General features: G+C 36.3%; 8 protein-coding genes and 1 long non-coding RNA gene across 13 annotated transcripts; 3 read left to right on the forward strand and 6 right to left on the reverse strand.

Moving 5' to 3' along the window:
• Positions 6,278–12,104, reverse strand: LOC18782544 (probable polyamine oxidase 4). The gene is made up of 10 exons (XM_020560545.1): positions 11,460–12,104; positions 11,212–11,327; positions 10,996–11,084; positions 9,867–9,980; positions 9,406–9,493; positions 9,190–9,275; positions 9,007–9,109; positions 7,756–7,853; positions 7,043–7,472; positions 6,278–6,868 (listed from the first exon to the last, which is right to left on the reverse strand). Exons 1-10 carry the CDS (start codon positions 11,509–11,511, stop codon positions 6,554–6,556), a joined length of 1,491 nt encoding a protein of 496 aa, XP_020416134.1. The 5' UTR covers positions 11,512–12,104; the 3' UTR covers positions 6,278–6,553.
• Positions 15,518–17,843, reverse strand: LOC109947785. The gene is made up of 2 exons (XR_002270546.1): positions 17,578–17,843; positions 15,518–15,844 (listed from the first exon to the last, which is right to left on the reverse strand). It is a non-coding gene; the product is annotated as an uncharacterized LOC109947785 (long non-coding RNA).
• LOC18783863 (protein SET DOMAIN GROUP 40) lies at positions 18,929–23,619 on the forward strand. The gene is made up of 6 exons (XM_007215229.2): positions 18,929–19,136; positions 19,223–19,379; positions 19,469–19,600; positions 19,699–19,839; positions 20,425–20,697; positions 22,498–23,619. Exons 1-6 carry the CDS (start codon positions 19,003–19,005, stop codon positions 23,110–23,112), a joined length of 1,452 nt encoding a protein of 483 aa, XP_007215291.1. The 5' UTR covers positions 18,929–19,002; the 3' UTR covers positions 23,113–23,619.
• On the forward strand, positions 26,214–30,669 carry LOC18781998 (sucrose synthase 7). 2 transcript variants are annotated; one of them, XM_020559830.1, is made up of 16 exons: positions 26,214–26,317; positions 26,404–26,627; positions 26,733–26,887; positions 27,077–27,269; positions 27,370–27,488; positions 27,566–27,782; positions 27,878–27,973; positions 28,070–28,243; positions 28,359–28,475; positions 28,557–28,723; positions 28,815–29,039; positions 29,129–29,695; positions 29,813–29,951; positions 30,050–30,129; positions 30,258–30,287; positions 30,377–30,669. In XM_020559830.1, the coding sequence occupies exons 2-16, from the start codon at positions 26,442–26,444 to the stop codon at positions 30,390–30,392; spliced, it is 2,481 nt and encodes an 826-aa protein (XP_020415419.1). In that variant the 5' UTR covers positions 26,214–26,317; positions 26,404–26,441; the 3' UTR covers positions 30,393–30,669. The 2 variants fall into 2 exon arrangements, with proteins under 2 accessions (XP_020415419.1, XP_007216050.2); XM_007215988.2 differs by lacking the exon at positions 26,214–26,317 and having other exon boundaries at positions 26,343–26,627.
• LOC18782697 (putative ALA-interacting subunit 4) lies at positions 30,992–35,576 on the forward strand. 2 transcript variants are annotated; one of them, XM_020559832.1, is made up of 9 exons: positions 30,992–31,483; positions 31,596–31,709; positions 32,257–32,315; positions 32,431–32,505; positions 32,611–32,727; positions 32,854–32,924; positions 34,094–34,391; positions 34,487–34,776; positions 35,285–35,576. In XM_020559832.1, exons 2-9 carry the CDS (start codon positions 31,634–31,636, stop codon positions 35,352–35,354), a joined length of 1,056 nt encoding a protein of 351 aa, XP_020415421.1. In that variant the 5' UTR covers positions 30,992–31,483; positions 31,596–31,633; the 3' UTR covers positions 35,355–35,576. The 2 variants fall into 2 exon arrangements, with proteins under 2 accessions (XP_020415421.1, XP_020415420.1); XM_020559831.1 differs by having other exon boundaries at positions 30,992–31,709.
• On the reverse strand, positions 36,352–40,060 carry LOC18782344. The gene is made up of 11 exons (XM_007215386.2): positions 39,660–40,060; positions 39,465–39,570; positions 39,355–39,368; positions 38,952–39,170; positions 38,542–38,613; positions 38,359–38,445; positions 38,091–38,129; positions 37,602–37,706; positions 37,350–37,515; positions 36,845–36,954; positions 36,352–36,731 (listed from the first exon to the last, which is right to left on the reverse strand). The coding sequence occupies exons 1-11, from the start codon at positions 39,900–39,902 to the stop codon at positions 36,645–36,647; spliced, it is 1,248 nt and encodes a 415-aa protein (XP_007215448.1). The 5' UTR covers positions 39,903–40,060; the 3' UTR covers positions 36,352–36,644.
• On the reverse strand, positions 41,994–46,658 carry LOC18782146 (NAC domain-containing protein 86). Of its 3 annotated transcripts, none has more exons than XM_020558988.1 (7): positions 46,375–46,658; positions 45,955–46,233; positions 44,369–44,646; positions 43,896–44,243; positions 43,335–43,793; positions 43,031–43,112; positions 41,994–42,893 (listed from the first exon to the last, which is right to left on the reverse strand). In XM_020558988.1, exons 2-7 carry the CDS (start codon positions 46,109–46,111, stop codon positions 42,175–42,177), a joined length of 2,043 nt encoding a protein of 680 aa, XP_020414577.1. In that variant the 5' UTR covers positions 46,112–46,233; positions 46,375–46,658; the 3' UTR covers positions 41,994–42,174. The 3 variants fall into 3 exon arrangements, with proteins under 3 accessions (XP_020414577.1, XP_020414576.1, XP_020414575.1); XM_020558987.1 differs by having other exon boundaries at positions 41,994–42,887; positions 44,363–44,646; XM_020558986.1 differs by having other exon boundaries at positions 44,363–44,646.
• On the reverse strand, positions 48,653–50,373 carry LOC18781725 (probable glutathione S-transferase). The gene is made up of 2 exons (XM_007217234.2): positions 50,034–50,373; positions 48,653–49,769 (listed from the first exon to the last, which is right to left on the reverse strand). Exons 1-2 carry the CDS (start codon positions 50,343–50,345, stop codon positions 49,425–49,427), a joined length of 657 nt encoding a protein of 218 aa, XP_007217296.1. The 5' UTR covers positions 50,346–50,373; the 3' UTR covers positions 48,653–49,424.
• Positions 50,801–59,063, reverse strand: LOC18783929. Its single transcript, XM_020559032.1, has 9 exons — positions 58,702–59,063; positions 57,631–57,717; positions 57,057–57,146; positions 56,852–56,938; positions 56,529–56,723; positions 53,762–55,846; positions 52,854–53,000; positions 51,461–51,822; positions 50,801–51,122 (listed from the first exon to the last, which is right to left on the reverse strand). Exons 1-9 carry the CDS (start codon positions 58,750–58,752, stop codon positions 51,011–51,013), a joined length of 3,216 nt encoding a protein of 1,071 aa, XP_020414621.1. The 5' UTR covers positions 58,753–59,063; the 3' UTR covers positions 50,801–51,010.

Raw genomic sequence — 61,266 nt, forward strand, 5'->3', positions numbered from 1 at the left:
CCTTTGTATCCCAAAATCGTCATCTCACAGTTAATGATTCTGTGATGATGAATGATGCTACTGCTGTCATAGTAGCTAGGAATTTCATTATTCCAATGGATGAAATGTTGTTGACAGGGAGATCTGAGGAAGAGGCTATTGATGACTCAATGGCTTTTAGCATTCAGAGTGCTGCTTCTGTTTCTAACATGGCTGATCGTTTGCGTGCTAGAGCAAACGAGGTTGAGAGGCTAACAACTGAAAATTCGTCTCTTCAAAGAATGCTTCATGAGTCTCAACAGGAGGTTGAGAAACTTAAAGGAGAGAATAATGCCTTGTTGAAACTGGTGAGTTCGTACTCTGTTGATACACTGAGAAGGCTAGACATGCTGCAGGTCTCCAATGAAAGAATTTTGGGAGACCACGAGAGGCTCATGGCTAAGCTTAAGAGGCGTCGTCCTCTTCCTTCAGAGGCTTCCAGAACATAATGTATTTTTATAGATTTTACAGGGCCTGCACCTTCATTGCAGGTGGAAAAAAATCTATATGTTGTATGCTCTTTGCCTGTTATAATAATTGCGCACATTCTTAAACTTGCACCTGTGGTTTTTACATCTTTTCAAAATGACGGTTTGGAACCTTGTGCCTTATAGGTTCAAATAACCACATCGACTCTCCCAAATTTCATATTTCAACGTATGGGAGCCCAGAACTTTTGGCCTGGGCTAAACACAAACTCAGAATTTATTCTCTCTTTTTCAAATGGACATGAAATATGAATTGAGTAAAAGCTACGATAATATCGCAATATAGTAGTGAAGAGCATTAACTACTATATACCCACAACCTCAAATTCGGGATTTCTCATATATTTGAATCCATGTGCTTCCGGCCCAGATATATCAAAATATGTGGGGAGCCTCAATTCATCATTTGAGGTTTATATTGATATTATCCATTTCACGGTGTATTCTTAACAACAGGAATTCACAAAATATATTTCTTCCTTGAGGTGTCGATTATAACAGAATCGAACTTTATTAAATTCATCATTCTCTTATGCCAAAGAAATATGTGGCGCACCACAATTTGCAATAATACCTCAAGGGTTGTCCATTTAATTGTTGGAACTTCAGGTTCTCAATACTGTTAGATTTTGAACCTCAAGCCAAAATCACATATTCTCATGGTATGGACATTTTTACAATTTTCTGTACATATTTCTGGACTTCAAGTCCTTACATAATTGTCCATATCTTGAGGAACTTCTGGCATCTCATTTAATTGCTCATCCATGAGTTTAAGGAACTGCAGGTTCCCTTTTGAATAGTGACAGTTTACCCAAAATGGTAAATATTTATGCATACATCACTATTCATGTATACGGCACTATTTATGTGTACAGTACATTTGCCAATACAGTTATTTTCATGTGTACGGCACTATTAACCAATATAATACTGTTACATCATTTAAGGAACCCCATGTCCTTATTTACATATCAAGAATCAAGGACCCTCAAGTCCGATCACATGTTTACAAATATAGTACTGGAAAGACTGCCAGCTCTCATATCAATATCATCATCAAGGATCTTCAAGTCCTGATGTAGTTGTATGATGAGGATCAAGAAACTTCTGGTTCTGATCTGTATCCTTGTAAAAAAAAACTCATCATATCACACAATTAATCCATAAAATAAATTGCTTGTAAATTAAATTATTGGTAAATGAATTGCTTGTATGGACGATAAACCCGCACCATACGTTAAATAAAAGTAAACGTGCGGTAAAGTAAATTTATAAAGTATGAGGGTATGAGGGTTAATTCCTCATCATACTTTAAGTAAAAGTAAATGTGCGATAAAATAAATTTCTTGCTATATGGACGTTAGTTCCGCACCATATCTTAAATAAAATTAAATGTGCAGTAAAAAAATAAATTGCTTGCTATATGGACGATAAACCCATACCATACGTTAAATAAAAGTAAAAGTGCGGTAAAGTAAATTCATAAAGTATGAGGGTTAATTCCACATCATACTTTAAGTAAAAGTAAATTTGCGATAAAGTAAACATGCTTGTATGGGCACTAATTCTGCTCCATACATTTAAATAAAAGTAAATGTGTAGTAAAGTAAATTCATAAAGTATGAGGGTTGATTCCACATCATACTTTAATAAAGTAAATGTGCTTGTATGGGCACTAATTCTGCTCCATACTTTTAAATAAAAGTAAAGGCGTGGACGATAAACCCGCACCACCCTTTTAAATAGATATTGTCGTATGGGTAATAAAACTACACCATACAGTAATTAAAATAAATAAGGGGTTAAAACCACCACCGAATAAAATAAGAAAAATGTTAGTATTAGTAACGGTCTCCCACTGATAATATGTTTAGTATTACCAAGGGTCCATTTTTGTTAGTAGTTAGTAATAGAAAAGTGAATAGATATAGCATATTATATTACCATCAACTTTTCATATATATATATATTATACAATGGTTAGTAGTATAAATAATAGTGTAGCACAAAAATTATACCTGAGAGCTTCTCGTGCTGATAACGTGTTGTAAAATAACTGGGATATGTGCGAATATTGAGTTGCACATAAAGTAGATGAGACACAGTATTTAACGAGGTTCGGCTATGCCTACGTCCCCGGAGAGCAGCAGTAGTAACTTTTCCACTATGTAAAATAATAGGGCTACAACTTTAGTGTTTACAATATGTATGGCTCACTCAATTTTCTCTCTTGGAGAATTTCTCTCTTGCTCTCTTTCCTCTCAACTCACTCACCCTCTTTCTTCATTCTCTTCCTCTTCTCTAAGCTCACACTTCTCTTGATGGAGGTATCTATTTATAGGCCTAAGACATTGGTGGTTCACCTCACAATATAATTGGTAGACAACATCATTAATATTCTTCAATCAATTGGGTAGTGGTTTGGTTTGGTGGGTGTGAGTTGGCTATGTGGGCTTCACCTATTATTATTTACAACACTTCTCTTTTATTTGGACATTCGAATTCCAAAATGTGTGTAAATCAGGTATCCTTCTCCTATATGACGTGTCGTTCTCCAGGGTTGGGACGTACTTTGTGGAAGATCTGCACACTAAGAACAACTATCAGAATAAGAGCAAACTGGGGTTGATGCCAGTAGAGTCCCCTCCGATGGTGAAGTCAGGTATGAGAGTAGGGTAGAGAGAATGTATGTAGGGTTTATTTAGTGAGAATAGTTATTACCCTTGTCCAGAGATATGTGAGAGGTATTTATGGGGGGAGAAGTAAAGATATTTGTAAGGAGGTCTTCCCCCCTTCCTCCTCTGATATGGGTTTTATTAAATGACCGTCGTGCTTACTGTACAAGGGTCAGGTGGCGAAGTGACCAGTGACCAAGGATGGGAGGTGCAATAAATGGTCCATCTCCATCATCAGTCCTGTTCACCCGGATTTTTAGCGGGTGAGGCGACACCTGGTCCAGAATGAGATGTGCCTTAATTGACCTTTCCCCTATCGCCAGGCTGTTTATTACAGAGATGGAGTGATCGATTTGACAGGGGTCTTGGTCAAGTCTACTGGCTATTAATGCGCCTATGGTGCTCGGGTCGGTGTCTTAGACAACCGAGTGCTTGTTCAACCTCTGGTCTGTCATATCCTTATCAGGGAGCTCCATACGCTTGGGTCGGTATACGAGTGATCTGGTTTGTCGTGGCCACATGGTTGTCTGCAATCAGGTTCGGCTCGCGTTGATAGTATGAGCCGTTAACAATGTGTTCAATACGGAAAACAAATACAACCTTGTGAATCGTTTAAACTGATCAAATTGCTAAATGATTTATGATTGAAGTTCTGTAAGAATGATCCTTGAATCATGAGCTAATAAATAAATTAATAGTATAGATCATGAGATTACATTGTGGATTGTGTCCAAATGAGTGGTATAGTGTCGTATTAATTTACTAAACGATTAGCGTTTGAGCACTATTGATTAGTTTGTTACCTTGATGAAAGGTTGAATGTTGTTAGAATGTTAGAGATTTAGAAATTAGGATGGTGACTGCAATGTTGGTTTTCTATGTGCTTGAAATTAATGTTATTGATGAATTTTTTTCAACTTTCAAGTTTAAAGTTGAGATGTTTCATTTCACATGAAAATAAGAGCATTGGTCCTAATAGTTTGGTTTCTCGAAATGTTTTAAATCAAACCAAATCAAACTGCACCACGTAAATTGATTTGGCTGCAACTTGGCAATGAATGTAGGGAGATTTTGAATGGGGCCACCGCCAAAGTGAGAGTGACCACTGCCGGCAACAACTAATTGTCCATAGGGCATAAACCAAACTAAAATTATCACCACATACATTCTAGTAGCCCTAGTGTCTAATGTCTGTAAGACAATTCATTGTCTTAGTCCATAAAAGATGATCTTCAAATTCTAAGAGGACTCGAGTATTTTGGTTGATTAAAGAATACAACTCAACCTTTCTGGATAAACACTTGCACAAAGTTTATTAAAGTAAAACACAAGTGTTAATAGGATTCCTAATACAATATGGATTGAAACAAACCTAATCTAATGCAAAAAGGACATTCGAATGCTTCTTGATAGACAAAGCTTTCGAGTGATGCATCTATAAATAGAGGCCCCTTCCCTTGCAGCAAAATACTCTCGATACAAATCTCACCCTATTTATGAGACGAGAAATTAAGGTGCTGCATGAGTGAGGAAGACTCTTTACAATCACCATGGCTGAACAAGGTTAATATTACTGTATAAAACATATAACATGTCATGCATATTGGACTTAGTTTGAGAAATAACAAAACTGTAATGAATGCATTAAACTCTATTCACAGACCTCCTACTGAAAATTAAGGTGCTGCATAGGTGAAGAAGACTCTTTCCCCCTACTGTGGTTGGTTTGGGTCTATATCTTTATTACGATACCTTTATTGATCAGCATGCCCACTCTAACTTATTGTTAACTTTTTTTGACTTTTCTTTTTCTTTTTCTTTTGAAGAACTTACAGACTTCCTATGTAGGATGGGAATCCATGATGCTAGTTTACAATATGGATTGAAACCAACTCTAATCCAATGCCAAAAGGACACTCGAATGCTTCTTGACAGGCAAGGCTTTCGAGTGATGCATCTATAAATAGAGGTTCTTTCCCTTGCAGCAAAATATTCTCGATACATATCTCACCCTATCTAAGAGACAAGAGAAATTAAGGTGCTACATAGGTGGAGAAGACTCTTTACAATCACCATGGCTAAACAAGGTTAGTATTACTGTATAAAACATATAACATGTCATGCATATTGGACTTAATAACAAAACTGTAATGAATGCATTAAACTTTATTCACATACCAGTTTCTGAAAATTAAGGGTGTTGCATAGGTGAAGAAGACTCTTTCCCCCTACTGTGGTTGGTTTGATTCTATATCTTTATTACGATACCTTCATTGATCGGCATGCCCACTTTAACTCATTGTTAACTTTTTTTGACTTTTTTTTTTCTTTTGAAGAACTTTCAGACTTCCTATGTAGGATGGGAATCCATGATGCTTGTTTTCACAAGCTTAACCTATGTTAAGAGGTCTTGACCCCAAATAAAATAACAAAAACCTATGTTAAGAGGTGCACAACTGCCATTTTGTACCCATGCACGGAGTCTCATGTTAAGACTTAAGAGGTGCATATAAAGTAGAAGATTTCATTTAGGATGTTCGTCTAGGGTCTCTAAAACATAGGACGGTCGCGGGGGACCAACCGCGGAAGTGACCACTGCTGAACAAACGAATAGAGACCAGCAACATATCATCACATATCGGCAACAACTACTTGGGTTGGCTTGGGGCTATAGGACATGAACCAAAGTAATATGATCACCACATGCATTCCTAGCAGGCCTTGCGTCTAATGTCTTCTTCCCCCTACTTGGGTTGGCTTGGGGCTATATCTTTATCACGATACCTTCATTGATCAGCATGTTGGCCTAATTTTTCATTTCTTTTCATTAAAATTACTGATTATTTTTCATAAACTTAACTGTTTATGACTTTTTTTTTCCTTTCGAGAACTGTCAGATTTTGCTTCCACTATGTAGGATGGGAATCCATCTGCTAGTTTTCACAAGTTTAACCTATGTTAAGAGGTCTTGACCCCAAAAACCTATGTTAAGAGGTGCACAACTGCCAGTTTGTGCCCATACACAGAGTCTCATGTCAAGAGGTGCACGGCTAATTCTCTAATATCGCTTGTAAAAAAAAAGAGATCAATCATTCGAATATAATCAGAATTCAATAATCCCATTATAAATTGATTCGAACTTGGAATATATCAATTCACCTCAATCCGATTTGTTTACCGGCCTAGCAACGGTACATAGAGGCAAATCAGGGCTTCAAACTAACATCGTTTTAACATGTTAATTTTGGGGCCTACTGTTAGAAAGCCCGTCTGTGTTTTCCAATTTGGGAAGAAATTTTAGACAGAATTAGACCAACAATGGTAAAGCCTTATTAATATTATTTTTCTTGATGTATAAAAAAAAATGGTTCACATCCTTGAGATTTGCAGGGGAACTGTTGCTTCGAGGACTTCATCCGTAATGTAAGCATGCTGAAGCTTTTCCAGTCTACCAAATTTATTTAGGAGATGTCTCTGACAATCCTCAGCAGCTATAACTCCAGCTGAGTAAGCTCCATGCACAGATCCTTGGTGGTCCATGCTAACAGCTTCGCCTCCAAAGAAAAGACTGCCCAAAGGTGCTCGAAGCCTATCATATATATCTCCAGGCTTTCCAACCAAATCCAACGAGTAGCATCCAAGAGAATTCAGGTCCGTTCCCCACCGTGATACAAGATATTGAACCTGTTACAGACAAACCAATCAAAGGTAAGTCGACAATATTCGTATCAATATCGACTACAGAACACCTACATTGAGAAGAGATTTTGTCCCATTTCTGATAGTTAGATATGACAAAATTTCCTAGAACAACTAATACATAGATTGACCAAAACTGGCTGAAACTAATGAACTTACTGGATCAGTTGCATCAGGTAACATCTTCTTAAGCTGCAACATAACAAAACTAACTGCACCATCATCAGTTAATTTTTCAAGGTCGTATGCAAACCTTCCAGCAGCCATATAGACAAGGACCGGATGGCCTGTGGTCTTGTGAAGATTGAGAAAATAACCACATGCATAAGAGGTTGGTGCAACCACGCCTAAAAGCTCTACATTAGGCCAGAAAACCTTTTCAAATCGCAAGGCAATTTTGTTTTCATTGCCCACCCCAAGATCCGAAATTGCATCAACCTTCCACTCAGGCAACTTTGGTTCAAACTCAATCATCTTGGCTTTAAGAATACCATGGGGTACTGTTATTATAGCTGCATCAGCAACGAAGTTTCTTCCGTCTTCAATTGTGACCATCATCTTGTTATGCCCATTTAATATCTTTGTAACCCTGCTTATAATCACAAAAATTAAAGCTTATCAAAGACTGAAGAAACTAATTATAAAATTTAACAAAAGGTGGCAGGAAGGGCATTAAGAAACATAACTAAGAAATTCATAGCAAAGAAGATGCAAGTTCCGATTTAGTATGTCTTTCACCTTATCAAAAGGTATATATATCGCTACCCCAATGGCATTATGTCAATTTTTTTGTTTGTATAACTCACAACTCACAATGCACCCACACCAACTGAAGTAAACGCATTTTTCTGGTATGGTACAAGCACGCATACCTGTGATTCAAGCGTACATCAATATCTTCTGCAAGAGCCCTTATTATTGGGTCATAGCCTTGCACCATAAGTCCATGGCCACCAGAAAGAACATGCTCCTGTATAACAAGGACCCTCAACTGTGTAAGCCTTCATCCAAATATAACTCAAAATTACCTAGACGAAAAATGCATCCAACCAGTAATTACCTGCCTAACACAAAAATTTCCACTGACATATGGCTATATATCAAGATAAAATAAAAAAAATTCGCTCTCTTAATGAGCCACAGACATACAGCTACTGATCCATGCATCACACTAGTAGATAATGTTGGCAGTAAAAGACTGAATGAGCCACAAAGGCCAGGAAAGAATGTGCTGCAAACTGGAATAAGTGGTTTTAGCATTTTGACTTGCTACTTGGTTCAAAATATTCAAGCCATTGAAACCAGAACATGACATGATTTATAAATTTAAATAATAGACATGCTTCCCAATGTGCAGTGCAATACCACTGGGGATCAGAGTTCAACATCAAATCTAGAAGCATGTTCTGGAAGAACAAAACAGACACTCAATTCCCAAAATGAAGTCTTAAAGAAGCTAACAATTTTGCATTATAGTTTAATGACTTTTGTGTTTTTAAAGGGTCGATATTTCTGAAGTAAGATCAACTCACTAGTCTTTTTAATTGATTATCAGTGTATAATCCTCTTCCTGTATCTCGGGCACTTTGCTTTCTCTAAAACTAGTTCAGCTTCCTGGGTAGAAACTGTTTATTATTTAAATAAAGCAATCATTCCCTCCTCACCCTGGTCATGTAAAGCTTCAAACAAAGAAAAGAAAAGAAAAGATGAGTTAAAGTGAGTTTTCATTTTAGTTGGATTCATTTAAACTTAAAGGATAAAGCCACTCTATGCCTTAGCAAATTGTTATGGAGATTCAAGTACCAGTGAAATCAATCCTATGGAGATCAAGAAGGAGAGGGTTTAGAAAACCCACGTTCTTTGCATAAATGGTGGGTAACTCAAGAGCTGATAATGACATAAAAATATAAACTATCAAATTTTCAAAAGACGAACAGCTAGGTGAGGGGTAATCATACTGTTCCAAATACATGCACCGTAACTCAGATTATTCATCAAGTACAATTCATTCACCATTAGAGAACTCTTTCCCAAGGTATTTACTAAACTGCACTCTTTCCCATGGAATCAATTGTAAGGAGGCCAGCCCACCAAGAGTAATTAGAAAAGTTTAGATATTGAACCTGATCCCAGTTTTTTAGCGATATCACATCTGCATCTGCAGCGAACCACGCTTCCATTCGACATATGTACCATTGTAACACTTCGTGAGCAAGTCCGTTTTGTCTACAGAACACAGAAGTAAAATCAGTAAAAATGAAACATACTGCAATAAAATGTGTCCTAATTTAATTTATTTCCAATACCTTAATTCTGGATGCCTATCCATCACAATAGAAATTGCTTGAGAGACAGACATGTCATCAGTATTCTCATTCCGTACTTTCTCGGTCTAGAGAAATTAAACAAGAGTATTTTGCAGATTTCAGCAGTGTTGGATTCATAATTACAAAAAAAACAAAAAACAAAACAAAACAAAAAACAAAACAAAAAACACGCAGAATTCAGTTTAAAGATTCTACCTCTTTGAGAATTTGCTTGAAAGTATTACCAACTTCAATGACCATCTCTTGAGGAACTTGGCTTCCATCCATATCAAAAAGTGCATAGCTGAAAGGGAATCCAGATATTCAAGACAATACTTCAGACTGAATATACAAGCTATGTTGAATGTACAAGTAACTGCATTATGAATCAAAATATCATTGCTGCATGTGCTGGAAAACAAAATTTTGAAGTATGCAAAAGGTAAGCCACGAATTCAATTTTTTCTACTGTCTTATAGATGAAAATTTCAACAACAAAAAATAATTGAAGAATAAAAAATAAAATAAAACTTCATGGTCTTCTGTGAATGTACCAATCTCACTTCTAATTCCATAAACTAATTCATTTAGATCAATTAGATACTTCTAATTCCATAAATTAATTCATTTAGATCAATTAGATAATTAATTCGTTAACACAGCAAGGATGTAATTACCTTTCCAAATCATGGTCATACAACACAGAGTCGTCACCACTCGTACGGTATAAAGTAAGTCCTAGACGGCGTATCAGTGGAGCCAAGGGATTCTCATTGCAAACACCATGTAGCCTGAAATAAAATTGAAGAGAGTATTAGACTGTTAGTTAATAAAGCCATCAATTCTTCTTTGGTTCTTCAAATGCAATGCACGGCTACAAGAGAGAGAGAGAGAGAGAGAGAGAGAGAGAGAGAGAGAAAACAAAAATAGAACATTATTGCATTGCATTTGGCTATGGAAATACAAGCATCCCTCATCTCAACTCAGCTAGCGTGAAGGTACAAAATATGACAAAGATGCAGGCTAATGAGTATCTTGCTGCCAGGATTTATTTTCCTTATGATATCTTCAATAAAGAACATCTAGTCAGGATCAGAGTAGAAATATTTCACATGCTAAGGCCATACAACATCCCAGTCACATCATCAATGTCATTTCATTTTCTGTGACATCTAGAAATTTATTGCTTTATTGCCCTTGCGATTACTTGTGTGCGCACATGCAGATTTGTGCACACATTTACACAGCAAACACTAAAGATTATGCATACAACAGATTCATACTTGTGAATGCACAGAATCCTATCTTATGGGTGGCCCAGCAAGCAAATATGCATTTTTCTACATACTTTCATATATAAGTGGCTAGAGAAAGAAAGGCTTCTGTGTTTGTTTTGTCCGCATAAGACAAAAGAACTATGGGAAGCACAGGGCAGAACAGGGAAGAGGGAATGCCAATAGTAACAAGACTCTCATTGTTGAAAACAGTAAACTCGGCAAGGGTGACCAACATCTATGGAGAATACACAAAACTCTTTTTGACTAAAATTTTCATGTTTGTAAGATTCTCTGTAATGCAACAGGGGATAATTTTAATCAGGCAGCAGAGAGAATTGGAAACAAAACAGATAGAGCAAGCAAATTAAACAACAAAACACATTAAATAGTGCCACATGAACCAAAGCACTGCCTATGGGCAATTTTTTCATTGACATGTACAGCTATATACCCAATCAATTTGGTAAAAGCAGAGGAAAATTGTAAAGAGGGGTCCTGCATTCCCAAAATTTACGAGCAATGAAGTTACCATGATGCTCCCATATCTACTGGACAACCAAATGAGTAGTCAGTATGAATCCGGCCACCAAGTCTGTCTCGTGATTCCAGCAAGATAACCTGACAAAACAATGACAGTAAAGCTAAGCCATTGTTGAAATCAAGCAAGATACAATTTTTTCCAAGACCCATCATGAGTTTAAACATCCTCAGATATATCTAATACTAATAATCGCAAATCACTGACCTTAAAAGATGCATCATGGAGAACACGTGCAGCTGCAATCCCTGATATACCACCACCAATGACAATAACAGAAGGGCATGCATTGTGCTGCCTCTCAATGTGAGACGAAATAGAGCCTGGTCAACACAAACATAGAGTTTTCAGACCAAAAAGAACAAGCTTGCCAAAAAAGAACAAGAACCCAAAATGTCGAAAGCAACTTCAAATTAAGAGAGACAGAGATTGGTGGAGAATATAAGAAAACATACCTTCCAGAAAATCAGTAGAGAAAAAATCTTTTGGGTCCATTGGGATTGGCATGAAATGGGAAAATTGAATGGAATGATTAAATGAAATCCAATAGCAAAGGAATTTGATTTTGGTTATTATTTTTCAAGGGAATGGTGTATAGGAATCTTGGAAACTAACTGGAAAGAATGATAAAGAATGAAGATGAGAAGGAAGGCAATGATGCGGCTGAGATTGGGAGAAGAACAAGAACAACGCAGCTTCTCAAACCAGCTCATGACATTTATCATGTCACATATGCTCACACCAATCCCCACTCCAATTTAAAGCACTTGAATTTCACCAACAAAGAAGAAGAAGAAGAAGAATCATCTGTCTAATATGGTAAGTTGATTGCGCAGATGTGTCTCTCTCTATCTCTCTCTCTCTCTCCCTCTCTCCCTTGTATTATAAGCATATGGCATAAAATTATACAAGGAAGGATCGATGCCACCAGGACCAGCTAATATAGCATATCCTGCGTTTTCCCTTTTCTGTCGAGAGACGATGAACACGACAGAAGAAGACCACCCAAATTGCCAATTGCCATGGCCAATGGGCAATTGGGATATATATGGGTGTCTCAAGCTCAGATCCAGCAGTGTCCCAAGTTGTACCAAATTGTTCAGAGCCTATCCAATGGCTGGCGATTGTTGCTTGTTAATAATTCTTTTATTTATATTGTAATTACTTTTTTTGGCGGTTTTTGAATTAAAATTTAACGGCCCACTCAACGTATATCCCTCCACGTGAACCTCATTAATCATCGATCAATATTCGCCAAGCCGCCATTGTCTTTTTTCCTTTTTTATTATTTTTGGTAAGCAAAGGCAAGCCGCCTTTAATTTTCATCATTCGTCAACTATTGAATTCCGTAGACTTGCATTAGACTAGTTTTAGACTACTTTATCACGGTTGTGTTTCTGTTTCCTTGCATTCAAAGTTTAAACAACGCTTATAAAAGACTAAGGGCTTGTTTGGGAGTGTTTCTAGAATGGCCAAAAGTGCTTTCTGATAACTAAAAGCGCTTCCAATAGTGTTTAGCATAAAAGTTTAGAAGTGCTTCTGGGTCATAGAAACGCTTCCTGAAGAAGCACCTGTTATGTTCTTCTTTAGGAAGCATTTTAATTTTTTATGAAAATTCAAGATTTTTATAATAAAAGCACTTTTATTAGAAGGCTTATAGGTAGAAGTACTTCTTAGAAAAGCAGTCCCAAAAGAGCCCTAATTAGTGTGGTGGTGTGAAGTAACTGCTCCCTCAAGTAAGGTTATGAGTTTGAATCCTAGCATCTGTGTTATGAGCGTGAATTTAGTATATTATCGTCTCTCTTAATAGGAAAGGTCCTCCAAAAATGAACAATTTAAACATCGTCATGTAATAACCGTTGAATTCCTCCCAAGTACATTTTTTGTCGCCATAACTTCACTTTCGTCACCACCGTTCAATTTTATAAATTTGAACTTTGCGTTTTCTTGGGTATCAATCATAAAACAATTTTTTTTTCCTAGGTAACGGTAACTGTATATTATGCCAATTCCAAAAACAATTTCTAATTTCGCTAGAAAATGCTGATCACGAAATACTTTATAATGGAAGTTATATTGTAATAAAAGAACTGGAATAAATACATTTCCAAACCATGAGAAAACTATACCAAACAAGCAAAGATTTTATTTTTCCTCCACTCATGAGAGAGTGCAATTTTATACATATTTCTAAGGGTGTGCTTACCAAACATAATACATGGTAGTATTTAGCAAATGTGGCATATTCTGAGTCGTTGATGGTTGACCATTCAAGGTCTGGTACTTTGACGTATGCTGACCCCTTTTGGGAATACTAACGTCAATCGTGTGCCTCTAATTTAGTTCACGCCTCTAGGCCTTTGGGTGGGTGCATGACAATGCACATTTTGCATTTGTGACTCGAGGGGTGTGAAGGATGAGAAAAACTTAGTTGTAACGAGGATAACACTGTTTTGCTATTCCCGACTAATAATGCTATGCCACATGAAAGTGCAATCATATCCGATTCTTATGGCACTTCACATATTTTGATTTCAAGTAAGGTGATTCACAATATGACTCATCTTGACCTTTGTTCCTTATTGGGCTCAACTAATGGGTAGTCTAGTGATTTCGGCCCTCAAACGTGGGCTTTTTCCCTTGAGGAATTGTTTTGTACTCATGTAGTCCTCCCTAGTAGGATTGGGTATCAACAAAACACCAAAAATCTTTAGTTTTAGTCCATTAGGTGTGTGGGAATGTCCTAAGTTAATAGTGTTAAGGGTTATTTGTAGCAATGGTCCTTCAACTATACTCGAAATTACATTTTGGTCACTTAACTCAAATATTTGTTGAAGAGGTCACTCAATTGGGCGTTGTGTTGCACCATTAGTCCCTACCGTCAAGTATGTGACTTTTTTTGTTTAAAATGATGACGTGACAAGCATCTCTTAGATTATTGATGGGCAAATATGACTTTTCAATTAGGATTATTTGTAGCAATGATTCCTCAACTATACTCGGAGTTACATTGTGGTCACTCAACTCCAAAAAATAATTATAGAGGTTACTCAATTAGGTGTTGTGTTGCACTATTAGTCCATACCGTTAGAGAGACTTGACGATAGGGACTAATGGTGCAACACAACACCCAATTGAGTGACCTCTACAACTAATATTTGATTTGAGTAACCAAAATATAACTCCGAGTATAGTTGAGGGATTATTGCTACAAATCTAATTTTAGCAATTGTTGTTTATCCCCAAATCTGCTAGCCATTGGAAATAGAGATATTTAATTATATACCTATTTTTAGCACTAGTGATGAAGATAAATCCTACACTATTTAATTTCTATAAACAAACCTAAAAAATGACAGCTGACTCTATTGAATTTAATTTTTGTTATTAAATTAATTTGATGCCCTATTAAAGGTTTTTTTAAGTCTAATGGTCCTTGAACTTTAACATGATTCATATTTTGGTCTTTCAATTTCCAAAATTATTCTCGTAGTTCTTCAACTTCACTTTCATTAGGACAAATTGTTTTACCTTCAATATTAAATGTATGGACAAAATGGTATTTTTGAATTATTTTTATTTTTTTTCACCCATTTTTTTCCTCTCTTCCCTAAACTGTACATTTTTCCTCCATAGAACCCAAGCCAACCCAAATCTTTCTCAAACTCCACCATGTCCAAAATTTCTAGAATTCGCAAATAAATAACTCAATAAAATAAAAATGATAAAAAGCATAGAGATAGTGTGTAGGTGATGAAGGATGAGTGATTGAAGAGGAAAAGAGGAATCTGGGGTGTGTGGGTGATGATGGAGGAGGATTGATTGAAGAGAGAAACGGGACGGAGGAGAGAGCGGGTGTCAAAGAGAAAGGATAAAATGGGTGCAAAAAATATTTGTAAAATTTTAAATTTAAACTTAAATTGGTTTCCAAATTTCAGTATTTTATTAGATGGGGATACTGATGTGGGATGCTGACTATGGAATCCTTGTGACATGGAAGTAGACTGAAGCAATTTCCGATTTTGACCATTAACAGTACACCATGTGCCATGTACATGCTCAAATTTAATAGAAAAAGTTAATAAAATTGACGGCATGACTATTTGTCCTAACGAAACTAAAGTTAAAGGACTAAGAGAACAATTTTGGAAATTGCGGGATCAAAATACGAATTGGGTCCAAGTTTAGGGACCATTGAACCTAAAAACCCCATATTGAATGTTTTGGGTTTTTTTTTTTAATGAGGTTTTGGAGTTGGGCTTGTTTTAAGAAATCGATGGCAGTTTTGTAATTTATAGGAAGTTCGAAGCCTCTTTGTTATGTTGCAAATGAGCTTTGGGTATGTTTCTAAAGTCCATTTCATGTATTTTTTTAATTATAAATAATTTGGGCCCTTATATTGAGTATAATAGTGAATTTTCCTTGGATATAAGTCAAGAGATTATATTAAGAGAACTTCACTAATATACCTAAAATAAGAGCTGAAATTATATTTTAAAAAATCCACATGAAATGCACTTTAGAAACACACCCAAAATCCATTTACTACATAAAAAATGAGTGTTGAAGTTCCTATAAATCACATGACTACCATCGATAAACTTAAAATAAGCCCAACACAAAAAAACTCAACAAAAAAAAAACCCAAAATAAGCCCAGTAAACTTGAAGTACATTGTTAATACCATATCATAAAAGTACATTGTTAATACCATTTCATACAAAAAATTCAAAAAAAATCCAAAAAGGCCTAGCAAGACATCCGATATCCTTTGCAGAAACCACCTCCAATTTGTCCATAGTTTTACCAGAAACAATTGCAAAGGCAAAAGGAAATACCTCTACAAGAAAAAAAGTACATTGTTAATACTCTGTCATAGAACTATCTTCCTAGTAAAATCACATTATGCATATCATAAACTTCAAGTGCACAGCTATATATAGAGCAAAATATAGAGCATGCTTTGTTAATGAAAATCTATTAATACTATGTCATAAAAGTACATTGTTAATACTATGTTATATAAATCAACTCAATTGCAAGGTATGAATAGCATAACAACTGTTCATACCACTTATTGGAAGTTAACAACTACATCATTTCATTTGCATAATAGGTACGATAAAAGTGTACCACTCTATACCACTCAAAATCAATACTCAACAATGATAAAAATACAGAGAATGACTCAATCTCAACAATAGTTGCAAGTCCTGACATTAAGAATGATGAAGCAACCTTGGAAGCTAAAGAGTGTGTTGAGGACAAGCTACAAAAGACATTTGTGACAGATGATCATGAAGAAAAAGCTGGACTTGAAGTAGGGAAGAAGGCAAATGAGGCCCCTAGTAAACCAGACACTCCAGTTATCACACAAACAGATGAGACACACTTGCCGGAAGTAGGAAATTCTGATATATTCAAAGTATATCCTGAAATTGGGTCAGAAGACATCATCAAGGAGAGTCCAAAAGAACCTGAGTACCAAAACTAATTCCTTGAGGAAACTCCCGAAGCTAGTGACATTGCAAGTGAAACAGTTAACGATGATGAAAATTCAGAACGGCCTTTGGCAGTCCATGCATGAAGATGGTAACAAGGGAATCACAACAGTGTGGTTTGTTTGACATACTTTCCCAGCCAATATCAAAGAGTTACAGATAGTAACAAGGGAATTGCCTCAGAAACATCAAAATGAAGATAATAAGTTATGTTGATCAGCATTCCCAAATTGTCAATCCCTCCATCTATTTCCAATTCAACATATAAATTGTCTAAATTTCTTCGGCTAAATTAAGCAAGTCCTTAATGAACTCAGAGAGATAAAAGCATTCCCAAAATTGCTCAGTACATATTCATCCATACATGAATATATATATATATATATATGGATTAAAGGTAGACTTGGTCACGCTCAACCCAAAATTGCTCAGTATATATATATATATATATATATATTCATACATACATACTGATTGGTGAATTGTTGAATTAAAGGTAGACTTGGCTTAAATTACTACATTCCCTGAAAAATTTAGCAGCAAAATCAACAATTTGCAACCGAAAATGTACCAGCATAACTAGATGATAATGCAAAGCAGGAGAAGCAACATGCAAACAAATAAACAAATTCGTTCAGCTCACAAAAATGGAAATCAGAAAATAAAATTATAAAATTCAAACCATATGCATGCATTAATTCCACTGAGAAGCTACAATTCACAAAATGTAACCAAAATCAAAATACCAAAAACTAATAAGAACAAAAACATCAGGATAAGGTAGTAACGCAACAGTACCTAAGCCGATAAAAGAATCGAAATTCCAGTTTGAGATCAAACCACCGATAGCCATTTTGCTCTATACCTTTTGATTGAAGCTAAAGCTCAAATAATCAATTGTTTTAGCTCAACAAGCTCTCACACCATTTCAGAATTCAGAGCCTAGCAACCAAAAAGCTGAATGCAAGGCAAGGATTGAAATGACAGCGGTTTCACGCTCTCAAAAGCTAAAATTGATCCCAAATAACTATACTATCAGCAAAGAGCATGAGGAGAGGATCGAATTCCATACCTGGATCGGTGACAACGGTCGTCGGAACCGCCGAAAAAGGTGTGGGAAAACTCGAAACCCTCGAAGGTTCCTGGAACTAGCAACGGCGAAGGGAGGTTGGGCTCGCCAGGGATGGGCTCAAGCATGGTTCGCCGGCCTCCTCCGATCATTTTCTGACCAGTCACGCGTCTAGCCGTGGCTAGAGCACCAAGATCGCAGCCAAAACTGGCCGACCTGGATTCTACGAAGAGAGAGAGACGAGAGACAGAGTGCCCAGAATTTTTCAAATAAACTAATTTAATACTAAAAGGGTAATAAAGGTATTTTATTTAACTAATTAAACTAAAAAAATGTAACAACTGTAAGTTTTGGGTTTTTTTTATGTGTGTTTATATACATTGAATGGTATATGGTTTTTTTTATAGAACTATGTATAGGAATGAGTATTTAACTAATTTTCTATTATCTATATATATAAAGTAAAAGACAGAGAATGGTGAAACATTCAAAATATCAGAAAATGCCCTTGGTTAATGCAAACATTAAGAATTCAAATTATTAATTAAATGAGGATAATATGGTAAATTCACACTTTTTCATATTTAAAAAAATTAAAAGAAAAAGAAAAAGCAGATAATGGATCCTATTTTTATGGAACACAACTACCCATTATCTTTTTTAATTCTAAAATAAATTTACTTATTTTTTAAAAAAAACATCTCGCAAGCGCGGAAGCGCGTGTAGAGAAGCTAGTATTAATTATGAGTGGGGCACTATTAACATTAAAAACTCTAATATAGTAAAATGGAGAAGAAGAAAAAAACTTGCACACCAAGCAAGCAAGGACGGATCCACAGAGGGACAAAACGAAATCGCTTGACCTTGTGACCATATGAAGTCCTCCTCCATGTAAGTTTCGATCTTTGAGCCCTTGGTAGGTGTTGCTCACCTACTGTTTGTTGAAATAACCCAAAGAGGAGACGTCGAATTCGAGACTGAGTTATAATTATTTTTTCATCATAATTTGTGGCACATGAACATGAAAATTTACTAGAGAGCGAGAGAGTTCCATTGTTATAAGGAATTTGGAGTAATGAATCACTGAAATTTTTTCCCAAAGTTTGGGAAGGAAAATCTTAGATCCGTCACTGAAGTCAAGAAACTGACTAATAATCGAATAATTATGAATTGAGTGGGGAATTGCCCATCATGAGTTCTTTTCCATGTCTAAAGTATAATAAGGACTTACATATTTCTCTAGTACAAACGCAAATAAATATAAAACAAAATGAAGTAGACAGACAAACGCAATAGTTATGAAGCCTGTACACAACTAGAGAGAACTAAAAAAATTTGAAAATGTTATTATTATTATAATATTTTTTTGGACAAATATTAACAAGTGACAGAAGTCTGAAAGGGGAGAAAAAAGGGGTAGGGTGGGAGATGGAGCAAGGACAAGGATACCTCGAAAGGCTTTTGAAATGGGCAGCAGAGATTGGAATATCAGACTCAACTTGTTGCGGGGATTCGTGTTTGGGTCACTCTCTCGACGTCTCCTACTTTCCTAGCGCTGGCGGGTATGCAATTACTAGATTAATATCCACAATCGCAAGCTCTCTGTAAATTAATCAACTTCTGCTTACAACTCACTAAAATGCTGCAGGAGAGGTTTGGGGGCTGCCCGTGATCTTAGAGAAGGAGAGTTACTTCTCAAAGTTCCAAAATCAGTTTTGATGACAAAGGAAAGTCTGTTATTGAAAGATGAAAAACTCTCCCTTTCTGTCAATGATTATGCCCATCACTCTCTGTCCCCTACCCAGGTTTTTCTTACTCGTTCTTTTGCTGTATTGATAACCCAATTGTTTGTTTTTGATAAAATTAAATTCTTTTATCATTTCATGCTATGCAGATATTGGCTGTTTGTTTACTCTATGAAATGGGTAAAGGGAAGATTTCATGGTGGCACCCTTACCTTATGAATTTACCGCGCAGTTATGACATTTTAGCAACTTTTGGTGAATTTGAGAAGCAAGCTCTGCAAGTTCAGTTACATTCTGCTCACTTAAGTTTTTTTTTCTTGATCAGGATTTAGAATTTGTGTTGAAAATTTGCTTTTGCAATATCTGATATGGTTTCTAGGTGGATGATGCTATCTGGGCTGCTGAGAAGGCCACATTGAAGGCTGAATATGAGTGGAAAGAAGCTAATGCGCTCATGAAACAACTTAAGCTCAAGCCTCAACTTCTGACCTTTAAAGCATGGCTTTGGGCTTCTGCAACTGTGAGTATACTTTTTCCCGGGTTTGAGGACTATCGTGCTTGTTGGTTTGGTCCTGGAAGTTTAAATGGACATGATGATGGATGCAAAAAGAAAATTTGTGCTTGGGGTTTAAATAGGATTGAATTTTTAAGTTTTTTTCACTTATTATTTGAAATAAATATTTTTGGGAGTTAATTTGGGTTTAACCATTCTATTATATCAGTAATTTTCTGTTTTAGGTATCTCATAGTTTTGGAATTGCCCGTATGCCAAAGAGCAATTGTACTTGGGTTTTAGAGTTATTCTCTTTTTTCTAGTTCTTTCTTCGCTTTCTTCTTCTGCCTCTTTTTTGTTTTCTCTTCTGTTTTCTCTCTCAGTTCCACATCAGGGAAAAGTATATCTTTTATGGCATTTGCAATATTCAATGTTAAGATAGCCAGAAATTATTCATCAGATTGATTAGTTTCACTTATATTTCTCTGACTGTTTAATCCACATTGTTGATCACTTCTATTACTTGTTTTATGGAGTAAAGATTGGACCTTCTGTTCTTTTTAATTAATATTCCAATGCTTCGAATCCTTAAATTGTTTTTCTCCTTTAAAGATATCCTCAAGGACATTGCATATACCATGGGATGCAGCTGGGTGCTTATGTCCTGTGGGAGACTTATTTAATTATTCTGCACCTGGAGAAGAGCCATCTCGTTGTGAAAGTATGGAGCATACAATGCATGACTTAGTGAATGAGGATACTTCGGGTATGGCAGATGTGGAGCAGCTTGTTTCTGATTCACGAAGATTAACTGATGGAGGGTTTGAGAAGGATGTTGATGCATATTGCTTCTATGCTAAGAAAAGTTACAAAAAAGGAGAGCAGGTAATATGGGCTTCTTTGTCTCCTATTCAAGATACAGTTTATTGTTGCATTACAGCTTTCTGGTACTCATTCTACCAAGTTCATTTTTCTACTTTCATGGGTGACATGTAACTACACTGAAATGATTTACATCTCTCTTAACATTCACCAGTAGCTGAGAATGGTTAAGTGATTTACATCCCTTACATTCTGGCCCTTCATATGCAAATTTTCCTTTAGTTATGGGATGTAAAGTTGACATAGTTTCACTGCGTGTATATTTTGTGGTCATTTATTAGGTTAGTCCATCTTTGTTTTTTCAAGGTGCCCCAAAACATAGATTAGATATTTAGTCTATCTTTAAAAATTAACTTATTCTTGAATGAAATTTGAAAAAGACATCAATGAACTGACTCTTGGTTACCATAAAAATTTCTCTTAGGCCATCATGTTTGGTCTTTGGCTTCTGAAGAGGATGTTCCTTTTCTAACAAAGCTAGTGCCGTTGCTTAGGATTTTGGGATTCTCAAAGGGTAAGAAAAGGGACTTTATTTTGGGGCTAAAAGAAGGCAAAGGAAATTCTAAAGTTGGGTTTTACCAGTGGCCCTACAAATAGTGATGTGAAACAAGTTATGTTATTTGCATTTTAGGTAGTCTAACATGTGGGTGGATGGACGAATTAGAGTTTAAGGAGTGTTTAGTGGTTAGCAAAAGGGGAAAAGGAAAACTTAAAGAAGAAGAGCATTCAAAAGCTTGAAGGATGTAATGGTGCTTTTGGCGAGTTGTTGAAAAGAGAATCAGTTGTGGATGCTTTGATTTTGATGAAAGTTTTCAAGAATTCCAAGCATATGTGGCAGTAGTAGTCTGGCAGCAGGTGCTATAGAATATCTCGGGTGATACAATTTGGGATAGTAGTGCTCTCCGGCATTAGCTAGGTATCTGTGCTGTCTTTCTGATATCATGTAATGCCACTCAGTTCACTCTGTTGCTAGCATACCTTATAGTTCTCTTATGTAACGTTTAAGGAATTACATGGACTCTGTAGGGCAAGGTTCATTCTCTTATGGTTTCATAGATATCTGGTGTGTTTTGATTCCACAATCACTAGAAAGTAAATGGCTCAGATTGATGCATCATAATCTCATAGGTTCATAAATAATTCCATGATACTTTCAGAGTGCAGAAACTTTTTAGTTCGAGAAACTGAGCTTTAAATATTAGGATGCCAGAAGTTTCTTGAGAATAATATGATTATGCATTTAGCAAAAACAAAAACCGTAAAGTGCTTCTAAAGAAATTAATTGTATTATCATAACTACTGCGAATGGTTAAATGGCTTCAGTTAGCAGCCACTTACTGTGTTGCTTTGTCCATTGAAATCTTAAATTTCTCTGTTCTGTAAAAAGTGAGGAAAAGTTAGTTTAGATTTTGAGAACTAAATTAGATTCAAACATGCAATGTATGGTTACTACTTAATGAAACACCGCATAGTCTGAGATGCATTGCATTCTGCCCACTATATGAAACACGGTGTACTGTGTAAATGTAATCCATGGATTATCACTGGTGGAACAAATATGAAATGTCACTTTTCTAAGAAAGATAAAAATGTTTTAAGGCTGTATCATTTCAGTTCTGTTTGATAATCTTACTACTAATTTCAATGTATTGTTATCAACTATTCACTTGAAAGTTATTACCACTGTCTTGATATAGGACAACAGGTAGCCATTTGATTGCATTGGGTTATCTTAGGTCTAGAGTTGGATTTTTGAGATTGGGATGAGAGGTTTGGATTTAAATGATACTTTATTGTCTGCAGGTCCTTTTAAGCTATGGAACGTATACAAATCTGGAGCTTCTTGAGCACTATGGCTTTCTCTTAAATGAAAATCCAAATGACAAAGTTTATATTCCCTTGGAACCTGAAATATATTCGTCCTGTTCGTGGCCAAAGGAGTCATTATTCATCCATCAGAATGGGAAGCCATCTTTTGCGCTACTGTCTACTTTGCGATTATGGGCAACCCCACAGAACCAGCGGAGGTCTGTTGGACACCTTGTTTATTCAGGACTCCATCTCTCAATTCAAAATGAGATGTTTATCTTGAGATGGATTTCAAAGAAGTGCACTACCATTTTGAAGAATCTGTCAACATCTTTTGAAGATGATAGTTTGTTATTAAGTGCCATTGACAAAATCCAAAATCTTGATGCCCCTTTGGAGCTCAACAATGTGTCATCCACTTGTAGAGATGAGATTTGTGCCTTTAAAGCTAATGTTCTGCAGAAGGGAGAAAGAAGTAGTATGGAGTCAAAGGAGAGGTGGAGATTAGCTGTGGAGTGGAGGCTTAGTTATAAGAAAATCCTGGTCGATTGCATTTCTTATTGTGATGAAATAGTAAGTTCTTTATTTCATCAAAATAACTCATCCTAGAAATGAAATACGTCCATTTTTTTTATGTTGTTATTCTTAGGCAGTGATTGATCAATGTCCAAAAGTCACCCCATGGTTGATCCGATTCTTGGTTTTGAGAGTATTCGATTATTTCAAACCAAAAAAAAAAGGTGTTCAATTACAAATTTTGATGCGGAGCATTAATTTCTCAACCTTATACTCACTCACCAGCCACAACCTTCGTCTGCCTCTCTCTTTTTCTACCATTGGATTCTTGATTACTTTAATCTTCAAAAACCTATATTGATTTCGTCTTGTAAACTTCATGGAGGTGTCTCTCTACATTGTATGGATTATTTTGCATTACAGTTTGAGAAACCCGCTGCAACCACGGGCGTTGGCAGTTCCATTTTTGTGTCAGTTTGGCCAACTTATGCGGTTTATGCATCTACTGATTCTCTTTAAAATTGTGTATGTCCAAGATAATGTCACTTCTCACAAGACTCGTAGTTCATTTTTTCAATGGTCACTCAGATTTACTCTTTATTTTCATTCAATATAGGTACAGATTTATAGTTTTTTTCGTTGTGTACTTGGGCTCTTTTTGGTATTTTGTATTTTTTCTGTTCAAAGCTCCTACGCGAGCAAAAGCACTTGGAACTGCCGCCGAGGGTGGAGGCCTGGTGGTGGTGGTCGAGAGAGAGAGAGAGAGAGAGAGAGAGGCGTGAGGGTCAGGGAAAAATTATAAAAAGACACGACCCACCCAGGCCTCCTAAACCCTAAACAAGAATCTATCCTATAATCAGAATGTCACCTTTAAAATACAAACATAACAGAAGGTTTAAAATCACATTTAATGCTATACAGACTCAAGCTACTTAGAGGAAAAATACTTATCAAGAAAAGAGAAAAAATAGAAAGCCATTAAAAGATGGATCAGAAACACCTGGCTTGGTGTCTCTGTGTAATACAGAGATATAAGTCGCTCAGTTTGTTCAGTTTCGATCATTTGGGGAAATAATCATCACTTCCATCTATGGTTTTTTCCAATTGCAAAAATAAAAAGAACATTCAAGACTCAAGATTTGGAAAACCAAACTGAAAAAAGATTTGAAATTTCAAAAGACAAAGACACAAAAGGAAGAACAGAGAACGTGGTTTTCGGTGCTTCTCAAGGAGCAATATGTAAACAACAAAATTCAAAATTCAAAAGCAAGTTAGTGAGATCTGATATAAAGAACGAAGATGGATCAGAAACACCTGGCTTGGTGTCTCTGTTAATACAGAGATATAAGTCGCTCAGTTTGTTCAGCTTCGATCATTTGGGGAAATAATCATCACTTCCATCTTTTCTTTATATGGTTTTCTTCAAGAAAATTCAAAATCATTCCAACACGAAAACACGAAATTTGAAAACCCAAACTAAAAAAAGACATGAAATTTCAAAGGACAAAGAAACAAAATGAAGAATAAAGAACAAGGAGTTGTTGAGATTTGGGAAAGATCAGAGTTCTGGCTTGGAAATTAAAAATAGCGCAAGTTTGAATCAGCTTCGATCATATGGGGAAAGTAGCATCACTTCAATCCCAAATCCCTAAAATTCAACACAAACAGAAAACGAAGCAATAGTACAGAATCGAAAAATAAAGACGTAAATTTTGTCCGAATCTGCGAGAGAACCAATCATAAGAAGGCCCTCAATGATTCGCAGAAACCGAATAGCTCTGGCGTCGGCTCATACGCAGCGCCCACTCTTTTTCAGAGAGCGATGGTAATCAGTTTAATCGACGCCGAAATTCAATCCCTAACCGCTAACACTGTCTATGCGAAAACACAAAGTGAAGAGTATTGGAAGGAGGCGATTGAATTTATAAGCTCTCATGTTCCACTTGGAAACCCTAATTTCAGTAGGCTTTTTGTTCCCGCGCACGCACGCCACCCTTTTTTTTTCTGTGTGGCCCATGTCCCATATATGAGGCCCAGAATTTTATATGGCGTTGGGTCCTGACCTCCGTGCCTTGGACCATAGGTCACGGGCCGACGTACAATATATATTTTTCGGTGGTGGAAATTCGAAAATTAGGCTAGGTGATTAAAAAACACAAAGAGAATAAGGGCTGATTTGATAATGATTTTGGAGATGCTTCTCTCAAGAATCGCTTAAAATCACAAGCAATTATATATAAAAAACGTTTCATTCCCGCAAGTGATTCCGGCCATTCTAGAATCACTTTGAAACATGCCCTTAGAAAATTAGGATTAAGCTAGGTAATTGAAGTGAGCTATTGGGTTAGGCCAAGTGGTGAGGTTGTATAGGATATAAAGCAATGCATCTGATTAACTCAATTCAACACCAATCAATCTATGTAAAGTGGAGGGCTTGGTTCTCTCAAAGCAACTCAGTTTGTGCATGTTGTTTTCCAAAAGATAGGTAAGGCAAAGAGTGGAGATTAGTAAATATCAAGGAACTAATTTCTTGACGAACTTTCTCCCAATAATCATTGTCATTTTCTGGAAACAAGAGTAAAGTTTAGCCCATATTGAAAAATGTGGTTGTGCTAATAATTTAAAAGATCTTGAATTTCTTTACTTATTGTCAATTGGTTTTGAGTTGAATGCTTACATTTTAATATGGTATCGTCGGAATAAATTATTCACGTTTTGTGCCCAATGACCATATGTATTCTCACGTCACCCTATATGAACTCCCTGCCCACAGTTTTTTTATATCGTGAGTTTGAATCCCCTTATTACATCCTTCTAACATAAGTTGGAATTCAGGAGCTGGAATACAGAACAACTCGTCCCACATCTTATTGAGTTTTTAGGAATAGTGTACAAACCAATAAAGTTTCTCAAGATGATGCCATCTTTCCCTTTCTTTCCATATTCTTACTTATGCCAACTAATGCAAGAAGACAGAAAGAAGGAAAGAATGATACCATTAGTTTCGTGAGAGAGAAACAGCTACTTTCAAACCAGAATATCTTCTGCCAGAGATCAGATTCTTTTCTTTTGATTTTTCCTTTATATTGTATTTGGATGAATCATTCTTTTCTTTTTTTGATTTCCCTCACTTTGTGAATCTCTCTTCTTATACCTTTCTTTTCAACACATTTCATGACAAAAAAAGCAAAGATTTCTAAGCGCTTGACGAAACCAAAAGCAAGCTGCAACCATCAACAAGTCAGCCGCATACATCATACGTAATGAATTCCTTAGCCTATAAATGCAGAAACATAAGGTGACCAAACCTCAAACTTCTTCATCTCTTTAACACTTGAAGCCTTTGTCTCTTTAAAAACAATAGTTTGCTCAATATGGCTTCAGGAGCAGCCATCAAACGATCCGAGTCCATAGCTGAGAGCATGCCGGAAGCCCTGAGGCAGAGCCGGTACCATATGAAGAGGTGCTTTGCTAAGTACATTGAGAAAGGAAAAAGGATAATGAAGCTTCCCCATTTGATGAGTGAAATGGAGACAGTCATAGATGACAAGGTTGAAAGAAACCAAGTCTTGGAGGGAGTGCTTGGCTATATATTGTGTTCAACTCAGGTTTCTAATTATACCTTCTTTTCTTTTGGGGCGTAATTAGAATGTGAAATTATAAATGATCGGTTTGCTGATATATTGATCTGTTTGCTTAATATTTATCCACAGGAAGCTGTTGTTATTCCTCCATTTGTTGTCTTTGCCATAAGACCAAATCCAGGGTATTGGGAATTTGTTAAAGTCAGTTCTGAGGATCTCTCAGTTGAGTCCATCACTGTCAGAGACTACTTGAAATTCAAAGAAACGTTATATGATGAGAAATGGTACATCTATTTTTAATTATTTCAGCTTTTTGTATCTCAATAAAGGTGATAAAGTACATACATAGGTTAATCTTACCAAAAAGAAAAAGAAAAAAGAGGAGACAGCATCAAAACATTTACGAGGCTTGCTATTGAAACATTGCATCCTGTTGCTCAGGACTGGGTGATGTTAACACTTTCACATTGCAGGTCAAATGATGAAAATACATTGGAGGTGGATTTTAGAGCAATTGACTTCTCAACTCCTCACTTAACTCTATCTTCCTCTATTGGAAATGGACTCAATTTTGTTTCCAAGTTCACCAGTTCAAAGCTAGCTGGGAGATTGGAGAATGCACAGCCCCTTGTGGATTATTTACTTTCACTAAATCATGAAGGAGAAGTATGGGAATGCCAGGAATTTAATTCTGTGAAACATAAAAATTAAAATTTCATTCTAATTACAATGTCTGAAATGTATTTATGTGATTTTGAATTCACAGAATCTTATTCTAAATGAGAACCTCAACACTGCTTCAAAGCTTCAGACGGCACTGATTGTAACAGAAGTGTACCTCTCAGCACTCCCCAAAGACATGCCGTACCAAAATTTTGAACTAAGGTGACTCTACTTCTCATCTTCTATCTTTTGGTGGATCATGTAACTTGAAATCTGAAACCAAAGTCATTCATTTACAGGTTCAAGGAGTGGGGCTTTGAGAAGGGGTGGGGAGATACTGCAGAAAGAACTAAGGAGACAATGAAACTACTTTCAGAAGTACTACAAGCTCCAGACCCATTGAACTTGGAAAGGTTTTTCAGCAGACTTCCTATAATATTCAATGTTGTAATATTCTCTCCTCATGGCTACTTTGGCCAAGCAGATGTTCTTGGCTTGCCAGACACCGGTGGGCAGGTATAAATTTAAATACTGTATCGGATAAGCTAAGTCTCTTTGGGTTGGCATTAGTTACTAAGCTGTAAGCTTTTCAATCCTTCTATTAAAAACAGGTAGTTTATATTCTGGATCAAGTGCAAGCTCTGGAAGAGGAACTGCTCCTCAGAATTAAGCAACAAGGACTTACTGTGAAGCCTCAAATTCTTGTGGTGAGTTTCATATACAACAATGGAAAAATTCCTCATGAAGGCCGTTCGGTATAGTTACTAGTTAGTATTATCTAACTACATTCTTGGCTTGGATAGGTAACAAGACTCATACCTGAAGCAAAGGGAACTAAGTGTAACCAGGAGTTGGAACCAATCAATGGCACCAAGTACTCTAACATTCTTAGGGTGCCATTTAGGACAGAAAAGGGGATCCTACGGCGCTGGGTTTCTCGTTTTGACATCTATCCCTACCTTGAATTGTTTGCACAGGCATGTTTCCCTCAACAATTTAATCCATGCTCTTACAGGGTTCACTAATTGATTTTTTTTTTTTTTTTTTTAATGTGCTTTCTGTTCTTAATCTCCATCTCTTTCAAATTACTAGGATGCTTCTGCAAAAGTCCTCGACATTATGGAAGGAAAGCCAGATCTTATTATTGGAAACTATAGTGATGGGAATTTAGTGGCATCTCTCATGGCTAGTAAACTGGGGATTACTCAGGTCAGTATTCATTCAGCTTATAGATATACATAACACATTTTCTCCCACTTCATATCTACTAACCTAGCACATCAAAACCAGGCAACTATTGCTCATGCTTTGGAGAAGACCAAATATGAAGATTCAGACATCAAGTGGAAGGAATTAGATCCTAAGTATCACTTCTCATGCCAATTTCTTGCTGACACAATTTCAATGAATGCCACAGATTTTGTCATAGCAAGCACATACCAGGAAATTGCAGGAAGGTTAGAGAAAACAACTGTTATACCTATATATGACAGGGCTTGCCAAATGAATGCATTTATAGTTTATAATGTACTCGGATGTTGTTTGCAGCAAAGACAGACCAGGACAATATGAAAGCCATACTGCATTTACACTGCCAGGGCTCTGTAGAGTTGTTTCAGGCATCAATGTATTTGATCCCAAATTTAACATTGCTGCACCAGGGGCCGATCAGTCTGTCTATTTCCCCTATACAGAGAAGCAGAAACGGCTGACATCATTTCATCCTGCCATCGAAGAACTGCTGTATAGTAAAGAGGATAACAGTGAACATATGTAAGCGCTGGAATAACAAATCATTCCTTTTAGACTTCAAATGAAGATCACTAGTAATCTAACATCTACCTAAACCATTTTTGAAACAGAGGATTTCTAGCAGACAGGAAGAAACCTATCATCTTCTCAATGGCAAGGCTCGACACTGTTAAAAACATTACTGGTTTGGTTGAGTGGTATGGGAAAAACAAGAGGCTGAGAAATTTGGTTAACCTTGCTGTAGTTGGGGGGTTCTTTGACCCTTCAAAATCAAAAGATAGAGAAGAAATTGCAGAAATAAAAAAGATGCATACACTGATAGAAAAGTACCAGCTTAGGGGCCAGATCAGATGGATAGCTGCACAGACTGATAGGAACCGAAATGGAGAACTCTACCGTTGTATTGCTGACACAAGGGGAGCTTTTGTGCAACCTGCCCTCTATGAAGCTTTTGGTCTTACTGTCATAGAGGCAATGAACTGTGGACTGCCGACCTTCGCAACCAACCAAGGAGGCCCAGCTGAAATCATTGTGGATGGGATCTCCGGTTTCCATATTGATCCCAACAACGGTGATGAAGCAAGCAACAAAATCGCTGATTTCTTCGAGAAGTCCAAGACTGATGCTACATACTGGGACAGGTTTTCAAAAGCAGGTTTGCAACGAATATACGAATGGTAAGTACACATGAATCCCTACTTGTTTGGTTGAGTTCATTCATATTAACATGTGCAGTATCGGAAAACCAACATCTTCTCCCATGGTTTTTAAAACAAGTTTTCTTAATTTTGTAGCTACACTTGGAAGATATATGCAAACAAGGTGTTGAACATGGGGAGCACTTATACTTTCTGGAGGCAGTTGAACAAAGAGCAGAAACAAGCTAAGCAAAGATACATCCAGATGTTCTTTAATCTCCAGTATCGGAACTTGGTATGCTATTATGCTTATATAATACAATGCATCTCATATTTATTCTCATTTTATTATGTTCAAGATTTAGAGACTTATTTCCATTGGCATTTTTGCAGGTGAAGAATGTGCCTATCCCAAGTGATGAGGCTGAACAACCAGTGCCAAAGCCAACTGCCAAATCACAGCCCACACCAAGGCATGTTAATCTAAACTAAAAGCAAAGTAGTGGAAGACTTTGAACATGATCGCATAATATAATTTTGCATATGTTAATATTACCTCTTGGGGCACTAATAACATATATTGTTCATAACTGATGTGCAGCACAAGACGCTCACAGTCTCGATTGCAAAGGTAAAGAGTAAGATCCTTACAATTGTCTTGTTTTTATCTTTCTTTCCACCAAAGCCACATAACAACTCTTCTACCATATATACTTTCAGGATGTTTGGAGCCTAAATTAAGGTCAAACAAGGGAGCCTGATTGAGATTGCAATTTGAGCTACCCAGCAGCGTTTCCAACAACATTCCATATTATACATTTACAAAGAAGAATAATTGTGGTGTGATCAATAAAAGATGAAGATTTGTTTGTATGTAATACCAAAATTACAGTTTGTGAGGTTTTCAATTTAATATTTGCAAGGGTGGCTCCGTGTCGACCCCCTTATTTGCTCATGATCCTCTACTCACTACACCCCTCTTGAAAAAAAAAAATATCATGGACATTGCTCAATGATGTGTGCCATTTTGCACCCTATTGGATACTGCTTGGCTCATTTCCTAAAGGAGAACGTTCTCTTTTCTCTAAATCATAATTTAATGTATATGCAAAAATAATTCACAAAAACGTGAGAAAAAAATCTCTCCACCCAACATCCAACTCCTAACCGCGAAGACATCACAAATGATCATAACTCTACCAAAAAACATGTTATTGGTGTGAAGAGTAAATCATCATAGTTTGATGTACATAAACATGTTATATACTTGAAATGGTATATATAATTGTTTCATTAATGAGTAAATGGTCTTATAGTTTTGAACCCAAGTTCATTACAATCCCAAACCCAACCGAATGATAAATAAAGCAAAATAGAAAACGAGTACGAAAAATGGAAGGCAGAGAAGAGAACGAGGAATCCAACCGATCAGAGGGTGTTGTTTGGTTTGGAGAGAGAGAGCGTGCCTAAGAATAAACATATGATATGACTTGGGAGTGACTGAGTGGTAAGACTAGGTCGAGATTTAGCAAGTAGAAGACCGGTGGTTGCGCGCTTGCGCTCGTGCAAAAGAACGAAAAACCAACCAAAACGCAACACACATGAATGAGATCGCATCCTTCCTTCCATTTTCTTCTCCTAACAATCTTGTACACCAAATTACGCAGCAACTACCCGAAAAAACAAAGAAAAAAAATTTAAAAAAAATCAAAAAATATATCGAAAAAGAAAAAAAGAAAAAAAGAAGAAAAGAAGGTAAGTGTCAATTTCAGATTAACAAATGAAACAAAGCAGGCATTTTGTTCCTTCCATGACTCGAAATTTGTAGTAAGAGAAAGAAAGTTCCCAAATTTTCAAAAGGGTTCTTTTGCTTTGGCTCAATTGATCTATCACATTACTCCCCTTAACAATTTTTCTGTTGTTTTCTGTGTGTGAGTAGTGGGAGTTGTGGCATTGTAGAGGAAGGGGATCGTGGAGATGGAAAAATTAGGATCAATGACCAAAGAAGGAGCCTCATCTTCCTCTACCAAAAGGAAGTCCAGAAGACCCAAATGTTCGTACCTTTCTAACTTCCTTTTTGTTTCATTTTTCATTTTTAGCATAAATGCATGGCGCTTTTATTTTATTTTATTTTATTTTTATTTTTATAAATACAAATGTATTTTGGTTTCTGCTTTTCTTCAATTGCTCTGCTTTCTGCTGTTTACGGTTTTTCTTGAAATTCCATTGTTTTTTTTAAAACATTTGTTTGGATGCTTCATTGTGGTTGTAACATTTTCTTTCAAGGAAACTTCATGTGCTTTATTGGGTAATCCAATTGGTTTATGCAGAAACTCCAGCATTTTCTTGTAGGAACGTAGCCAACATATTTTCTATGTATTTATCAAAACATGGTTGTTGGTCCTTGAATAAGAATTTGATTTTGAGGGCCCATTGTAACCCCATTTGTTGACAGTTTAGTTTTCTTTCATTTTCTCCTAACATTGGAGTTGGATTGTCAATCTGCAGTCTGAATAGTTCAATTCAATCCTTTTCTAATGGTGTTACATCATTATTCTAACAAAAGTCATATGCTTGGTGCATTCTGATATATATTCCAGATTCCAAGTTCACACAGCAAGAGCTTTCAGCTTGCAAACCAATTTTAACACCAGGATGGGTAAAGTATATGTGTTGTGTTGAACTTTCTTCTCAATTATAGGTTTTGCTTCAATTTGGACACTTTACATTTTTCTTGTTTAAATATGTTTCTTTTTTTTCTTTTCTTTTTTCAGGTCATTTCTATATTTGTCACAATCGGCATTATCTTTATCCCTATTGGCTTTGCTTCCTTATTTGCATCAGAGCGTGTAATATATCTCATTGTCCTTTATGTAGTGCTTATTGTGAAGTTCAATCAATGGCCGCTGTTGAATTTTACCATGAAACTAAAATTTGCTTTCTTTTACATGCAGGTGGTGGAAATTATAGACCACTATGACAAAGATTGTGTTCCTCTTAGATATACGGACGATAAGCTTGCATTTATTCAGAGTAGTAAAACTAACAAGACCTGTATTAGGAGACTAACTGTAAGTCCAATCCTCTGCTACTGCTATATATAATAAAGTTCAGGCTTAATTTTTCATAGTCTCTCTCTACTCTCTAGGTTGGGAATATATACTTATGATAATCTACATTTACTGGAGGTTTTTCAGGTTCCAAAACAAATGAAATCTCCCGTTTACATCTACTACCAGCTTGATCATTTCTATCAGAATCATCGCCGGTATGTAAAATTCTTCTTGTCATGTATCATTTCTTTAGAGTATGTGGAGTGGACATGGCTGCTTGATTTAAGAAGTTCATGGAAGAGGCCTAGTTTCTGTTTGATAAACTTGGCCAAAGAGTGAAAACGAACAATATCACAAGCTTTAAACTATCCTCAGCGTAAGCTGGGAAGCCTGGGACTTTAAAGCTTTTGAGAAATCTTAGTGTCTAGAGATCCTGCAAGCAATTATTACTTGCAGGATGAAATAGAATTGTCCACCACGGCAATGCATCAATGAAAGCTAAACAGTAAAGCGCACAATACACTTTCTAACAAGAAGAAGAATCCAGATTCCAAATATTTAAGTGCTTCACTGGTTTCAATATTTGATCAAACCTTTAAGTGAGTGCTTCAATGGTTTCCTATTTCAAACAATCTTACAGATGAAGACTCCTAGACTGAGTTAAGAGGAACAGAGCCTTAGGCTCAAGAAGAATGATGTTCTGCTGACTTAGGCCAGCTTAGAGAAACCTGCCTGCATTTGCTTAGGTGTGGGATTCACAGTTGGAAACAGCTACAGCTTTGGATGTTGTGATGATGAAATTAGAGAGTTTATATTACTAATGGAATGAAAGATTATTTAAGACAGGTGAAAATTGTGGAAAACTGAAAATTCTATCTTCTTGATATTGTGATAGCAAATAGCTTTCTTATCAAAAGCATCTGTTTAAAAGGCTATTAGAGGGCCAGAGCACATCGAAATACTCATAGTAAGAAAGGTAAAAGATTGTGGCTGAGAAGAGATAAGATTTAAAGCAGGAGTATTCAGGTATAGTAATGGTGACCCATGGAGTATACGTAATATTCTGAATCTGAATATAAGTATTTGAGTTAGGACAATGTATGAAACCTTGTTTCTTTTAGCCAGTACAGTGTACCAAATATCTGAAAAATAAAAAAGAGTTACCCAGCTTCTCACTTTATATGGTTTTTCTTCAAGAGAAAATAAAAATTTTGGAAATTGTTTTTCTGTTAGATGAAGTTCACTGAATGCTCTATGCATCCTTCAGGAAGATTTGATTGGAACTTGAAAATGCCACCTTACAAATTGCCATCCCCCTCTTGGTGTAATTCTGAATTTCTGAGATACTACAACCCTGTTTCTTATTGTGAAATATTGTTTCCAGATATGTTAAAAGTAGAAGTGACAGTCAGTTGCGGAGCAAGTCTGATGAGAATAAAACAAGCACCTGTGATCCTGAACGCAATTCACCAAATGGTGCAATTGTTCCCTGTGGTCTGATTGCATGGAGTTTGTTTAATGACACATACAAGTTTTCAGTGAAAAACAAACAACTGGGGGTCAACAAAAAGGACATCACATGGAAAAGTGACCAGGGGAATAAGTTCGGCTCGGATGTCTATCCTAAAAATTTCCAGAGTGGGGGTTTGATTGGAGGAGCAAAACTGAATTCTAGCATACCTGTAAATCTTCGCACCTATCTGTCTTGTTGTGTCTCTGCAGTTTACTTCGTTTATTGCTTTAAGTTAATATTGTTCTCTGGTTCTGCATGCAAAAGCTGAGTGAACAAGAAGATCTTATTGTTTGGATGCGGACTGCAGCACTGCCAACGTTCAGAAAACTATATGGGAGGATAGAAGTGGACCTTGAAGCTAATGATGTAGTAATTGTAACAATAGAGAATAATTATAACACTTACAGCTTCGGTGGCAACAAGAAGCTCGTACTTTCAACCGCAAGCTGGATTGGTGGAAAGAATTATCTGCTAGGCATAGCATACCTTACTGTTGGCGGACTCTGTTTGTTCTTGGCCATAAGCTTCATACTTCTATATTTGATAAAGCCAAGGTACGTGAATTGGTTCATAAGTCTACAGCACTATGATCAGTTAAAATTTTGGTTCGCTTTTCAAAGGTCAGATTGTACAATAAAAACAATAATTGGGAAAAGGCTGTTGTCCTTGAATTATGTAAGTGCTTAAGTATATGGTAAATTACTAAATTTTGTATTTAAAATGGGGTCGGATGCCAAAAAATTTAGGCAAACCCCACCCAGATCTATTCCTGATGAGCCTGACAAACTAAATATGCAAGTCTAAACATTAAGTTGGTTGACAATGCCCTATCATTTTGCCACTTCAGGATCACATTGACAGTAAATTTACACTGGTCTTTTTGCTGAAAAGAAACACTTCCTACAGGCAATCGGTATTTAAAACTTGGAAGTAGAAAGTGAAATATGCTTTAACTAGTTGAGTAGTTGATTTCTGGTTAATCGAGCACAATCGGGTGTGCTTTTTCGATGTTGAAAGCTATTAGTGAGATGTGCTTGAAATTTCTTTTGCATTTTTGTGCAGGCCTCTTGGGGATACATCCTACTTGTCTTGGAACAGAGGTGCATCAGGAGGACATATATTTATTAGCTAGGAGTATCCACTAGTACAAGGTTTTTCTGGACAATCTCTTTTGTCATCAGTGATAGGACCAGATCGAGATTTATATCTGTTTCTAAAAACATCCTACCGTTTTTTTTTTTTTGGGTTTATTTTGTTGATAATGTTAAAAGCACCCAGGCTTGATCAGTAAGTGTATATATTTCATTACAGTTGTTGATATCAGGAACTTTTCAAGAAGGAATGGCCTTGCATACATTTTGATTTTGGATTTGCGTTTTACTAGGGCAGGTTTCTCTTTTAGCTTTTAATTATGAACTTTTCAAGAGGAACGGTTTTGTAAATATGGTGGCACTACAGCGAAAAAGTGGGCCAAACCCTCCCTCTACCCCCATTGCCCCCGGTGGCCCACTAGATTGCTCAATTTAAAAGTCTCTTAATATGGGCCGAGAGGAATGATAAGAAACTTTAAGATATTAAAGAAAAACAAAAGAAACCCAAAAAAAAAAAAAAGTTTTATAAAAATAAAATAATCAGAGTATGAAAAGTACCACTGAATATTGGGAGTAAAATTATATTTGATCTTCTGGTGTTTACACTGACAAAATTTTCTCTCATATTTCACACTCTTCTTTCCTCTCACTCTTCCTTTCTTTACTTCCTTTCTTTCCTCTCTTCTCCGTTAGTGTGTTTTGCTAAGCAATGGGAAGCCTATTTATAGGCAAATTGGATGGCTTCCAACATCATCATTAAGCTTTTTGAATATTATTTCCTTCTTTTCTTTATGTGGGCTCAACCACTTTCTTTACAACAAGAAGAAGGATTTAGCCTTGTCAAATTGAAATCATTTTTTTAGTATTATCAATTGTTGCAAAATGAAGACTCATGAGGATTGGTGCTGCTCTGTCAAGTATATTTTCCATGAACAAAATTGTGCTGCGAATGCCCTGGCTACGCAGAGTTATGAGTTTGATCCTGGTCTCCATGTGTTTTTGGAGGCTCCAGTTTTTCTTGGTGCTATGTTAGCTGTTGATGTTCGAGGTGTTGCTAGACCTCATCTAATTTCTGTTTAGTTTCTTTTTGGTTTGGGGCTTTAGGCCCCCTCTGTACCCCAAAAAAATAAATTTATTTTTCAAATTTGCAATAGCCCTCTGTGAGCTTATCTTGTATTGTCCTTTCATCAATGAAATTGCTGCAGCTATAAAAAGAAAAAAAGAAAAAAAGGGAAAAATAGAGCCTTCTCTAAGCAATTTAACTCCCCAAAAAAATTAGAAGGAAAAACTTGAGTGGACATTGGAGTAGAAAAATGTGACAATAGTTGTAGTTATCCACAAGCTGGTATTGTTGGCTCCATTGCTATGGAAATGTCCCTATCACACATTTCAGAAGTAATGTGCACAACTCCTTCATCCTGCATGTTCAGATCAGATGTAATAAATTATATATACCAAAAAAAAAAAATTATTTTATTTTATGCGGTTTTATTTATTTATTAATTTTGCACATGATATGATGATTTAATACCTTTGCAATATTTCTGAAATATGTTGTTGTATAATTTCCGGTAGGGAAGAATACTTCAAAAAGATCTGCTAAAACCAGTTGTGGCTGGGAGACTGCTCCATTATACCAGTCTTCACATGAAAAATGCACAAAAGGAGGGAGGGAGAGAGAGAGAGAGAGAGAGAGATGCCAATTACGCACAATTTTCCAGTACAAAATAATAACCAAGTAAAATGTAAAGCAACTGTACTTTGATTGCCTAAGACTAAATTTTAATTCCATTTCTCTTCATTTAAAATTTTAAAAAAACAACATTATCTAAAGAGGTCTAGTCCGGTGAGAAATGGTTTTGACTTGCATATCAGTGGTCTTTGGTTCAAACCCACTTTAGTAATGTGTGTGTGAGAAACCGCCAATTCCTTTGTAGTTTAGATTATCGTTTGTATTAAAAAAATATTTATATAAAAAAAAATTTAAAAAAGCAAAAACAAAGGAAAAAGGAAATGTAGTGAGATGCAACACTTACCAAGAGCAGTTGAGTTTTGAATTCTTTTATCGTATCTCCACAAGCTTTGGTTAGAGAGAAAAACAAAACAAGAATGATCTTCCACATTTATATTTTGGAGAAACGTTGATGAATTGTAATTAACTGCATCTGAAGTGTATGTTTCGTCAATCACCACATCGACGGTCTACATGAATAAAGAAAATTAACATTAATCTCATAATTAAGCTACATAGTTTATTTATATGCATATATATATGTGTTTCAACTCACACATAGGATGGCATGCAGTTGATCCAAATCGTCCGGACTAGAGATGTTGTAGGTAATCTTGTTGATAGAATCATCCACATTCTCACCACCTGCGTCTTCCACATACTGCAAGTTCCAAGTTTAACGAGCAAATGTCGGTTAAAATTAAACTTCTAGTTAACAAATTAAAAATAGGTTTAATTGCATTTTACTACTCCAAAAGCTAAATTTGGGCTATATTAAGCCTCCGTCTAACAATATGTGAAAATTGAGTATCGGATTGTTAGATAGAGGGTTGATATCGTGCCAAATTCATGCGTCGGGTCTGACATTGTAATTTTTTAAAATTAAGATCTAAATGCGCCAAAGTTGGTCAACTTACAAAGGGTAAAATGCAATTAACCATAAAAAAATTTAGCTAATTAAAAAGTTTCTTTAAGGGCTTCCTGCATATTCACAAAAATGATAATTGACAGGAGAATTACAGAATTACTGATATCTTGTGCTTACCTTCAACTTGTATGTTTCTTTTGTAAAAGACCATATACCCTGAAAAAGGAAATATAATTAACTAATAAGTCATATAGATGAAGTAATTATTGTGGATTTACTGGTGAATTATTATTATTATTTTGGACCAATTAAGTGAATTTACCACAGCTTGACTGTCAAAATAGTAACAAAAAAGTGACATCATCTATGATATTAATTATTATGCAATTATGAAAATTCCCTATTTGATGTAATAACCCTCTCATGCTAAAGTTTGTTGACCAACATTTTCGTACTGCATCCATGCCACTGTTGGTTTGAATGAAGTCCTGCCTTTCGTACGGTTGGTCAAACATTGATAACTCTGTGTAACCTGCATAATAAAATATAAATATTAGTGCAACAAATGTTTCATACTTACTCTGTTTTCAATATTTTATTTTATTTTTCTTAGTTGTCTCATACTTACTGCATCATATACTTGATTTGCTCTGCTCTCAACGTTTGCGAACACTCCCAAGAACTTGATCCACTCTGCTCTCTATCAAAATATGGGAATGAATCAGATTTAGTATTTAACCTTGTTTGTTTTTCTTGGCCAAAATGAACCAATCTAACAAGATATTTAAAACAAACTAATTATTCAGATTCTAGACGGTTCAGGTCATTGAAATACAATGTGTGGGAGGCCCTACAAAGATATCTCTCAATTAAGTATTTGAGGAATCCTCAACTAAAGCGCTCTCTCTCTCTATATATATATATACACACATTTGGAAATGAGGAGGAATTTGAACTTATAGACTAATAAATAGCTAGGGGTTGCTAATAAGAATAACTTCACCTTTTCAGGAAAAATTGTGTACATCATTTGGTTACCTGCAAAGGGTTATCCTCTCCATAAGGAACAAAAGAGGCAAAATTGCAAGCTTGTGGTTGGTCAGTGTAGGTAATAAAATGTGCTGCAAATTTTGCTAGTTGTTGTGGCTCACTTTTGTCAATCACCTCAATTTCTCCAGCTTCATACAGTTTCAACACACATTGAGAAGCCACGGAGTCTGATGTAATGCCCTTCAAGCTCCCAAGTAATCCCAGGAGCTGCATATTAAACAAAATACAGTAAAAAAAGAAAATTGACATAAAATCCTTATATATGTGAAGATGGTGCCATGATCACATACTTAAGATATACTCAAAACATAATTAAAGTTAGATAATTAAGGAGAAGGAAAGACAGATTCATACTAAATTATGAGAATTACGAGTTCATGGTGATCCTCACCTCGAAAAAGGAAACTGCAATTTTACAAGAATTTTTTAGAAATAAACACAAAAGATCATAAATCAGAAAATTATGTATAAATGGTGTCATGGAGAGTTAGTAACCAGTACCTGGAAAATTATAATCGGCATCGATTGAATAGTTTGATAATGGGATAACAAAAGATTTGATCCTTGAGGTGCAATATTTTGTCCTTGCTGCCATCCTTGAATTGTTCTATTGTTTTTGTTACATCCCAAAAAAAGTCATGGAGAGTAGTAACCAGCTTCCTCTACTAGCTAGGATTATGTAGGAAGAGAAAGTACCTGGATGAGAAGGTAGCTCTTGCCGTCGATGGCATTTTTGATGACTTTGAAGGTCTGTCCATAATATATATGGAAACTAACTGCGTCTTCCACCTTTGAAGTGCTGCTGTTCACTTTGACGGTAGTTGTTGCCGCATTTACTCTTCCATGGCGACCATAGCCAAAGAAGAGCCAGACCACAGTGAAGAAGAAGACAAAGCTTTTCACCCAACTGGTGAAACAATAAGAAGAAGATGAACCCATGCCAAATGAAACAAAAACTTGGTGCCCCTCCTAAAAACTAGTTCTCTATAGTCCTTGCGAGGTGGATATGCTAGCTATCATTCTTTTAGAGCATGATAAACTATCCTTGAAAAAAGTACGACAGTAATTTAGAATCCCATTCCTGATTTTCAAGAATGTCATTTTCTGATTTCATGTGGGACCTACGTGAATGATTTCCATTCCATCTATTGATCATATTTGAGATTAGCTAGTAACAACAAATATTTCTTAACCGTAATTTTATTTTAATTAACGACTGACAGTTATTCACACGTGTAAGAATAACTAAAATAACTAACGCAATTCACAAGTGCAGAAGGCTGTCACTAGCGCTATTAGGAATTTTGAATCAAATTCAGTTGTCTCATATCAGAAAGAGATTGAACATAGTGAAATAGTAGTTATTTCTAAATTATATCGAGTTGTTTTGAGATAAAATAAAACACCGAAATAATGAATTTATAAGTGTAATTACATCGAGATAGGTTAAGTAGTTAAATTGGCGACAATACGGTAGAATTTAGGGAACTAGGGTAGATAAGATGACATCATCAACTGAAGTGGAGCACACATGATCAGCTGGCCACTCAACTGCCCCCACCACAATTTGGTTAGAGAGAGAGTCATGGGATGAGATTCTTAGTTGGAGGTGGTGTCAAATAAATTACTTGAATTGGGTCGTGAGTGTGAGTTGGCAGGATGTGCAGGACCAATTGATAATTGAGACACTATAGTTAGTGACCCGTGAACCCATATTGCCTTCCATATTTGTCATCTTCTTTTCATCACTTTGCTGCACGCTCTCTAAACTTCCTAAACTTTTTATCTTCTACCATGATTATACATGACATGTGCTCTCTGCGCCAATATATATACGGTATACCACAACCCTCCACTACTATCTCCAACAGTGAAAATTGTCGTGTGCTCTAGCAACCCAACAAAATGTTTATACTCCCAATGCTTAAATGCCCTATGTTTTGGGTCGATGCTCAAATGTCTTTCAGTGTTCAACAAATTTAACAACCTCATTTCACTGGTAATTAGTAATGGGGCTGTCGGTGGTCTTCATAGGTTTCGGCTACACTTTTGGATGCTCCAACACAACCAGATCAGTTAAACATATGCTTGAGCTGAATCAAAATAACTCTGACAAAAGAAAAGCAGAAAAAGAATATATAACTCTGTGACCTCTGCGGCCAAAAACAAAAGGGTCACATGTAAGCCCTCAATCCCCACGTTAAGATCCCGTGAAGGTGTTAAGAATCCTCGCTGGTCTTCTACTTGCCCTTACAAAATAAAGGCATGCAGGAGCTCCTAGGAGTGATGGGGATCGGGATTCGGACACAGGTCACAAACCATATACACGAGCACCGAAATCTAGGGCTAGTGTAAACTCAAATTCATGCCACATAAATAATAAAAGATATCATAAAACTACCTAAATAAGAAAATAACAATATATCATGAAATAACTAATTAAATGGTAAATATCTATCTTGATCCACCCCTATGCTCCTGCATCAAGGAGTATATGTGACAGATATGTTATTACCCAGTTTGATATATCACAATATAAAGATATGAGCTCTGTTACTACTTGCCACGCTTATTACAAGTAAGCCCTTACAAGACAAAGGTAGGAGCTCTTAGGAGTATGACAAATGCTATGTTACCTAATTTGATAAATTGCAATACAAAGATATGACCTCTCTTGTAACTTAAAGTGATATATATGTTGTTCACAAGTGGCTTCGAATGATATCGTTTGGGGATGCTTTTCTAGAAAGCACTTATGTACTTAAGCGCTTATGACAAAAGCGTTTTTATTATAAAATTGTTATAATTTTCATTAGAAATCCAAGCGCATTCTTGAAAAAGCACTTGGAGACTAGTGCTTCCTGAAGAAGTACTTTTACGACCTAGAAACACTTCTAAATTTTTCTGCCAAATGCTGTCAAAAGCATTTTTGGGTGTCAGAAAACTCTTTTCACTCTTCCAGAAGCACTCCCAAATAGGCCTGAAATATAGTTACCACACATGCATACATGAAAAAACAAATAATAATAAGAAGCAAAGAAATCTCTATTAGTATAAATCAATATCCAATATTACATGACTTTGTGTCAATATATAAAATACAATTAATTGTAAAGATATATTTAAGAAAAGTGTAGCTATGGGTTAGGCTGAATTATCCCCCTCTCCCAAACAAACAAACTATGGTTAGAACCGAAATAAAATGGTGAGTTCAAAGAGCCCACATGGTACAAAGAGCCAAAGAAACAGTGAGGAAAACCCCTATCTTTTTCAGAAGCACACTACAACTATTCCCACCTCTTATATTCACCAAGCAAACCTTTTCTTCTTTGTTGCTCCACTTAATTAATCCAAGTCTCTTCTTCTTGCTAACAGTAGAGTTGCCTTTTTCTTCCACAATAGCAGCAGTTGTGGTTGTGGTGAATGCATCCATCAATTTTTCATCTTCCACATGTTGCCCAAAATAAATGATGTGCATCAACAGAAGTGTAACTGCACAAACAAGAGTGCTTGCAAATTTCCTCCATGGCTTTGTGGATTTGCTAACTCCAACAAACTTGTCCATCCCAAAAGCCTTGAAACTCTCAAAGAAAGAGCCTATATTCTCACATTTTGTTTGTGTATCGACTCTTTCTACAAAGACGTTGTGCCCCAACACTGGGTTTAGATGGACCTTAACGGTTTGTGAAGGCATTAACTGGTGAAAAAATGTCTCGGCCACCTGACGAGTCGAAACAAACATGCCATGGTTAACTTGAATTTCTTCGATGACTTCGAAACTTGGAGAAGGCGAATAGTCATCCATGGTGCCATCATTGAGGAAGTTATCGTTTGGGTCTTCATTGATGAATCCAAGTGAGAAATCATCATTCGTCTCGCTATCGTTGAATTCCTTAATCATGCCACTTTGATCCCCAGTTTCTCCTGCAACTAGAAACAAATGTACGTAACTAAATAACCTAAGATCTCTACCATCACCTCACTCATCTCATGGTAATTGAGCTAAAACTCATTGACCACTAATATGGAAAAGAAAAATATATAAGACTTAAAGCTCTCATATGTACCTTGAACCTCATGCTCTTGCTCTTCCCTTCGAAAACCTGAAATGTTTTCTAATGGAACTACCTTGTTTTCTTCCATGAAACTCTATCCAATATCCAAAAAAAGGAAAACTATATCAGTATCAAGAAATAACATGTATATGAACAAAATATTGTACCTCACCATTTAATGTTGTATCTAAATGTTTGACACCTGAGGTCACCCAGAGATCATGACTTTTAGTCAAATTGCATTTTCAATAAGCTGGTTTTATTTTTTAAGCAAGCCAAGTATGATGAAATGGAAATTGATAAGTTGTAAAGGTACCTTCTCCAGATATTTGTCTGATATTCCTACCCATCTTAGATTCTCAGCTGTATTCTCCATCCTAAAATCATCCTCCAGATCTCCAATGTCGATTGGCCTTGTATACGGATTTTCCCATGATTTGTCCACATATCTCATAGAATTCATGTGATCAGCAATCTGATTATAATGAGCGTCTCTGTCAACAATAAAGCTAAAGTCATTGGCTGGAGCAGCATAGTTTCCACCCCATGTCTGATCAGCAAGATTACTGGACTGATTGATCATTTCTTGAGAAACATGTGCAACTGAGAGAATTTCCTGCAGTGCATCAGTCTCAGTACTTGTGGGTTCAACTGCAGGATTTGAATATTGCATCGTCTTGAAGTCGTTGATTCCAACTTGAGGGAAATCCTCCACTTCTAATGGAGGAAGTGAGAGCCTATGCTGCAGCCTTGCACACTCCAATGCTATATCAACCTGCAAACAAGGAAATGGTGTTAAGGGACATGTACGGTATGATTCTTATTTGAACTAATAATTAACATGAAAAATATATATCGACTCGGAAATTAGTAATACCTTAGATGGAGGGTATGGAACGTTTCCATGATTGGGAAATGAAGAAAACGAGGATGAGCAATTAAATGCATCTTTAGATAAGAACTGTGTCCATTTTCCATCTCTTTTTCTAGCCATGTCAAGTGAGGATGTATGGACAAAGTTTGGTGAAGAAGAGCATGCGTTCATTTGCATCGGATAACTGGAGCTTTCGAAATCTTCACATCTTCCACCATCAGAATACAGTTCAACGCTTGATGAGTGATCACTGGTAAGTTGGTAATTGGTAGTACTTGTGCTTCCATAATGCTCTCCTATCTTTGGCCCCGTTGCACTCTTCTTGAAAATACGACACAGCGCATATGCGTCCTGCACATTACATATGTGTTTCGAAAAGATGAATAAATTAGTAATTTGTGGGAATTATTTTGTAATGAAAATGAATTAATATGAACCGTGGATTTTGACAAAGCAAATTAGAAAAGAACCTGAACCTGCAAGCCTTGTGCAGTTTCACACTCTCTCTCGTCAAGGCGATACTCATGCATAACCCAATCGGTTCGAATCCCGTGGGGTGCCCGCCCCCGGTAATAAACTAGGGTTTTTTTCATGCCTACCGCGCGCGTCTGAGAGTTTACTTTGCGGTCCTTTCCGGTGGCCTTCCAATATCCAGCTTTAGTTGCACGATTGGTCCTGGATCCATTAGGGTATTTTCGATCTCGCGGACTGAAGAAATACCACTCCAGATCTTTGCTGGGTAATAATGACTTTCCTGTATTAATAATTACAATTTGGTTAACCTAGTTATAATGAAAAGAAGGCCGTAGCACTTGCATGAGTAAGTCTAATTGAGATATAAAAAAATTATTTTAGCTAATCACACGATACGATTATCTGGAGGTGTGATCTTTCAGCATCACTCGTGAAAAAAGTTACAACCAAAATAATAAGGTACCACACCAAACCAACCACATAAAGTCATTTGTTTACCTTTTTTGACTCCATTTATCATCTAGATTATTGAATTTAAATCCCATATTGCATGGTTTTACAACATATATTTTAATAATAATGTGAAAGCTTTATATAATAGTACTAATTAAGACTGTATGATTGTTCTGACCAAAAAAAAAAAAAAAAGACTGCATGATTGTTCTTTTTAGGGTCCTTATTATAAACCAGAATCTCTTTTGGGAACACGTCAGTCACAAGTTTAAGCTCCAAAAATGCAGCAAAAGAATTTAAAAGGGTATGAAGGAAGAAGTGCATGGAAAGCATTGCTCGGAACTCATACCTGTCGCAAACACAAAGCAATCCTTTTCTTTTTCCATATGCTAGCCTATATATACCTTTTTGACTTGTCTCCCATAATGTTGTCTCACTAAGACATATAAAACTTGGTGTTCACAACAGGAACCCTAAAGATGGAGGGACCATATGTCGGTGTCTCAAGCACTCTTTGGTCTATAAATTAGACCTATTAAAAGCCCTACTGGATATTTAATTGTTAAAAAGCCAGCATATTTGACTAACAAGTAAAGAAAGTGCTTAATTCATGGTTAAGTACTTCCCAATAAGAGCATAGTTGAACAAAAAGAAGGATAAGCATGCCTATGTAATTTGTGTGATCATATTTAGGAAAAGGTCTTCTTTATAGGGTCTATGTATCAAATTCATCTTATAAATCAAGCTTTGGTCTTGCTTAATAATTCGATTACAGAGTCTTCTTCTTCTTCTTCATATTCCTAATCCAAATCAATCTAAAAATTGTTGCCGTATGAAATGAGCACCGATCGGATGCAAAACAATCGATTGAAGTAAGGATTAGAGTATTTTATTAGGAGAAGCAAACCATTTTTAAAGACTCTAATTAAGGTGGTGTGTATTTCTCCTAAATTAATCATTTCTCACATTCTAGAAATCGACCTAAAGCATTAATTCAAGTATTCTCAAAAGGACCGGAAAGAAAAAGAATAACAATTGAAAAGAAAAAAGGTGGTAAACCAATGTTAAAAAAGGAAAGAAGATGAAGAAGCAGCAGCAGCAAGAGTAGAAGAATGGAATTAAGAAAAAGAAGTACCTGGTAAGTCCCACGGCTCACACTTGTAGAGATCAACTTCAGGGATGACCTCTAATTCGATCTTACGGCCATTAATCTTTCTTTTGAGGTAGTAAGCAACCAGTTCTTCGTCTGTGGGATGAAACCTAAAACCAGGAGGCAATGAAACAGGAGCCATAAAATATGGACCTTCTTCTTCTTCTTCTTCTTAATTGTCCTAAAAGGCCACAAATATTATGGCTAGCTAGCTAGGATGACAACGCTCGTCAACAAAACCCTCAAGAATTTCACCACAACACCCTGTAAAAATCAATTAGCCACAAAACCCTGTTAGAATGTTACAATTTTAAATAAATACACCATGCATATCTATACACATACGTGATATATCTCACGTATGTACGTATACATACGTATATGCTTATACACACACAAACGAACCTTAGCTAGCTAGGAAGAGGAAGAAGATGAAGATCCAAAGCTGGGAATTGATAGGGAGAAAGGGGAAGGAGTGTGTGGAAGTTGAGAGAGAGAGAGAGAGAGGTGGAATGTTGGGGGGTTGCTTGGGGTTTTGTTAATAAGAGAACAAAAAGGCAAGAATGAAAAAGCAAAATAAAGATGGGGAGGCTGCCACCCCGGCCCACCTGATATTTCCCCAACTTTAACTTTACACATTTGTTTTTCCTCAACCAATCAACATGATCAGGATTCTTCCTATCGTCCTTTGGAAGCTGCTTAATCTCTCTCTCTCTCTCTCTCTCTCTCTCTCTCTCTCTCTCAAATGATCCCATGCTTCGTTCTTGTCCTTTCTTGAACCTCTACTCCACGTGGTGGTATCTTATTGGAGGCATAACCAGCCTTTTGTGGAAACAAGTATATTTCTTAACGAGAAATGGCGGAAACGAATTTCGGCGGCGTTCTAACTCAAGACTGTCCTTTTCACATGCTCATCCGCCCGTCCCCACATTCCTTCCTTGGTTTCTTTTTCCTTTTCTAATACCCGATTAGATGATTAATTAGTATCTTCCTTTTGTCTTTTCTAGTCATTGGTATCAGCTATCCAACTAACAGTTTTTACTTTTTTACTTTTTTTTTTACGCAGACCATACCAGAAATTAATCTACCCATTAAGGTCTAATATACATATAAGACATGTGGAAATATTTTATTTTAATTTTAAAAAACAATGCAGTTAGTTGGAGGGTCCAAACCATATGTCCTATGTATATTGAATGGGAAGCTAATGTACCTGAAACATACAAAATTTTCTCCCTACAAAAGGTAACCAAATATTCAAGTGAATTCTTAGATTATTTTTCCCTAAAAAGGGGTTTTCATGTTATATAAGTGTAGCCTTGTAATTGATACGTAGTTTATGCTAAGATTATAAGAATATGAGAAAACTTGGCATCCATCGATTTGATCCCGTCACCTATCAATTTGATATCAAAGTCCAATTATGTATGGTTGCGTTCATGGAGTAAAATTCCACGACTTACAACAAGTGTCGTTGGGATGGAGACGAATAGAAGTTTATTAATGTAACAACACGTCTTTTCAATTCTTTTTTCTTCATCAACTACCTCTAGTTTTTTCTCAAACTTAATTTATCTTCATATTCTATACCGTGAAAAATGGTTTTAATCTCAACTTTTTCAGTATGAGCCTGTAACTCTTCATGGTATATAGAATATTGTTTATATCATTATTTGACTGACCCTCTTCGGCAAGGGTAATACACGGGAAACAATACCCTAACCAAAGGCCTCCTGATCCAGCCCAACCATTGGGACCCATACCGAGCGTCGTCGAGGGGACTGGCTCAATGTGGGACTGTTGGTGTCACCCCAGAGCTGCCATGTGTCCTTGAACCAGATCAGTAGGATGGCTTGCCCAGGAAATGATAACCCAAGGTGCTTTCCATTTCTCTTCTATAAATAGTGCTCTCGTCCAAATGCACCAAGTAATAGTAATTTGACACTTGTATTCTTATTATGATAAAATACTTTCATACTCTATTTTAAAGTGAATTTAAGTATCGAAGAATTTTCGGTCAATACCACACGGTGTCAAGTTCTTCACCTTTACTCTCTCCCTCAATATGATTGATTACAAATTCAAGCCACAGTACATGATTTTGAAGGGCCGAAGAAAACACTAATTTATAAAATAAAATAAAAAAGACTTGCAAATGACAACCATACAGTAGTTATAACTGGTGCCACCATATAGTGTGTAACTGGTGCCAGGGTGACAACTCAAGTTCGGATCCCCAATCCCAATTAATTTTTAAAAAAAAGTGAGTTTTATACTATTGATCACCTGTCGCTCATACCATCCATAAATTTCTTACTAATTAACTGTTGGATAAACTTCGAATTCCCTCTATGTAAATTAAATTAATTTAGATTATCATTTGTATTATAAAAAAAAACTTGGATGATTGACATTTAAAATTGATTCAAACTCCAGCACATTGGCATGAACGGACCAAATATTCCTTAGATGCAAAGGGAAGTCCAACAATTAAAAGGGTCCAGGCCGGCTTATGGTAGCTTAGAGATATATAGGCCCAACCAACCCACAGACGCAAAAGTGGGAACTTTCGAAACCCAACTATGAGAGCTTGAGGATATCATAAGCGAAGACTTGTGAACTTGTGAAGGCACCGAAACGGGAGCGGCTATAACGTAACTGCATTTATGTCTAATCTCAAAGACAAGAAATAAAATATATGTTTCTTTTAGTCGAGTGAAAAATGAGATTCACTTGCTAACAAGAGGTCTCAGGTTCGAATTCCATTGTATCTTAGTTATATATGCGTGTGAGAAATCTCTCTTCCATTTAGTTTAGATTATAATTTGTACTAAAAACAAGATCACAACAACCAAATTATAAGGATTTAAGCTTTTCATATATGTGCCATTAGACCAAAACCTCCATTGAAGTATGGACGTAGATATGTTTGGAATTCAAAGATGCCATGCAAATTTGGTACGCATAGCATTAATCCAAAGGAAGTTTTGGAATGCAAGAAAACAGATGAAGCACTTCACTTGCAATGAAGTAATTAAAATTAATTAACCTTTTTATTTAGCTGGAAACAAAGTTAAACATTAGAGAGAGATAGACACCAAAAAAGAAAAAAGAAAAAAACTGCAATATTGAACATTAGATAGAGAGAGAAGAAAAATTACAATATGATCAACAGTCAAAAAGTTCAATTTATTTATGAAAACAAAGTTGTCAAAAGACTGTCCCCTAAGAAGACTCATTTTCCTATATTATGAACTGAATCCGAGTACATTAGAGCAATTGGAGATGATCCAGGAAAATGATTATTGTTACTTATTTTTCTTCCGATACATAGGAGAGACAAGGAAGGCCTACCCAAGAACATAAACACAAAAAAGTAGACTGCAAGAGAAAGAGACCCCAAGTACACAAAGTACTAGTTTTGATCCATCAAACAAGTTGGCCGATTTCGATCTCTATTCAATACCGTTCATCTTTTTGAGAAGGAGGACAAATTCATACACCTTTTCTGGGTCTGGAATGATTTTGGCTACTGTCTCTCTCTGCAAACACCTCTTAATCCAAGCTGAAAACTTTGGGGTGTGGTCTTCAACCTTGAAGTTGCCAAACCTTTCGAATGCATTAAACCAGCTGATTATAGCAATCGCTATGATGTCCACAAAACCAAAGCTATCGCCACCGAAGTAATCCTTGTCTCCCAGACCACCCTCCAGCTGCTTTAAGATCTCTATGAAGTCTTTTACAGCCACCGCTTGTGCTTCTCCTTTGGTTTTCCATATGTTGCCGCCCGCATCGAACAACTTCATGTGTACAAGAATACCATGAAGTTAGACATGTGCGCATACTATATTTTATATAGATCCATCAAATTTGTTCACCAAATAATATGTGGGTGCACCGTGGCTATTGACAGTAAACACAAATATTTGTGTTCTTAAGCTCAAAGAGCACAAAAAAAGAAAACTCATAAAGCGCCAAAAGGAAAAAAGTGTCCTATGAGTTGAGTGGGAAATGCAACATCGAAATCTAAGATTGCTGACCATAAAAAGTATAAGAAAACCAACCTTTTTGTCAATGAAGTCAGCCCAGAACTTGGCTTGAGCCCGACCATAAGGGCAAGATGGGAGTAGTGGTGGTGAAGCCCAGGTCTCATCAATGTAGCCAACGATGATGCTCGACTCACACAATGGTTTTCCATTGTGAAGCAGCACCGGCACCTTCCCGTAAATTGGGTTCGACGTGAGCAGCAGTTCACTCTTGCCTCCAAAGAGATCCTCAGCTCTGTTTTCATACTTGATGCCCTTTTCCTCCAGGGCAATCTTCACCCTCATGCAGAAGGGACTCGCCCAACAGTCCAAAAGAATAACATCAGACATCTTTGCTCTGAGTGCTTCGATCTCTTCTATATGATTGTTCTCTTTAGATTGTGTTATCAAAATGAGGTAGATGTGGAAATTTATAGGAATGTGTATTGTTTGGAGATGACGTTTTCGATGTTCGTAAGGCCTATGTGTTGTTCTTGTTTTGCCCTTGGAAGAGAGGCTAGGCTCTTGTAAGTTTCATAATTTAATATATGTCAAGTAGCACTGTGTGTTTGTCACTTCGGAGCTTACCATGCTTGCACAAAGGCTTTGTCTTGGAGCATGTAGCATCGGCAAAGCCGGCCATCTGACATCTTGAGAGAAGGAGAGAGAGAGAGAGAGAGAGAGAGAGAGAGAGACGGGCTTACTATTTATGAAATTTACACTTCATATGAATTGCAACCCATATTAGGACATAACTACACTCAACCTTACGTTTGGTTTTCTAATTTTCCGTCTGCTGTGGCAGTTGAGATTTCGGAGTATTGGAATGTCAGGGATCTTTGTAGTTTTCTGTTGTTTCATCAAATAAATAAATAAATAAAATTACACCCAATGCTTCCCATACAATAAATTTCTTCACTGCGCATGTCACAATCTACTTAAAAATCTCACCTATCAGCTGGCTGTTGAGCTATACAAGTCCAAATATAAAGGCAACTAAAAACCAGCCCTTCAAATTAAATTTCTTTTGAGTTCTCATATCCCTCTTCAATGTCATACTTCTGATATACCAAACCTTGATTTGCCTCCCACCATCTTTCTGCATCTTTGTCAGCGAACTTTTTTCGGCTGCAAAACACAACCCCAAGTGGCAACTGTGATTCAGTTAAAATTGATTCCATGCTAACATAAAGATATGATCTTCATGTGTAATAAGGTAACCGACAGAACACCTAGGAATGATTTTATTTTATATTTAAAAAGTAAAGAGAAGATGAATACCAGTTAATGTTCTAGAGGATGAGAAAGACTTGAAAGCAAATTAAACCGTTGACTATTTTAAACATAAACTTGTGTTAAAGATTAGGAACCTGATACTTTTTAGCTTCTGTTCCCTCTCTCACAGAAGACATCATTCATGCACAAGTATAGCTAAACAAACATGGAATGATTCAGATAGAAAATACCTAAATCTCACTCGCTTTAGCCCCTTCTGTCCACTTGGCAAAACAACAAGCGTGATATACACTCCAGGTTCATATTGTTCTACCCATTCAAGCTTCACTGCTTTAGTTTCTCTTTGCTGGGATTCTGTTTTTGCAGGATGTAAATCCTCCGCTGGCCGGCCTTTCTTTAGACAAGTATCTCTCTTGTACAAGGACTTCGGTGTATCAGAGAACCCAATAGGAGTATCAGGTATGCTATCTACTTGAGGAAGTAAACGACGATTTGATGTATCGGTATTCAATGGCGTGAGTTGAGGAACAATTTTAGCAACCACATCATTTGTTTCCCTTCCAGCAGACACCTTTTCTGACATAGTCTTAAGCTGCAGCAAATAATTTGTGTAAGTTATCGACTTTACTAACTGCATTGCACCAAAACTGATATACCATGATCACAGACTGAAATATATAAGTACATTTATCTGTCCTGTAAAACAAGATTGCACAAATAGAAACTAATGATTCAAGAACTTCACATCTCAAAATTTGTCCCAGAAATATTTTTGATGGCTAGAATTTCATCAAATGTCCCCTTGCAGAAGGCTTGGATGTATTTTCAAATAATTTAAATTAAGTTACCCTGTCCAGTGACTAGAAGGCCGAAAGAGAAGAGAGTGAGACATACAATATAAGATTCTCAACAGCTGTATTTAAGACAAGTTTATGCTTAAAGTTACTTGAAGCAACTCTCATTGTTTATGTACCAGAAAAACATCCTGTAAATGTCTAGCTGTTTAAAGTTATCTAAAGTATTAATAGAAGGAAAGTTAACAGTTCATCTCACATTGCAAGATGCTAATCATTTTGGGAACACTCTACTAATAAAGATCAGAAAAAAAAAGAGGAAAGAGGCCTTAAAAAGTGATTAAACTTAAGTATGATTATGAGACTGCACAAACAGGTACACTTGAAGTAGTACACACGATCAACGAAGTAGTACACATGATCAACGAAGTTGAGATATGATCGATATCAAATGATAGAGTCCATATAAGAATTTGAGTGGGGATGTGGACAATTATGGTCACGGTCTTACATTACCCAATATCATATTGATAAGTAACTGCATTGGTGTTTTGCCATGACTCAAAGACAGATTTGGGGCTTTGAATTCCAGGGAAAATTAATTATTTCTTATAGAAACAGGATGACAACCAAATTAGAAGCTTTTCAAGCTACAAGTTTCATGGCATTGAGAAGTATATGACATTGTAACAGATGGAACAAAAATGAAACTTAAGCGATTAAAAGAAGACATGGACTTCCTTCAAAAGCAAAATGAAAATTCATGGAGTCAAAAATTGCAGCCTTTTATATAACCGATTATTTTTTAGGAGAAACAACGAGAAATTACCCTTAACGCCAAAGCTTTTATAATCTCCTGTGCTGCCTTGCACGTAGCCGCTTCCTCTCTTGCAAGGGACCATGTTTCCTCCATTTTCTGTTGACATTCATGAATCTTGTGGCTTCCAATTTGACATTTCCGTTGGAGGCTTATTGCCTAATATGAGTAAAGTGGTGAAAAACATATCCAAAATAGTATATGAACATATCTGTACACAACTAGCAGGTAACATACAAACATTATAAAATAAAACTAAGAAATTGAACTTTATATAAATTAGTATTCTCGTACAAAACCTTCCTAAATACCTAAAAGGTGACTGGAAGTCTTATTTCTGCACTAAGTCTTAGTAAGTTTAAAACTAGGAATTGGATAACACTGACATGTTTGCATGAGTGTGCAAACCCCAAAGAATAAGAGAAACAAAAATGTTATAAACAAGCACAATATATATATATAATCAGTCCCCTTCTATTGAGGGATCCCTCAAATTTATTTGAGGGACACCCTTTAGGGTTTTCCCCACGAATTTTTTTTCAACGATCCAAACCATCTATTTTTTAAGTACACATTCATAGATCATCCTTGCAAAAAATTAGACAAATCAGAAACCGTTTCGACATCCAATTCTGTCCTACAAAATCAATGAACACGGTGCTTCAAGAAATACTAAAATTTCAATAACACAATTGAGTGGTCAAACGATATCGGATTCAAGTGATTTTTTGTAGAGAGAATTTTTGAATGATTATCTAAAACATAGACGGTTTGGATTAATGAAATACAATGCAGAGTGGACCCTATAAGAGTGTCCCTCAAATAAGCTAATTTGAGGGATCCCTCAATGGAAGCTCTGTGTGTATATATATATCATATTTGCATCTGTCTAGTGTTGAAAATTAAAAAGATGGAATCACCTCAGTTCTCAGCCGCTGAATTTCTTCAATTAGCATCTCATCCGACATGGATATGCATTTCTCTGCACTAGTGGAGCTGAAAAAAGCAGAATCTGAATGCACCGAGAACACAGAAGATGAATTATATTTGGACAAAGAGTCAAGTGCTGTAGAATTTTCTCTGCAGTATGGTTTAAATAGATCAGGGCATGGGACTTGGCCCCATCGTGGCACTTCGCTTGAAAAAGAAGAAACAGGTTCTAGATGCTGCTGGTCTCCTCCATGGTTCTTCATGGCGTTCCTCATTCCAGACTTATTTTCCTTGTTACAAGTCTGTTTAATAGACAACAAGTGACCATATTTGGGCGTTGCTCCAGCCTTTTCTTCCTTCCTATCTGGGACTGCCTTTTCTTCTGTCAATAGCTGTTTTGTACTATGATTTTCTTGCTTGAATGATCTACATGAATGTGTTATTTTCTGCAGATTGTTAAAGCATGGATCACAGACTCGAAAAGCCTTGCCTTTCTTGGGTGCCAGCGAAGCATCCATAGCCTTCTTACGGCTACATGCATGGCAGAATAGAAGACCACAATTATAACAGTTATGCTTCTTCCTAATAAACCCAAAAGGCAGGTTACATCCATAACAAGTTGACTGGTCATTGACAGAAATAGATTTGTGTAAGCAGACTGCTGCCGTGGAATCTGATCCACAAACTATACTTTCTACCTGCCTGTCTCTCAACGCCTCCACAAAAGTGGGTGTGTTGCGATCATCAACATCACCTAATCCTAACTGTCCATTTGCCCCCTTTCCCCAGGTATAAACACTTCCTCTAGCAGTCAAAACAGCAACATGATATGAACCTGATGCTATTTCCCTAATGAACTCTTCTTTAAGCTTCCCTTCAACAACTGTGATTGATTTATCCTTGGCCTGTGGATTCCCTAACTGCCCATGTACTGCACTTCCCATTGTATAAACTGTACCTTTATTTGTAAGCCCAACGGTCAACATTCTTCCACAACAAACTTGAACAAAATCATGATCCACAAGCCGAGCAACAAATGTTGGTAAAAGCTTCCTCTCATTATCCACATGTCCAAGCCTTCCTTTATCTGCATCACCCCATGTAAACAACTTCCCACCTATGGAATTCAACCTGAGACGATCGACCATGATTTCAACTACAGCAGCCGTGTGCCATGATCCACATGAAACAGATTTTACCCATAAACCCTTGAGAGATTCAACTTCCCTTGGTTGAGAAACACTATCAAGATTTCCATGCCCCAGAACCCCAAAAGTTCCATCTCCATATGTAAATAACTGCCCGGCGGTGGACACTATAGCTGTATGCCATCCCCCACAAGTAACATTTGATATATTTACGCTATTCAAAGAACCAGAAAGTTTCTGCGGTAACCACTGACTCCTAGTCTTCTCCTTGCCCGCTAAACTGTCACCACAACTTGTGTCTCCCCATGTATATAGCTTACCAGAATGTGTCAGAGCACATGTTTGATATTCACCACACGAGACAGATTTCACCTGGATCCCATTAAGGGAGTCAACTAGTTTAGGGTAGCTCACATCCATATTGATTTTGTTCCCTAGTCTTCCCCCATCAGCCTGACCCCAGCAGAATACTTCCCCTTGCTTGGTAACTATAGCAGCATGCTTCCCTCCTAAAGATATATTATGTACATCCAACATCATAGTAGATTCTAATAACTTAGGCAATACAGCATCTACATGCAATCCACTGTTGTTAGTAATCCTATTGACCGCAGAATCTAAATTCCCTCCAATACTTTCACCCCAGATCATGACATCTTTCAAAATATTGTCCTTTTCAATTCTTGAAGTTCCAAAAGCATAGGAAACAAACCTATGAGGCTCATAGCCAGCATCAGAATAAATTCGCCTCCTCTTGAGATGATCTGATTCAATATGTGGAGAATCTGGAACTGAGATATCCGTTACATTTTTCATACTTGATAGGACTCTTTCCGATGAATAAAAGCTATCAGAAGAATAAGATAAGCCATCAGAAAAACACCTCTCTGAAAGTGATAGAGTAGGACTTGCACATACGCTTCGGACCTTCAAAAAAAATGCAAAGATGGGTACAAGAGCATCTCTGAACATGGTTTTAACTAAATAAAGACCAAAAATGAAATATTGATATGAGATGGTTAAAATCCAGTTATGACAACAAATATCAGTTAAGCCAAGGGAAGAATGTTCTATGAAGGAAAGGAACAAAGACAGGATTTGAAGACAAAACCCCCTCCAATACCCTGATAAATTATAATAAATTGCTTTTGGATGTAGAGATTTTATGTAATTTAACATGATCTCCAAAAACCAAATTAAACACCATCAGAAAACAATAATTCCAAACTATTCTTTTTCAGCTAAGCAATCCAGTTTTTGCTTGTAAAACAAGCTAATCCTTAAACCAAGTATACTGTGATGAACTCTCATTACAATACAAGCATCCATTGTCTTAAAGTGAACCCAAGTGCAAATCCAATTTGATATTTCACGAACAGGTGCACTTTTTAGTCACAAATTGAGGTCTGGGCTTACTTACTGAACTGCTTCAACCCAATCCACAAAATACTTAGTTAAGTTACTTTCAGTTTTTATTATTTTTACTGTTGGAACTACCTGCAGATTTGCCATTACCACCTCTAATACCTTTGGAAGCTTTCTGAATAACTTAACAATTATAAACAATAGTTGGAGAAACCAGGAAAAAAAAGAGGTAAGGTTTTAAAACCTGGGAAAATTCGGTTGCATCATCCATAACTCCAAGATTTTGCTTTCTTCTAAGAGGACCTGCTGGACTATTTAAACAACTTTGTACCTGTCTGAAACTCCCCAAACTGCTAAGTGTTCTAGGATGGCGACACCGGGATATTAAAGCTCTCAACCCTAAAATCCAGTATTCACATTGGGCTTCGTCCTTGCATATCTATGTAAAATGAACAATGAAAATAATTTAGTGCGAAACAATGAGCAGCAGAAATACCACCTAAACTCAATGAGGAAACACCACTCAAATTGAGAAGTCAGTTGTGATGTTATAGTTAATAAGATTACCAGATCAAGTGAGCGTTCACCGTGTGCATAGACAAGTGAAAATGACTGACACTCCCTTTCTGGTTCAAGTTGCCTCCGAAAACTAACCTGTGATAAGTGGAACCACCTATCACATGAAGGAAAGAAGCATATTTCTAAACAATATGAAAATTGTTAAGACTTAAATAGCACAAGTCCAAATCTGACATCAATCTGAATTACATACACTCCTCTGTCCAGGAATAATCTTTGTGACTAAGCTCAATTTCAATTGCCTTTCTTCCTTTCCAGAGTACCATATCAAAAATTTCTCATCCTGACATCCAGAAAAAAAAAAAAAAAATTTGAAATTTGGCTATATATTATTATGTAAAGAAAGAAACAAAAGTTATGCTAATTCCAAAGTTTTTGCACTTGGCCAAGAAAAAATTAAAAGAGGTTGAAAAGGTTTATAAAATAAGTTGTTCCGTAGCATGGCTTAGGAACTGGAGGTCTCAAATCTTAATTAAACCAATGAGAGCCAGCCTCATGGGATTTTTCTGTGGTTCATTCAACGTACTAGCTGGGGTATGACTGGGGACCTACTCTCATCTGTGGTGAGGATACCCTTGTTAGCAACCAAAAGATAATGGTAATAGTACATTTAAGTTGTGTTCTGAAAAATGTACTTCGAGCAGAAAGCTTAATCAGAGTTCAGAAACATTGATCTAGAAATACATCAAGATTGTCCATAGTGAAAACCACGAAATCTGCAAGCGCATATTGGTTAAAGAGAAGAACGCTACAGTACAAAACCATACTGTGGAAAGCCGAAAAGGGCAGAACTTGGGCTTCCCTCTCTGTCCATATTTCAGTAGATATGCACCCTTCTTCATAGAGACAATTGCCTGTCCAAAATTACAAACAAAATTTTTACAGGAGATAAAGCAAGCAACATTCAGTGCAAATTAATATTAGAAGCAGTACTTTGTCTACCAACAGCATACGATTGCAAGACATCAAAAACTTTACTCTATTTTGTCTTCAACTGATTACATAAAAATTGCAGAATTCTTGAGGGACTCATCAAAGAAACTTTAGATTCTATGTCGTTAAAGATGTCTCCCTATTGATCATGATTGGATTAAGGGTATATCTCAAAGTTTTAGTAATCAACTTAGATAATCTAATAAAGAACGAGGAATCACATGATAAACAAAGATCCAAAAATATCTTAGAAGCGGAACAAAATGGATGTGTTAAGGATTATTATGACCAGAAATGAAGTTGCATATCGTTTCAGGACCTCCATTACCATCTTAGATACTTAACAATAAACATGTGATTACAACCTTGAAAAATAATGGTATGCCAAGAAACAAATGGTTCCCCATTCCGCAGCTGTTGGTTGCATTGATTCATATCAACTGGCAACCTTTTTGAAATCCCACAATATATCTTTATATCAAAGTAATTTATAACTTAAAGAAATACAATTAAAATATGATTCTTTCTGAAGGATGAAAAAAAAAAGATTCTTTATAAACACCATACTAAGATTGGAAGACTTCAGAGTTAGCACCTAAGCAAAAGCAATCCCCAAATGATCCACACAAAAATAAATAATAAACAAAAAAACAAGAATTTCCAACCCAGCTCCGCACTGGCACACATATCTCCACTGATTTAAGGTTCAGAAACTCTACAAAAAAAGTAAATTGCACCACAAAAATGCTCAATAGAAGAAACAAGAGACAAATATACTTCAACCACATTGCATCATTCAAAAGAAAATAATATGTAAAAGAAGTAGAGAAATTGAAATGTTAAACCAAAAGAACCTTTTGGTGATGAGAAAAGAAAAAATGGAAACAAGGATAACAAGATGAAACCTGTTGTACTGCTCTGTCAAAGGCAGCAGTGGACAAAGAATGATCACCCATTTTTTATTTCGGAGAGAGAGAGGAAGCAGAAATGAGAAGAAGAAGAAGAAGGCCTTGAGTTGAATTTCCCCCACAGAATCAGAGAATGTGTGAGAACCAAGAATGCAGGGTCAGACCATTTTTAAAAATTACAAGCAATAATAATGACAATACAAGCAAAATGAAAAAGAGAGAGAGTGAGAGAGAAACAGAGATTATGTTTCCTTTTTTGGGTTTTGTTTTCTTTTTTAGGTGCTTAAGTGAATCTGTTCTTCCATTACTGTTTGTTCTCTTCGTAAGTTGTGCAGAGAGGCAGAGCATATAATATTATATAGAAGAAGACCAAACCCACACATATGCACGTGTACAACATATCACATGCTCTTTCATTCAGGAGTCTAGGTCTAGCTTCATTACCCACATGCTAAATTGTCGCATCCTTTGTGCATCTTTCTTATGTTTTATTTCTTCTTCTTTTTTTAGCCTTTTCTTCATAATATAGGGCCTCATAAAAATAATATAATCTTACATTTACTTCTTAGGAATTTATGAAAATTGATTCTATAATGAGCAACTATATAGTGCTTTCTTAATGGGAAAAGTTGTGGGTTTAACGAAGCATAATCATAGGAGTATAGTTAGGGGATGAATGAATGAAATTGAAATCAAAAGATACGAGGGAGTATTGTGTTGATTGCCAATTTTGACTCCTTAATCAAATAAATAAGGTTTGAATTATTAATTTACACTTTCTTTTCTCCTTAAAATTACGAAGGATACATGTTGTTTATTCTATATGTTAAGGTAGTATATTGTGGTTTTAATTGTTGACAGAATATCCTTGATATCTGCATTCATTAGCAATCTCGATAAATCTCTTATTTCCGTCAATTTCTTATTAGATCATCCACGTGTGCATAACGTGCAAGGATATTACGGTTATTTTTTTGTTCATTTTCATTAATTTGAGTCTCCATGATTTAGTAAAATGGGCGCAAAATGGCCACAACACCCCTACACAAATTAAGGGGAATTGGAGATTTGATTAAAGTTGGAAACGAATGAAGACCAATACAATACCCCTACTGATAATTTACTTCTCATATCTCATTTTATTTTAAGGTAAGTTTAATTTTCATTTGAGAACATATGAAAAGAAATGACGATAATATTTATTAAGAATGTCAGAGATAGCAGCAATTTTGGAAGTGAAAGTCCCAAGTTTGAAGATCTGAAATTATAGACTATTTATAAGTCCAACCAAAAAAGTATTCAAAATACCCATCTTTGTTTTGAATGACATTGACAAGCATGCATGCGTAGTCAAAGGGAAAGAGACAGAGAGAGAGAGAGAGAGAGAAATAGATAGACTTCTGTAACTCTAGAAATATAGAGCAAGGATGGGATGAGAAGCATGTCTCTTTACCAAACTGCTTCAAAAGTTGGGTTTATAGAAAGTCCATTGAGATATGGCAGTTTGCCACAATATGTAGGACCTTTGACAATTCAACTTAGACGCTAATGGGCAAAGCCTAGCTAACTACAAAACAATTGCTCTTTTACCCTATGATCATGTCTTGTCTTATCACATCCCTTGACATGGACAAGTAACAAGAAGAGTAATAGAGAAGGTCAGGAGACCCCTACATTAATTCACTAGCTCCTAATTTAGTAGTGGTATGCATCTTCTTATAATGTTGGAAGAAGCCTCAAATTCAAATGCCCTTTTTTCATTGATCGAAAAAACTTAGTCATCGTTTCTCTCCTTAACACTATGCGTACCTCGAGTTGATGTGAATATATCATATTGAGCTCAGCGTGATAAAAACTTCTGAAACTGTATTTGATATAAACATATTGACCAACTTTGCTGAAATGTATATGTTTTGTTCTTGCCTCTTGAATCAAGAATCTATGAACATTAGAGATGAAGCTTATATCAGCTCAAACTTGTTGAAGAATATAAAGTCTTACATCGGAAACTTAACTAAATTAATTACAACTTATAATAAATTGTTCCACTTCTAATACCAAAGAAGCCTTTTGTGATAAAACCCCGCATTTATTGGGCTTTGTAGGTGATTAAGTTAAGGACAATATCAATGTTACTAGTAGTGGGCTACATGTTAGTCTCTTTGTGTAACATCTCACATGCACATGCCCGTCTCCATCTAGCACGAGGCCTTTTGGGAGTTTACTGGCTTTAGAGTCATAGGAATTCCGAAGTTAAGCGAGTTGGGGCTAGAACAATCCTAGGATAGGTGACCCACTGGGAAGTTGTTCATGAGTTCCTAGAAACAAAATTGTGAAGGCTGAGAGGGTGGCCCAAAACGGACAATATCATGCTATGGCGGGGATGCATACATGTTCAACATTCCATTTATTCCCAGACATGAAAATCATTCCAAGTTGAGAAAGATAAAAACAAAAATGAAAACATGAAATTCATTCATTCTAAAAGTACATCAATCTCAGATGCGAATACTCTTACTTACACACTAACTTGAAGTTATAAATAAAAAAAATTACTTCCCA

This window comes from Prunus persica, chromosome G3 (assembly GCF_000346465.2).
Source record: "Prunus persica cultivar Lovell chromosome G3, Prunus_persica_NCBIv2, whole genome shotgun sequence".
In the NCBI taxonomy this organism is placed as follows: domain Eukaryota; kingdom Viridiplantae; phylum Streptophyta; class Magnoliopsida; order Rosales; family Rosaceae; genus Prunus; species Prunus persica.

Bases quoted from the DNA above. Each gene is read 5' to 3' on its own strand.
- LOC18782544 (XM_020560545.1), bottom strand. From the start codon at position 11,511: ATGCCAATCCCAATGGACCCAAAAGATTTTTTCTCTACTGATTTTCTG. The intron at 11,085-11,211 runs GTCAGTGATTTG...TTGTTTTGTCAG, and splicing joins TCCATGATGCATCTTTTAAG to GTTATCTTGCTGGAATCACG. The intron at 6,869-7,042 runs GTAAGTTCATTA...TGTCTGTAACAG, and splicing joins TACCTGATGCAACTGATCCA to GTTCAATATCTTGTATCACG.
- LOC18783863 (XM_007215229.2), top strand. From the start codon at position 19,003: ATGGAGCAAGGACAAGGATACCTCGAAAGGCTTTTGAAATGGGCAGCA. The intron at 19,601-19,698 runs GTTCAGTTACAT...TATGGTTTCTAG, and splicing joins TTGAGAAGCAAGCTCTGCAA to GTGGATGATGCTATCTGGGC. The intron at 19,840-20,424 runs GTGAGTATACTT...TCTCCTTTAAAG, and splicing joins GGCTTTGGGCTTCTGCAACT to ATATCCTCAAGGACATTGCA.
- LOC18781998 (XM_007215988.2), top strand. From the start codon at position 26,394: ATGGCTTCAGGAGCAGCCATCAAACGATCCGAGTCCATAGCTGAGAGC. The intron at 26,888-27,076 runs GTACATCTATTT...TTCACATTGCAG, and splicing joins ACGTTATATGATGAGAAATG to GTCAAATGATGAAAATACAT. The intron at 28,724-28,814 runs GTTAGAGAAAAC...TGTTGTTTGCAG, and splicing joins TACCAGGAAATTGCAGGAAG to CAAAGACAGACCAGGACAAT.
- LOC18782697 (XM_020559831.1), top strand. From the start codon at position 31,634: ATGGAAAAATTAGGATCAATGACCAAAGAAGGAGCCTCATCTTCCTCT. The intron at 32,316-32,430 runs GTAAAGTATATG...TTCTTTTTTCAG, and splicing joins CAATTTTAACACCAGGATGG to GTCATTTCTATATTTGTCAC. The intron at 32,728-32,853 runs GTAAGTCCAATC...GAGGTTTTTCAG, and splicing joins CCTGTATTAGGAGACTAACT to GTTCCAAAACAAATGAAATC.
- LOC18782344 (XM_007215386.2), bottom strand. From the start codon at position 39,902: ATGGGTTCATCTTCTTCTTATTGTTTCACCAGTTGGGTGAAAAGCTTT. The intron at 37,707-38,090 runs GTAAGCACAAGA...TGGAACTTGCAG, and splicing joins AAGAAACATACAAGTTGAAG to TATGTGGAAGACGCAGGTGG. The intron at 37,516-37,601 runs GTGAGTTGAAAC...TTATTCATGTAG, and splicing joins AACTGCATGCCATCCTATGT to ACCGTCGATGTGGTGATTGA.
- LOC18782146 (XM_020558986.1), bottom strand. From the start codon at position 46,111: ATGGCTCCTGTTTCATTGCCTCCTGGTTTTAGGTTTCATCCCACAGAC. The intron at 43,113-43,334 runs GTACCTTTACAA...GATATTGGATAG, and splicing joins CAGACAAATATCTGGAGAAG to AGTTTCATGGAAGAAAACAA. The intron at 42,894-43,030 runs GTACATATGAGA...ATTTGTTTCTAG, and splicing joins GCAAGAGCATGAGGTTCAAG to TTGCAGGAGAAACTGGGGAT.
- LOC18781725 (XM_007217234.2), bottom strand. From the start codon at position 50,345: ATGTCTGATGTTATTCTTTTGGACTGTTGGGCGAGTCCCTTCTGCATG. The intron at 49,770-50,033 runs GTTGGTTTTCTT...GTACACATGAAG, and splicing joins CTGACTTCATTGACAAAAAG to TTGTTCGATGCGGGCGGCAA.
- LOC18783929 (XM_020559032.1), bottom strand. From the start codon at position 58,752: ATGGGTGATCATTCTTTGTCCACTGCTGCCTTTGACAGAGCAGTACAA. The intron at 51,823-52,853 runs GTAATTTCTCGT...TATTTGCTGCAG, and splicing joins TAAAAGCTTTGGCGTTAAGG to CTTAAGACTATGTCAGAAAA. The intron at 51,123-51,460 runs GTATTTTCTATC...TGTGTTTTGCAG, and splicing joins CTAAAGCGAGTGAGATTTAG to CCGAAAAAAGTTCGCTGACA.